Genomic DNA, 72089 nt, shown 5'->3' with positions numbered 1-72089 from the left:
CCCCGGGACCTCAACTAAACATACAATCAAGTCCCAAAACACGATACAAACTTAGTCTAACCCTAAAATCACCTCAAACACCCTCAAAAACACGAATTGCACATGGATTCAAGCCTAATGAATTTTAAAAATTCCAAACTCTACAAACGATGTCAAAACCTATCAAATCACGTCTGATTGACCTCAAATTTTGCACACAAGTCACAAATTACACCACAAACCTACTCCAACTTTTGGAATTGGAATCCGACCCCGATATCAAAAAGTCCACTCCCGGTCAAACTTTTAAAAATTCCAACTTTCGCCATTTCAAGCCTAATTCTACTATGGACCTCCAAATCACAATCCGGTCGCGTCCCTAAGTCCAAAATTACCTAACGAAGCTAATGGAACCATCAAAATTCAAATCCAAGGTCGTTTACACACAATCAATATCCGGTTAATTTTTCCAGCTTAAGCTTTCCATTATGAGACTAAGTGTCTCAATTCATTCTGAAATCTCTCCGGACCCAAACCAACTAACCTGATAAGTTGTATAACAGCGATAAAGAAAAAATAGAGCAGAAAATGGGGGAACGGGGCTACAACTCTCGAAACGACCGGTCGAGTCGTTACAATCGGGTATGTGCGTGGTAAGAGAAAATAGTGATTTGATGGCTTGGAAACAACTCTTGGCACATTTGAGGATGGACGTATATTTAAGTGGGGGAGAATGTAACAACACGAACGGTTATTTTGAGTATCATAACCTCGTTTTCCCATTTACTGCTCAATTTTTTCTTTACAATTGTTATGTGACTTGCTGGGGTAATTGGTTCGGTTACGGTGAGGTTTCGGAATGAATTGATACACTTAGTCTCAAGGATGAAAGTTTAAGTTGAAAAGGTTGACCGGATGTTGACTTACGTGTAAACGACCCCGTAATAGAGTTTTGATAATTCAAATAGCTTCGTATGGTGATTTTGGACTTAGGAGTGTGTCTGGAAGATTATTTGGAAGCCCTAGTTAAATTAGGCTTGAAATGGCAAAAATAGGAAGTTTAAGTTGGAAGTTTGACCGGGGAGTTGACTTTTTGATATCGGGGTCGGAATCCAGTTCTAAAAAATTTTCATAGGTCTTTTATGTCATTATGACTTGTGTGCAAAATTTGAGGTCAATCGGACTTGATTTGATAGGTTTCGGGATCGAATATAAAAGTTGAAAAATTCTTAAATTCATTAGGATTGAATTGGGGTATGATTCGTGGTTTTAGCATTGTTTGATGTGATGTGAGGATTTGACTAAGTTCATATGATATTTTAGGACTTGTTGGTGTAATTGGTTGAGGTCCTAGGGGCCTCGGGTGAGTTTCAGATGGTTAACGAATAAATTTTGGACTTGGAATGTTGCTGGAATTTTTTTGATGCACTATTTGGTTTCCTTCATCGCGTTTGCGGGAGGAGTCTCGCGTTCGTGAAGAGGAACTTAGGGGCAGGCAAGATTTTCTCGTCGCGTTCGTGAAGAGGAGGACGCGTTCACGAAGGGTTAGGCAGGTTGCACATCACAAACGCGAGGGTGATGACGCGTCCGCGAAGAAAAGAAGAGGCAGCTGGGGACCCCATGCAATTGGTCTACGCGTTCGCGAAGGGGAGGGGGGGTCGCGTTCGCGAAGTGAGGGGTCAGCGAAACATTGCATTCGCGGTGGGTTAAACGCGTTCACGTAGAAGGCATTTGAGGCAGAAGCACTTTGTGTTTCGCGAACGTGAGGGTGATGCCGCGTTCGCGAAGGAGGAATTTGGGCAGAACGAAATTTGTGCTTCGCGAACGCGAGGCAGTGGCCGCGTTCCTGAAGAAGGAATCGCTAGGCAAAATGTTTAAGTTCTGCATTTTCCATTTTTGACGAATTGGAGCTCGGAAAGAGGCAATATTCGGGAGATTTTCAAGGAAAACAATGGGGTAAGTGTTCTTAACTCAATATTGGTCGAATTACCCAAATCCATGGTTGTTTGTAACATTTAATCGGAGATTTAATTTGAAAAATTGTGAAAACCCTCTTGGTTTAATTTGAAGATTTAAGGGTCGAGTTGATGTCGGAATTTGGTAAAATTTATGTGGTTGGACTCGTGGTTGAACGGGCATTAATATTTTATAACTTTTGTTGGGTTCCGAGACATGGGCCCCACTGGCAATTTTTGAGTGTAATTTCGGATTTTGGTGGGAAAAATTAGTATTTTGATATGGAATTAATTCCTATAATTTGTGGTGACTGAATCGAATTAATTGTAACTAGATTCGAGCCGTTCGGATGATGTTATACGCAAAATAAAAATTTTGGAGCACTGTTTAGCTTGCTCGATATTGGACTCGGCTTGTTCGAGGTAAATAACTCTTCTAATATTGGAGCTGAGGGTATGAACCCTGACTATACGTGTTATGTGTTTGATGTTGAGGTGACGCACATGCTAGGTGATGGGCGTGTGGGCGCGCACCGTGTAAACTGTGACTCCGTTATTTCTGTGGTATTGTGTAGTTACCTAAACTTATCTGTAATCATAAAATCTCTATGTACTAGAGTTATCAATCTGTGATTCATATTAAAAACCATGTCTAGACTATATGCTTATCCTGTTGGGACCCACTGAGGTCATTACTGTTGTTGAGTTATTTGCTTACATTGTAATTTCATACTCAGTCATGTCCATTCATTACATATCATATCTCAGTCTCTGTTGTTATTTGTTGATACATCATATAATCATTTTTGGGCTAGTTTCATGACATTGTGAGCCCGAGAGACCGAAGAGATTAATGACTAAGTGAGGTCGAGGGCCTGATTTTGAAATATTGATACTATAGCACGTGAGTTGTCTATGCAGCACGTGAGTTGTCCATGTAGTTTATAGCGCTTGGGCTGAAGGAGCCTCCGGAGTCTGTACACACCCCCAGTGAGCGCAGGTAAATACTGAGTGGGAGTGTCGAGTGTCGAGTTCCGAGAGCGAATTCCGAGCGATTGGGAGGATTGAGTGACTGTGAGGACTGAGTGACTAGGAGGACTGAGTGAAATGATACTCTGAGAGTATGCATATGATTTTATTACTGAGTTGCATCGCATTGACATACACACTTGACATACAGGCATAGAGATGTATTTTTCCTTATGCTGTACGATATTGCGTCATTCATGACTTCTCCTACATAATGATATATAGGTATAGAGATGTATTTTCCTCATGTTATTTAAAAAATGAAATAATTACTTGTTGAAAGTTTTGGGAAAAATCACAGTTTTCAAACTTACTCATAAATTGGTGATTTCGGTAAAGGATTTGGGTTTTTATTGATATATTTGAAAAGTAGGACTATTTTTCTGGAACTGTGAATGAGCTGAGTATTTTATCTCTGGGCTACTTCTTTTATTACTTCTATTATGTTGTTATGAACTGTTGTTGGCTATTGGTGTTGGACCATGACCTTTGTTCCAGCTCGTCACTACTTTCAACCTAAGGTTAGATTTGTTACTTATTGAGTACATGGGGTCGGTTGTACTCATACTACACTTCTGCACCTTGCGTGCAGATATTGGATGTTGATGTTGCTGTGTGATGATCCAAAAGGTCACCTTATATTTTAGAACTTGAATCTGCGCTCCAAAGCCTTAAAAATCTCATTTTTACCCTCCTCGATTTGCGTGCTATTCCGGGCATGTTTCCGAAAAGCATTTATGTTGAAAATTGATAATAATAAGAATTTTTACCTTAAAAGTTGATTTTAATTGACTTCGATCAATGTTTTAGGTAAACGGGACCGGATCTATGTTTTGACGGCCCTGGTGGGTCCGTATCGAATTATGGGACCTGGGAGTATGCCCGGAATCGAATTCGGAGGTCCCTAGCTCAAGTTATGAATTTTTTATGAAAATTAAAAGTCTGAAAATTAATTAATTCTAAGAATTGATTGATGTTTGGCATTGTGAGTACCAGGTCCGTATTTTGGTTCCGGAACCCGGTACAGATTCATTATGATATTTAAGACTTGTTTGTGAAATTTGGTGAGAAACGGAGTTGATTTGATGTGATTCGGACGTCCAGTTGAGAAGATAGGAATTTTAAAGTGTTCTTGAGAATTTCATTTGATTTGGTGCTAAATTCATAGTTCTAAGTGTTATTTTGGCTATTTGATCGTGCGAGCAAGTTCATATGATGTTTTTAGACTTGTGTGCATGTTTGTTTTGGAGCCCCGAAGGCTCGGGTGAGTTTCTGGTAGGCCACGGGATGTTTTGGACTTTGGAAAATCTAGTTTTCTGTAGATTCTGGTGTCTGGCATATCCTTCTTCGCATTCGCAAAGATCCTCTCGCGAACGCGAAGAGCAAAATGATGAGGCCGGAATTTCTTCTTCGCAAACGCGAAGGCTTTGTCGCGAATGCAAAGCGATGGGGGCATTACCCTTCGCGAACGTGACAAGCCCATCATGAACGCGTAGTGTTAGGCACTGGGCGGAGTCAGCCTTTTCTTCATCGCGAACGCGAGCAATGTCTCATGAATGCGAAGTCCAGTGGGGGTAGCCTACGCGAACGCGGAGGCTTGGCATCCAATGCTCTTCGCGAACACGACAATGGCCTAGTGAACGCGATGCACACTGTCGCCCAGCATTTAACAGAATCCAAAAACGGGATTTAGCCCAAATTTCTACATGTTTATACTAGTGTTGTTAAATTGATCGTCATTATCATAGTTACGGAGTTTCTGTTGGTAATCGAGTATTCATTTAAAAGTTGAGATTTATATTGTAGAACCAAATATTGAAGTAAGGTTTGTACTTATTATTCTAGATCCATGTTGTTATTTATGCATTGCATTATGGTAAGGGAGAGTGTTAATGCACGAAGGGTGATGTCGTGCCATATTGTGAGTGTTAATACACGAAGGGTGATGCCGTGCCATATTGTGAGTGTTAATGCACGAAGGGTGATGCCGTGCCATATTGTGAGTGTAAAAGCACGAAGGGTGATGTCGTGCCATGATATGAGAGTTAATGCACGAAGGGTGATGTCGTGCCGTTTCTATTAATTTTATGGTGAGATTGAGAGTAAAAGCACGAAGGGTGATGTCATGCATTTTTCCTTTACTGTATTCACTATTCCTATCGATTCATGGTATATTGACTGCTCCGGTGATCATTTTGTTGTAGTTCTATATCTTGTATTCCCCTTAGTATGTTCTCCTCCCAACATTTCCTGTTTAGTTCTTCATTTCTGTTATTTATATATGCACTGTTAAATTGTACAGGTTGATTTGTAGGTGCCTTGCCTTAGCCTCGTCACTACTTCATCAAGGTTAGGCTCGACACTTACCAGTGCATAGGGTCGGTTGTACTGATACTGCACTCTGCACTTTCTATGCAAATTTTGATACCGGCTCGGGTTGATCGAGATTTTGCTATTGGTCCGCTGTCCGGAGACTCAAGGTAGATCTGTCGGCGTTCACAGACCTTGAAGTCCCCGTCTATCTTTTCTGTTCTACTGTTTCTTTCATTCAGACAGTTGTATTTCTTTCAGACTATTACTTGTAGTAAATTCTAGAATGCTCGTGAATTGTGACTCCAGATCTGGGTGGTAGTAATTAATACAGTTTTATGATATTCTGCACTTATTATATTTCATATTAGTTAATTATTGTTAATTACTGAATAGGAATAAGGAATTGGTTTAATGATTCTCAAACGTTGGCTTGCCTAGCAAGTGAAATGTTAGGCGCCATCACGGTCCCATCGGTGGAAAATTTTGGGTCGTGACAAGTTGGTATCAGAGCACTAGGTTGCCTAGTCTCACGATTCACGAGCAAGCTTAGTAGATTCTGGAGGATCGGTACGGAGACGTCTGTGCTTATCTTCTAGAGGCTATGAAGTTTAGGAACAAGTTTCACTTATATTCTTCTCTATCGTACGATTTTGCTTTCTCAATGTTGATTGAACTCTTCTACTCTTATTGTCTCGCAGATGGCGAGAACACGTACCGCTTCCTCAGCTGAGCAGCAGCCAGAGCCTCTAGTGGCAGCTCCTACGCGGGGCAGAGGTCGAGGCCGAGGCCGTGCCAGAGGCCGAGGTAGGGGCGGGCTCAGCCCAGAGCCCGAGCAGTAGCCCCAGCAGTGGAGCCTCAGATAGATCTTGATGAGGAGGTTCCAGCCCAGACTGTTCCTGCCGAACCAGCTCAGGTTCCGGAGGGGTTCATTGCTACCCAGTACTTCAGGACACTTTGGTCCGTTTGGTGGGCCTTATGGAGAGTGTGGCCCAGACTGGCGCATTTCCCATGGCACCAGCAGTCTCTCAGGCTGGAGGAGGAGCCCAGACTCCCACCACTCCAGCTTCGGAGCAGATAGCTCCCCAGTATCAGGCTCTAGTAGCTCAGCCAGTCGGATTAGTTCAGTCGGTTATTGCGGCACAGGTAGGAGATGGGCCAGCTATGTCTTCTGAGGCTTAATGGAGATTGGACAAGTTTACCAAGCTCTTTCCTGTTCACTTCAGTGGTGCTCCTTCAGAGGACCCCCGGGAATATCTTGACAGTTGTCACGAGGTCCTACGAAACATGGGTATAGTGGAGACCAATGGGGTCGATTTTGCTTCATTTCAGATGACTGGTTCCGCCAAGAAATGGTGGAGAGATTTCTTGTTGACCAGACCAGTTGGGTCGCCTGCTCTTACTTGGGACCAGTTCTCTCAGCTCTTCATGGAGAAGTTTCTGCCTATAACATTGAGAGAGGAGCATCGCCGTCAGTTTGAGCGTCTCCAGTAGGGCAGTATGACTGCTACTCAGTATGAGACCTGTTTTGTGGATTTTTCCCGTCATGCTATTCTTCTACTTCCCACCGAGAGAGAGAGGGTGAGGTGGTTTATTGATGGACTTGCTCAGCCTATCAGATTGCAGATGGCTAAGGAGACTGGGAGTGAGATTTCTTTTCAGGCTACTACTAATGTCGCCAGACGAGTCAAAATGGTTCTTACTCAGGGAGATTAGGGGTCTGACAAGAGACCTCGCCATTACGGTGAGTTCAGCGGTGCCTCATCCAGAGGCAGGAGTACTTTTGGTAGAGGCCATCCTCCCAGGCCATTTCATTCAGTGCTCCAGGCATCCCACGGTGCCTCAGGTGGTCGTGGCCCTCAGATGCATTATTCCGACCAGCTAGCCTACAGTGCCCCACCAGCTCCTATTAGTGCACCTCCACTCTAGAGTTATCAGGAGGGTTATTCAGGTCGACGGGGTCAGTTTTAGGGTCAGCAGTTACAGCAGCCGAGGTTATGTTATACTTGTGGTGATCCGAGGCACATTGCTAGATTTTGCCCTAGGAAAACAGGCAGCTCACAGCATCAGAGTTCTCGTGCCATGGTTCCGGCACCAGTTGCTGCACCACATGCTCAGCTAGCCAGAGGTAGGGGTCAGGCAGCCAGAGGTAGAGGCCAGACTGTTAGAGGTGGAGGTCAGGCTGTTAGAGGTGGAGACCAACTAGTTAGAGGTTGTCCCAGGGACGTAGTTCAGAGTGGTGGGGCCCAGCCCCGGTGTTATGCTTTCCCAGCCATGCCTGAGGCTGAGTCATCTGACGTTGTTATCACAGGTACTGTTTCAGTTTGCAGTAGAGATGCTCCAGTTCTATTTGATCTGGGATCTACTTAATCCTATGTGTCATCCTATTAGATTGTCATGCCAAGACGGTGACCTTAGCCTTGCAGGGATTGCCTCGATTAGAGTGGAAAGGGACTCTTGGCCATTCTACCAGCAGGGTTATCTATTATGTGAAGGCTCGGCATATGGTCGAGAAGGGGTGTCTAGCTTATTTGGTTTATGTCCGCGATTCTAGTGTGGAGGTTCCTTCCATGGATTCAGTGCCGGTTGTTTGCGAGTTTCCATAGGTGTTTCCTGCAGACCTGCTAGGGATTCCACCCGATAGGGATATTGATTTCTGTATTGATTTGACTCCGGGCACTCAGCCCATTTTCATTCCGCCATACCGCATGGCCCCACCAGAGTTGAAAGAATTGAAGGAGCAGTTGTAAGATTTGTTTGATAAGGGCTTCATTAGACCTAGTGTCTCGCCCTGGGGTGCACCTATGTTGTTTGTGAAGAAAAAAGATGGATCGATGAGGATGTGTATAGATTATCGGCAGTTAAACAAAGTCACCATCAAGAACAAGTATCCATTATCGAGGATTGATGATTTATTTGATCAGCTTCAGGGTGCCAAGGTGTTTTCAAAGATTGATTTGAGATTTTACTACCATTAGTTAAGGATTAGGGCATCCGATGTTCCTAAGACATCTTTTCAGACTCGGTATGGGGATTATGAGTTTCTAGTGATGTCATTTGGGCTGACAAATGCCCCAGCAGCATTCATGGATTTGATGAACCGGGTGTTCAAACTCTACTTGGATTCCTTTGTGGTTGTGTTTATTGATGATATCTTGATCTACTCCCATAGTTGATAGGAGCATGAGCAGCACCTTCGGATCGTTCTTCAGACTCTGAAAGACAGCCAGTTATATGCTAAGTTCTCAAAATGCTAGTTTTGGTTGAGTTCAGTTGCTTTCTTGGGTCATGTTGTATCAGCATAGGATACTCAGGTGGATCCTAAGAAGATTGAGGCAGTTCAGAACTGGCCTAGACCCACATCAGCTATAGAGATCCATAGTTTCCTGGGTTTGGCGGGCTATTACCGTCGATTTATGGAAGGGTTTTCATCCATAGCAACCCCATTGAACAGATTGACCCAAAAGGGTGCCCTGTTCAGGTGGTCAGACGAGTGTGAAGCGAGCTTTCAGAAGCTCAAGACAGCTTTAACTACGGCACCGATATTGGTGTTACCCACAGGTTCAGGACCTTATATAGTATATTGTGATGCATCCCGTAATGGTTTAGGTGCGGTATTGATGCGGGGTGGCAAGGTTATTGCATATGCTTTGTGGCAGTTGAAGGTTCACGAGAATAATTACCATGTTCATGATCTAGAGCTGACAGCCATTGTTCACGCGCTGAAGATTTGGAGGCACTATATTTACGGCGTGCCATGTGAGGTATTCACGGATCATCGGAGCTTGCAATATTTGTTGAAGCAGAAGGAACTCAATTTGAGGCAGATAAGGTGGTTGGAGCTATTGAAAGACTATGATATTACCATATTGCATCATCCCGGGAAGGCCAATGTGGTGGCCGATGCTTTGAGTAGAAAGTCAATCAGGATGGGTAGCGTTGCATATATTCCAGTTGGTGAGAGACCGCTTGCATTGGATGATCAGGCCTTGGCTAACCAGTTCGTGAGGTTGGATGTTTCTGAGCCCAACCATGTTCTAGCTTATACAGTTGCTCGGTCTTCTTTGTTTGAGCGCCTCAGAGATCGGCATGATAACGATCCTCATTTACTTGTCCTTAGAGACACAGTGTGGCACGGTGGTACCAAGCAGGTTACTGTTGGAGATGATGGAGTTTTGAGGATGCAGGGTCATATCTGTGTGCCTAATGTGGATGGACTTCATGAGTTGATTCTTGAGGACGCCCACATTTCCCGGTATTTTATTCATCTGGGCGCCGCCAAGATGTATCAGGACTTGCGGCAGCATTATTGGTGGAGGAGGATGAAGAAATACATAGTTGCATATGTAGCTCGGTGTCTAAATTGTCAGCAAGTAAAGTACGAGCATCAGAGACCTGGTGGTTTGCTTCAGAAGATGGAGATTCCTGAGTGGAAGTGGAAGTGGGAGTGTATCACTATGGATTTTGTTGTTGGACTTCCACGGACTTAGAGGAAGTTCGATGCAGTTTGGGTCATTGTGGACAGGCTGACTAAGTCAGCGCATTTCATTCCTGTGGCAGTTACCTATTCCGCGGAGCGGTTGTCAAAGATTTGCATTCGTGAGATCGTCCGTCTCCATGGGGTGCCCGTGTTTATCATTTCTGATCGAGGTATGTAGTTCACCTCGCACTTCTGGAGGGCAGTACAGCGTGAGTTGGGTACACGGGTTGAGTTGAGCACAGCATTCCATCCTCAAACGGACGGGCAGTCCGAGCGCACTATTCAGATCTTGGAGGATATGCTCCGCGCATGTGTTATAAACTTTGGAGGATCGTGGGATCAGTTCTTGACCCTTGCAGAGTTTGCCTACAACAACAGCTACCAGTCGAGAATTCAGATGGCTCCCTATGAGGCATTATATGGTAGGCGGTGTCGGTCGCCAGTTGGGTGGTTCGAGCCGGGAGAGGCTCAATTGTTGGGCACAGACTTAGTACAGGATGCCTTGGATAAGGTCAAGATTATTCAGGATCGACTTCGCACAGCTCAGTCCAGGAAGAAGAGTTATGCCGACCATAGAGTTCGTGATGTTGCATTCATTGTCGGAGAGAGAGAGTTACTTCGGGTATCACCCATGAAGGGTGTAATGAGGTTCGAAAAGAAGGGCAAGTTGAGCCCTAGGTATATCGGACCTTTTGAGATTCTGGAGAGAGTGGGAGAGGTGGCTTACAAGCTTGCGTTGCCACCTAGTTTAGCAGCTGTTCATTCGGTATTCCACGTGTCCATGCTTCGAAAGTATCACGGTGATCCGTCCCATGTGTTAGATTTCAGCTCTGTCCAGTTGGATAAGGATTTCACTTACGAGGAGGAGTCGGTGGCTATTTTAGCCCGGCAAGTTCGCCGGTTGAGATTAAAGAGTTACCCTTCAGTTCGAGTGTAGTGGAGAGGTCAGCCTATTGAGGAAGCTACTTAGGAGTTCGAGTCCGATATGCAACGTAGATATCCCCACCTTTTCACCAGTCCAGGTACTTTTCTATGTTCGTTTGAGGACAAACGGTTGTTTTAGAGGTGGAGAATGTGATGACCCGAAAGGTCATCTTATGTTTTAGAACTCGAATCTACGCTCTTAAGCCTTAAAAATCTCATTTTTACCCTCCTCAATTTGCGTGCGCAGTCCGGGCATGTTTTCGGAAAGCTTTTATGTTGAAAATTGATGATAATAAGAATTTTACCTTAAAAGTTGATTTTAGTTGATTTCGATAAACATTTTTGGTAAACAGGCTCAGATCCGTGTTTTGACGGTCCCGGTGGATCCGTATCGAATTATGGGACCTGGGCGTATGCCCGAAATCGAATTCGGAGGTCCCTAGCTCAAGTTATGAATTTTTGATAAAAATTAAAAGTCTGAAAATTAATTAATTATAAGAATTCATTATGATATTTAAGACTTTTCTATGAAATTTGGTGAGAAACGGAGTTGATTTGACGTGATTCGGACGTCCAGTTAAGAAGATAGGAATTTTAAAGTGTTCTTGAGAATTTCATTTTATTTGGTGCTAAATTCGTAGTTCTAAGTGTTATTTTGGAGATTTGATCGCGCGACCAAGTTCGTATGATATTTTTAAACTTGTGTGCATATTTGGTTTGGATCCCAGAGGGTTCGGGTGAGTTTCGGGTAGGCCACGGGATGTTTTGGACTTTGGAAAATCTAGTTTTCTGCAGATTCTGGTGTCTGGCATATCCTTCTTCGCATTCGCGAAGATCCTCTTGCGAACGCGAAGAGTAAAATGATTAGGCCGGAATTACTTCTTCGCGAACGCGAAGGCTTGGTCGCGAACGCGAAGCGATGGGGGCATTAAACTTCGCGAACGCGACAAGCCCATCACGAACGCGTAGTGTTAGGCACTGGGGGGAGTCAGCCTTTTCTTTATCGCGAACGCGAGCAATGTCTAGCGAACGCGAAGTCCAGTAGGGGGTAGCCTACGCTAATGTGAGCACTGTCTCATGAACGCGAAGGCTTTGCAGCCAATGCCCTTTGCGAATGCGACAGTGGCCTCGCGAACGCGATGCACACTGTCGCCCAACACTTAACAGAATCCAAAAACGGGATTTAACCAAAAAATCATTTTTCTCAAAAACCAAACGGTGAGACGCAATTTTTCAAGAGCCATTTATTCCCCAAATTGTTGGTAAGTGATTCTAAACCATTTTCTTTCAATTACCCATTATGTTTCATGAATTAGAAACCTATAATCTAGAGTTTTCATGGTAAAATTAGGAATTAGGGTAGAAAACTAGGGATTTCGGAAATTTGGGAATTTAGACCTCAATTTGAGGTCGGATTCCAAAACTAATTACATATTCGAGCTTGGGGGTGAATGGGTAAATGGATTTTGGTCCGAACCTCGGGTTTTGACCAAGCGGGCCGGGGTCGATTTTTCGACTTCTTGGAGGAAAATTTGTGACATTTAATTTATGTAATATAATTGATTTCTTTAGCAATATTTGATATTATTGAGCTATTTTTGAATTGATACGAGTGGTTTGGAGGTGAAGTCCAAAGGAAAAGCTGTGATTGAGAATTAAGTGGCCTTCGGAGCAAGGTAAGTGTTGTGTCTAACCCTGACTTGAGGGAATTAGGAACCTTAGATTATTTGCTAAGTAAAATTCATGTGAGCGGCGTATATGTGAGGTGACGAGTACTTATGCGCCGCCAATTTACATGTATTCTAGTTTCTTCCGTTTTCTTATATTGTCTCTTTCCTATGCCTAATTGCTACATGTTTATACTAGTGTTGTTAAATTGATCGTCATTATCCTGGTTACGGATTTTCTGTTGGTAATCGAGTATTCATTTAAAAGTTGAGATTTATATTGTGGAACAAAATGTTGAAGTAAGGTTTGTACTTGTTATTTTATCTCCCTGTTGTTATTTATGCATTGCATTATGGTAAGGGAGAGTGTTAATGCACGAAGGGTGATGTCGTGCCATATTGTGAGTGTTAATGCACGAAGGGTGATGCCGTGCCATATTGTGAGTGTTAATGCACGAAGGGTGATGTCGTGCCATATTGTGAGTGTTAATGCACGAAGGGTGATGTTGTGCCATATTGTGAGTGTAAAAGCACGAAGGGTGATGTTGTGCCATGATATGAGAGTTAATGCACGAAGGGTGATGCCGTGTCGTTTCTATTAATTTTATGGTGAGATTGAGAATAAAAGCACGAAGGGTGATGTCGTGCATTTTTCCTTTACTGTATTCACTATTCCTGTCGATTCATGGTATATTGACTGCTCCAGTGATCATTCTGTTGTAGTTCTTTATCTTGTATTCCCCTCAGTATGTTCCCCTCCCGATATTTCCTGTTTAGTTCTTCATTTCTGTTATTTGTATATACACTGTTAAATTGTACATGTTGATTTGTAGGTGCCTTGCCTTAGCCTCGTCACTACTTCGTCGAGGTTAGGCTCGACACTTACCAGTACATGTGGTCGGTTGTACTGATACTGCACTCTGCACTTTCTGTGCAGATTTTGATACCGGCTCGGGTTGATCGAGATTTTGCTATTGGTCCTCTGTCCGGAGACTCAAGGTATATCTGTCGGCGTTCATAGACCTTGAAGTCCCCGTCTATCTTTTCTGTTCTACTGTTTCTTTCATTCAGACAGTTGTATTTCTTTCAGACTCTTACTTGTAGTAAATTCTAGAATGCTCGTGAATTATGACTCCAGATCTGGGTGGTAGTAATTAATACAGTTTTATGATATTCCGCACTTATTATATTCAATCTTAGTTAATTATTGTTAATTACTGAATGGGAATAAGGAATTGATTTAATGATTCTCTAACGTTGGCTTGCCTAGCAAGTGAAATGTTAGGCGTCATCACGGTCCCGTCGGTGGAAAATTTTGGGTCGTGACATGCTGTGATCGACGGGAGCTTGATTTGAAGATGTACATGTGTTCCAGTCGTAGCTGCCTCTTGTTCATGGTAGCCTTAGATTTATAAAAATTTATTTATGTACATTTCGAACATATGATGTATTTATTTCATACCACCTTTGTAAATTCTAATCTTAGAAGCTCATGATTTGTACTACCAGTGCTTGAGGAGTGTATTAGAGTCAGCTAAATATTAAATGAATTGGATAGTTGTTAATTGGCTTACCCGACGGGTTGGGTTAGGTGTCATCACGACTAGGTGAATTTTGGTCGTGGCAATATGTTTGTCTTGCTTGCCTTCGTCTTGAAAGAATTTCTCTAATGTTTGCTTATAAATTATATTTTATCATTTTTTTTTCTTTTTTGAAGTTATTACTTTCTTCCTTAGTTCTTCTCCTTGTACAAGTGTTCTGGGTAGTCTTCTTCTTCACTTTTTGGCAAAGTGACAGCCATAAACGGATTTGATGAGTCTTTATCGGCTACCGCTTGAGTCGGACTAGCTGTATCTCTATCCGATACAGTAAATTTCATTGCATTCATTGGAGAATGCACACCCTTCTCATCTATTTTATTTTGAGATTGAGATAGAGAACTCAATTGCTGCTAATTATACCTTGTTTGAGGGACCACTTGAGTTTGAGATTGTGCTAACTCAAACTTTACTGCTTGCAGTCTTTGCTCTAATACTTTAACTTGCTGCATTAGTCTTGATTTTTCTTGTTCTAAGGATTCATTCTTTTGGTTGAGACTTTTGAAGGCTTCGGTCATTGATGAACAATGATCACAAAAGATTATCTTGCCTGTATCCTTTTAGATGTTATATTGAGGGGTTTGTTCTGGGTTTTGTCTTAGTACTGGAGAGATGTAATAATTTGGTCCTAATATACCCCTTGCATAGTCTAATGCTTCAGTAAAATTATTAAAACCTTTAAAAAGAGGTTTTTCTAAATCTTTTATGGTGTCTAAAACTTCTATCCAAGTCTGGAAAATACCATTGGTCTTACCATGTATTACTACATAATATTTAAAAAGAATTCTCTTGGCTTTTGTCTGTAAAATATTGGCATAAAGCATTCAGAACTGCTTTAAAATATTTAGTATCTTTTTTATTATATGTTATCCATAAATTGTCTACCAGGCATCTTTGTGGTCTATCTATTATACATTCTGCTAAAACTCTAAATGATATATTTGACGGTGGAAAGATTATTAAATTATATTTTCCAAAATGTATTCTATCCCTACTAGTATGTTCTACTAATATTTGTGACTTAAATAAAAAATTACCTAACATTGTCTGGGAATAAGTGTTTGAGGGTGTGGCTTTGATGCCTTTTCCCTTGTCTTCAGTCTTTGGGTTTGTTGGTCTCATGTTGTCAATGCAAAATATGTCTATTAGCTAACAGTAATTTTTAACCTACTTAACTGATGTGCTAAGTTATTATCTTTTCCTTTAATATGTTCAAATATTAGGTTATAGATTGATATAGTATCAACGAAATTTAACCATCTTCTTCTACTGCTATTCTTTTCATTTATCTTTTGGTGGAACCTTACTATAGCCTCACAATTAGTCTAATTAATATTTCTGGTTTGTTTAATATATAGAGTATAAAACTATTTAATCCATATATTACAGCTAAAATTTCTGCATCTATACTACTCATGTTTTCTTTTTCTTTATATTTACCGCTTTGATAAGCACATATTTTCTCTTCACTTTTATCACTGTATTTATTGGGTTTTGCTTTTAATACTACTCCCCATCCTTCAAAACTTACATCTGTTTCTATAAGTAAATAGTCAGTTTCTAAGGGCATGTTTAAATTAGGAATATTTTTATTTTGTCTTTTATTTTCTGGACTAATTTTATATCTTCTGTATTAAAATATTTTTGTCCCGTAGAACCTGTCTTAGCATATAAAGGTCCTGCTATTTTTCCTAGATGTTTTATGAAACTTCTTGCATAATTTACTATTCCTAGAAACTTTTGTAATTCCTTAGTATTATTTAATTTGTCTGACATTTCTAAGGCTTTTTTAGTTATATGGGGTTGTAACTTAATTTTTCCGTCTCCTAAAACTACTCCTAGAAAATTTATGTAAATTTTACATATTCCATCTTCTTTTTACTAATTATTATTCCATTATCTACAAATAATCGGAAAACTATTTGTATGTCACAACCCAAATACCTAACATATCGTGATGGCGCCTATCGTGGTACTAGGCAAGCCGACTCATTCCAAAACCAGATGATATTTTCATTTCAAGGATAATTTCAAGGCTATTTAGCGTAAAAACCTTCATAAAGGAGTTCAAATCAAAACAAAAGTGCGGAAAAGAAGACATCGGGGTGTCACTAGTCAAATCATCTCGTTTAAACCCGGTTCCAATAAAAATTATTTAAAGATATTTTTCAACAGTTTATCAAACAAAGGCTCAATGCAAAGGTGAGCAAAAATGATGAAATCATAAACATCCCCTCGAGCAAAACATCACTCATATACAGCCCCACAGGCAAACCTCACAGTCACTCATGCCTCTCGGGCATACCTCACAGTCACTCATGCCACTCGGGCATACCTCACAATCACTCATGTCTCCCAGTCACTCAGCACTCGGTACTCGCACTCAGTAGGTACCTGCGGTCACTGGGGGTGTGTAAAGACTCCGGAGGGGCTCCTTCAGCCCAAGCGCTATATCAAGCCAATTTATGGCATAAATCACTCAGGCCCTCGGCCTATATCAAACATGCTGCAGCGTGCAGCCCGATCCCGTAAATTTCCTCACAAATCAGGCCCTCGGCCTCACTCAGTCATAAACCTCTCAAGCCACTTGGGCATTTCAGTAAAAACAGGGCATTCAGCCTAAAACAACTTTTATATGCATCAAAATAAAATCATAAAATTGAGTTATGCAGTAAACAAGTATAACCATGACTGAGTATAGATTTTCAATCGAAAACAGTGAGAGGATAGTAAGAAAAGGACCCTAAGGGTCCAAACAGCACTGGCACAAGGCCCAAACATGGCATTCAGCCCAATTTACAGAAACTCTTTCTAAAACATATAAGTATCATATAATTTCAACAAAATATGCAACTTTATGGTTGCTACGGGACGGACCAAGTCACAATCCCCAATAGTGCACCTGTCACCTAGCATGTGCGTCACCTCAAAATAGTAGAATGATACGAAATTCGGGGTTTCCTACCTTCAGGACTAGATTTACAATTGTTACTTACCTCAATTCGAGCAAATCTCTACTCTGCAAACCTCTCGGATCGGCCTCCAAACGTCCAGAATCTAGCCACAAGCAATTTAATACGATCAATATAGGATAAAGGAATCCATTCCATAAGAAAAAGACCAAATTAGACTCAAAACCCGAAATTGGCTCAAACCCGGCCCCCCGGGCCCACGTCTCGGAATCCGAGAAAATTTAAAAACCTAGATAGCCCATTCACTCACGAGTCTAACCATATCAAATTTACTCAAATCCGATAACAAAATCCTATTCAAAACCCCCAAAATCCAACTCAAGAATTCTTCCTCATTTTTCCCAATTTTTCTCCCCAAATCACATATTAGAGGATGAAGTTAAAGGCATAATCATGAAATTTAACCAAAATCAAGTGAGAAACACTTACCCCAATCAACTCTCTGAAAATCCCTCCAATAATCGCCTAAATTTGTGGTATCTAGCTCAAAATATGAAAAATGGGTTTAAACCCTCGATTTTGGAAATTAACACTGCTGCCCAGATTTCCTTAATTGCGATCGCGAAGCACAAAGAGGCTGCTCCACATATTTACTCTATGCAAACGTGGAATCTCCCACGTGAACGCGTATCACTGCTTCCCAAACCTACACGATCGCATCCTAACTCATGCGATCACGTAGAGCAATTACCTCACCTCTTCACCAGCTCGATACCTCTACGTGAATGCGGCACTGTCCGCGCGTTCACGAAGCACAACTTCACACATGCACGCGATCGCATCCCAAACCCTACGATCGCATAGAACAGCTCGCCTCTGCCCCCAAATAAGCCTACGCGATCGCGGACCTACCCATGCGATCGCGTATAAGGAAACCAGAAGGTTCATACCAGCAGATCAGTCATTTTGCAAAGTCCAAAAACTATCCGTTAACCATCTGAAACTCACCCGAGGCCCCAGGGACCTCAAACAAACATACCAACCAATCCTAAAACCTCATACGAACTTAGTTGAACCTTCAAATCACTCAAAACAACATCAAAACACCAAATTACCCTCGGATTCAAGCCTAAGAACTTCTAAACTTCCAAATTCTACAACTGACGCCGAAACCTACCAAACCACGTCTGAATGATCTCACATTTTGCACACACATCACAAATGACACTACGAACCTACTCCAACTTCTGGAATTCCATTCCAACTCCGATATCAAATTTTCCACAGCCGACCGAAATCGCCAAATTAATTTTGCCAATTCAAGCCTAATTCTACCATAGACCTCCAAGTCACATTCCGGATGCACTCCTAAGTCCAAAATCACAGAGCTAAAGGAACTATCAAAATATTAATCCCAGGTCGTTTACACATAAGTCAATGTCTGGTTGACTTTCCCAACTTAAGGTTCTAAATAAGAGACTAAGTGTCACATTCCACTCCGAAACCACTCCGGACCCAAACCAACTAACCCGGTATAACACAATACAGCTAAATAACATACAAAGAAGCAGAAATGGGGGGGGGGTGGAAAACGGGCTATAACTCTCGAAACGACCGGCCAGGTCGTTACATCCTCCCCCTCTTAAACAATCGTTCGTCCTCGAACGGGTTTAGAAACATACCTGGAGTCTCGAATAGGTGTGGATATCTAATCCGCATCTCTCGCTCGGTCACCCAGGTGGCCTCCTCCACAGGCTGACCTCTCCACTTGTCACGACCCAAAATCTGACCATGATCGTGATGGTGCCTATCTTGTTACAAGGCAAGCCTACTTCCCAAAATATCTCTACTAAAACGATTATAAGAATTTAATAAAATATTTCAACATTTGAATTTCTCATAAACTTAATCAACTCTAAATATAATTTTTGAAATAAGGAAACGAGCCCCAAACATCGGGGTGTCACTAAGTCATGAGCGTCTAAATCTATGAACTAAGAAATGAAACTGTCTAACTGTCAATACAATCCAGAAGAAGAAATGATAAAAGGAGTAACAAGGTCCTGTGGACGCTAGCAGCTACCTTGCAATCTCCACAGATAGCCGGCCTGAACTCAACGATCACCGCGCTCTATCTCACCTGAATCTGCACATATAGTGCAGGGTGTAGCATGAGTACAACCACCTCAGCAAGTAACAGAAATAATTAAGGAACTGAGCAATAGTGACGAGCTAAGTAAAATAGTCCAATTATTTATTTTTCCCAATTTAAAAATAAACAGAAATAAACAGGTAAATTCCATAACTCAGTAAATGCCACAAAGAAGTTTAACAGATAAATGCAGCAACAACACAAATAAATACCACCTCACAGTAGTGTCACTCCATCACTCAACACTCAATACTCAAAACACTCAACACTGTGCACTCACTAGGGGTGTGTACAGACTCCGGAGGGGCTCCCAAAGCCCAAGCGCTAAGCACGGACAACTCACGTGCCATCATATCAATACCTAGATCCGCACGGTCAACTCACGTGCTACGCAGACAACTCACGCGCTATGGTATCAATACCTGGACCCGCACGGTCAACTCACATGCTACGCGGACAACTCACGCGCTATGGTATTAATATCCTCACAACCAGGCCCTCAGCCTCACTGAATCAATATCAATACCTGGATCTGCACGGTCAACTCACGTGCTACGCGGACAACTCACGTGCTATGGTATCACTACCTGGACCCGCACGGTCAACTCACGTGCTACGCGGACAACTCACGCGCTATGGTATTAATATTCTAACAACCAGGCCCTCGGCCTCACTCAATCATGTACCTCACTAGCCTCATCATCACCAACAAATAAGGGAATACAGCATATTTTCTATGACTGAGTACAAATAAACATCAAGTATCACCGCATATTAGCAAGTAATAGAGACTGAGGTAAACATGTACAATAATTTCTATGACTGAGTACAAATAATGTGAGCATGAATAAATCCTAATCATGATCTCTAACATGAAGGCAAACAAGTTCAACAACAATAAACACATAACCACAGATAATAGACATTAGGCCTCACAGCCTCACGGGACGGACCAAGTCTCAATCCCTCGCGGTGCACACCTACACACTCGTCACCTAGCGTGGGTATCACTTCCAAACAATCACGTGATGTCAAATCTCCAGGTTTATACCCTCAAAGCCAGAGTTAAAACTGTTACTTACCTTAACAACGTAAAAATCCTACTCCGGGATGCCCTCGTCTCTGGACTCGGTCTCCAAAAGCTCTGAATCTATCCATAATCAGAATAATACTATCAACATAGGCTAAACATTCACTGATTGTTGTCTTATCTTAATTGAGACTCTATAAAATTTGATTGAGAATAGCAGGGGGATGAGGTCCCCAAAATTTTTAATAATGGATTTTATGATTTTATTTCAAGTTAGACAATATTAAAGTTTGGAAAAAAAGTATAATAAACCTTGGACAAAAGAAAGAAAGAAAGACTATCTACTCTTTAACATTAAAAATATTTTAGAACTTTGAATTAAATTACTTAGATCTTCAAATTAGTAAATATAGTTTTTACAACAAAATCAAAGGTAACATATTGAAAATACATGTCTTACATCCAATTTATTTAAGTTACCTCTTACTAATATAAATGATAATACTACTATGTGAAGTTAAAGGTTTTATCATTTAAGCATGTTATACTATTTCCAATTCCAATGGAAAACTACATAAATAGGCCCAAAATCCAAAATCGGCCAAAACCCGGCCCCCGGGCCCACGTCTCGAAACCAGTCAAAAATGGCAGAATAATAATCCTCATCCTCTCCCGAGTCTAACCTTATAAAATTCATCAAATTCCGACATCAACTCGACCCTCAAATCTTCAATTAAAGTCTTGAAGATTTCCACCATTTTCAACCCAATCTATACCCATTTGAACTCAACAATCTTTCCATAAACCTTATTGATATGTATAAATGATACTATTACACCCAAGAATCATACTCTTAATCACCCATCTTTACCCAAACTCGAAATTGAAGACTAAGGGATAGAACCTTACCTCTTGGGTGAAGATCTTGTGATATTTTCTTGTTGGATTTCAAAGCTTGAACAAGATCTTGATGAACAAAGTACTTGAGCCTCTTCCTCTCTCTATAACACTCTCCCTTCTCCCTAAAAATATCAGATTTTTGCTCCAAAATGAGATTCAAGGCTTATTTATCGAAGTTGGGTCGGGTTATAACAATAAAAGAATGGATACTCCAAATATTCTGGACCAGGCGACAGGCCTGTCCTCGCCAGGCTAAACCCTGGTCTTACACCTGGCCTTGCGAGCTCTGTAGCGAGCTACAAGACAACCTTTGGGTATTTAATCATAACTTCTTGTAGGAATGTCCGAATGACGAACGGTTTGAAGCGTTATAAACTAGACTCTAAGATCTTTCATTTGATAGGTATATCATCATATAGCTCCATATATATATATGTAGATATTCTCGTTCAAAGTTGGGTCTTGTGCGAACTCACTTGAAACTTTAGTCTTATGAAATTTCCAACTTCCAAACTTCTCGATACCCATCCGAAATCATCCCGAGCCCCTCGGGACCTCAAACAAAAATTCAAACAAGTCATATATCAACATACAAACTTAGTTGAACCTTCGAATCACTCAAAACAACATCCAAACACCAAATCACCCTCAGATTCAAGCCTAAGAACTTCTAAATTTCCAAATTCGGCACCCGATGCCGAAACCAACCAAACCACGTCCGAATGACCACAAATTTTGCACACACATCACAAATGACACTACGAACCTACTCCAACTTCCGGAATTCCATTACGACCCCGATATCAAATTTGTTTTCCACTGCTGACCGAAATCGCCAAATTTCCAATTTTGCCAATTCAAGCCTAATTCTACCACGGACCTCCAAATCATATTCCGGACACGCTCCTAAGTCCAAAATCACCATACGGAGCTATTGGAATTATCAAAACTCCGTTCCTAGGTCGTTTACACATAAGTCGACATCCGGTCAACTATTTCAACTTAAGCTTCCAACATGAAATTCATTCTTCCAAGCTAACTCTGAAGTACCTTAAAACCAAAACTGATAATTTACACAAGTCATAATACCTCGTAGGAAGTTATTCAATACTTCAAATAGTTGAAAGGAGCGTAAAAGCTTAAAACTACCGGTCGGGTCGTTACAATCTCCCCTACTTAAACATACGTTCGTCCTCGAACGTGCCAAGAGTTGTTATCAAAACCATCAAGAACTCTCTTCGTACCCCAATGGCACAAAACTAATCCATCAGGACTGGATCCTTCTAACTCAACTAAGCTACGCAAACCACCAAAAACCCAAGGACATTGCCACAAAACGTCTGTAGAACGCATTACCTCATACACACCCAAAGAACTAATCATACTCATTGCCATGCCGATCCAACCTACTACCAAGATGTCCTATCTATCCGAGTTCCTTCTGAATTACCTTCAAATTGATACTTTGCCCCGCCATAACACCACAATCCTCAACCCAGACTCACCACACGAGACCCAAGCATAAAAGCACACCGCCCTAAGGCTCATAAGCCGCTAAATACTCTCTTAAATATCCCCAAAAGTACCACAAGCATGCGCTCACACAATCAACACCTCAGTGCTCAAGCAACAATCAAACCCCGGCCTCAAGTTCTCTAGACTGGCCCAACATCAACACACAAAAATCACATCTCATACCTCATCCAGGGGTCGAGGCACAACTAATACTGAGCGCCCATGTGCGCATATGAATGCGTGGAAGGAATTCAAAGAGTTACACTTCAAGATGAATCAATACCGCACGATAAGAATTCAAGAATGTGAAATTTTCCTAAAGGTTCTGCAGCCTCTCGAAGATAAGTACAGACGTCTCTGTACCGATCCGCAAGACTCTACTAAACCCGCTCATGACTCGTGAGACCTATGTAACCTAGAGCTCTGATACCAACTTGTCACGACCCGAAATCAGACCATGATCATGATAGCGCCTATCGTGTTACAAGGCAAGCCTACTTCCCAAAATATCTCTACTAAACCGATTATAAGAATTTAATTAAACATTTCAACAATTGAATTTCTCATAAACTTAATCAACTCTAAATATAATTTTTGAAATACGGAAATGAGCCCCAAACATCGGGGTGTCACTAAGTCATAAGCATCTAAATCTATGAACTAAGAAATGAAACTGTCTAACTGTCAATACAATCCAGAAGAAGAAATGATAAAAGGAGTAACAAGGTCCTGCGGACGCTAGTAGCTACCTTGCAATCTCCACAGATAGCCGGCCTGAACTCAACGATCACCGCGCTCTATCTCACCTGAATCTGCACATATAGTGCAGGGTGTAGCATGAGTACAACCACCTCAGCAAGTAACAGAAATAATTAAGGAACTGAGCAATAGTGACGAGCTAAGTAAAACAGTCCAATTATTTATTTTTCCCAATTTAAAAATAAACAGAAATAAACAGGTTAATTCCATAACTCAGTAAATGCCACAAAGAAGTTTAACAGATAAATGCAGCAACAACACAAATAAATACCACCTCACAGCAGTGTCACTCCATCACTCATCACTCGCACTCAACACTCAATACTCAAAACACTCAACACTCTGCACTCACTGGGGGTGTGTACAGACTCCGGAGGGGCTCCCAAAGCCCAAGCGCTAAGCACGGACAACTCACGTGCCATCATATCAATACCTGGATCCGTACGGTCAACTCACGTGCTACGCGGACAACTCACGCGCTATGGTATCACTACCTGGACCCGCACGGTCAACTCACGTGCTTTGCGGACAACTCACGCACTATGGTATTAATATTCTCACAACCAGGCCCTCAGCCTCACTCAATCATGTACCTCACTAGCCTCATCATCACCAACAAAAAAGGGAACACAACCCACATCAAGTATCATCGCATATTAGCAATTAATACAGACTGAGGTAAACGTGTACAATAATTTCTATGACTGAGTACAAATAATGTGAGCATGAATAAAGCCTAAGCATGATCTCTAACATGAAGGCAAACAAGTTCAACAACAATAAACACATAACCACAGATAATAGCCATTAGGCCTCACAGCCTCACGGGACGGACCAAGTCTCAATCCCTCACGGTGCACACGCACACGCTCGTCACCTAGCATGGGTATCACTTCCAAACAATCACGTGATGTCAATTCTCCGGGTTTATACCCTCAAAGCCAGAGTTAAAACTGTTACTTACCTTAACAATGTAAAAATCCTACTCTGGGATGCCCTCGTCTCTGGACTCGGTCTCCAAAAGCTCTTAATCTATCCATAATCAGAATAATACTATCAACATAGGCTAAAGAATCGAATTCCAACGGAAAACTACATAAATAGGCCAAAATTCTGAAATCGGCCAAAACCCGGCCCCCGGGCCCATGTCTCGAAACCGGTAAAAAAAAATGGCAGAATAATAATCCTCGTCCTCTCCCGAGTCTAACCATATAAAATTCATCAAATTCCGACATCAACTCGACCCTCAAATCTTCAATTAAAGTCTTGAAGATTTCTACCATTTTCAACCCAATCTATACCCATTTGAACTCAACAATCTTTCCATAAACCTTATTGATATGTATAAATGATACTATTACACCCAAGAATCATACTCTTAATCACCCATCTTTATCCAAACTCGAAATTGAAGACTAAGGGTTAGAACCTTACCTCTTGGGTGAAGATCTTGTGATATTTCCTTGTTGGATTTCAAAGCTTGAACAAGATCTTGATGAACAAAGTACTTGAGCCTCTTCCTCTCTCTAGAACACTCTCCCTTCTCTCTAAAAATATCAAATTTTTGCTCCAAAATGAGCTTCAAGGGTTATTTATCGAAATTGGGTCGGGTTATAACAATAAAAGAATGGATACTCCAAATATTCTGGACCAGGCGACAGGCCTGGCCTCGCCAGGCTAAAGCCTGATTAAACCTGGCTTTTGGCTGGCCTCGCCAGGCTAAAGCCTGGTATTATACCTGGCCTCGCCAGGCTAAAGCATGGTCTTACACCTGGCCTTGCGAGCTCTGTAGCGAGCAACAAGACAACCTTTTGGTATTTGATCATAACTTCTTGTAGGAATGTCCGAATGACGAACGGTTTGAAGCGTTAGAAACTAGACTCTAAGATCTTTCATTTGATAGGTATATCATCATATAACTCCATATATATATGTAGATATTCTCGTTCAAATTTGGGTCTTGTGCGAACTCACTTAAAAGTTTAGTCTTATGAAATTTCCAACTTCCAAACTTCTCGATACCCATCTGAAATCATCCCGACCCCCTCGGGACCTCAACCAATAATTCAAACAAGTCATATATCAACATATAAACTTAGTTGAACCTTCGAATCACTCAAAACAACATCTAAACACCAAATCACCCTCAGATTCAAGCCTAAGAACTTCTAAATTTCCAAATTCGGCACCCGATGCCGAAACCAACCAAACCACGTCCGAATGACCTCAAATTTTGCACACACATCACAAATGACACTATGAACCTACCTCAACTTCCGGAATTCCATTCCGACCCCGATATCAAATTTTTTTTTCCACTGCCGACCGAAATCGCCAAATTTCCAATTTCGCTAATTCAAGCCTAATTCTACCACGGACCTTCAAATCATATTCCAGACACGCTCCTAAGTCCAAAATCACCATACGGAGCTATTAGAATTATCAAAACTCCGTTCCTAGGTTGTTTACACATAAGTCGACATCCGGTCAACTATTTCAACTTAAGCTTCCAACATGAAATTCATTCTTCCAAGCTAACTCTGAAGTACCTTAAAACCAAAACTGATAATTTATACAAGTCATAATACCTCGTAGGAAGTTATTCAATACTTCAAATAGTTGAAAGGAGCGTAAATGCTTAAAACGACCGGTCGGGTCGTTACACCACTGCACCTTCACTGAAGCTATATCCTTTGACCTCAACTTTCGAATCTGCCGATCCAAAATGGCCACCGGCTCCACATCATAAGTCATATCACCCTCAAACTGAACCGTGCTGAAGTCTAAAACATAGGACGGATCTCCAAATTTCATCTCGGAGCATGGAAACATGAAAAACTGGGTACAGACTCGACAAGCTGGGTGGCAAGGCAAGCTTATAAGCCACTTCCCCTATCCTTTGAAGCACCTCAAAAGGCCCGAGGAACCGGGGGCTCAACTTGTCCATCTTCCCAAACCTCATAACACTCTTCATGGGTGATACCTTCAGCAAAATCTTCTCCCCAACCATGAAAGATACATCACGGGCCTTCCTATTTGCATAGCTCTTCTGCCTAGACTGCATCGTGCGAAGCCGCTCCTAAATCAATTTCACCTTATCTAATGCATCCTGGACCAAGTCTGTACCTAAGAGCCTAGCCTCACCCGGCTCAAACCATCCAACCGGAGATCTACACCTCCTCCCATATAAAGCCTCATACGGAGCCATCTAAATACTCGACTGATAACTGTTGTTATATGCAAACTCTGCGAGTGGAAGAAACTGGTCCCATGAACCCTCAAAGTCAATGACACAAGCGCACAACATGTCCTCCAATACCTGAATAGTGCGCTCGGACTGCCCGTCCGTCTGAGGGTGAAAAGCTGTGCTCAACTCAACCTGAGTACCCAACTCTCACTGCACTGCCCTCCAAAACTGCGATGTAAACTGAGCGACCCTATTTGAAATGATGGAAATTGGGACACCATGCAAGCGAACAATCTCTCAGATGTAAATCTCAGCCAACCGCTCTGAAGTGTAAGTAGTACCAACTAGAATGAACTGAGCGGACTTGGTCAGCCGATTCACAATAACCCAAATAGCATCGAACTTCCTCGAAGTATGTGGGAGCCCAACTACAAAATCCATGGTGATCCGCTCCCACTTCCACTCCGGAATGTCTAATCTCTTAAGTAATTCACCCGGTCTCTGATGCTCATACTTAACCTGCTGACAGTTGAGACACCGAGATACAAACCCAACTATATCCTTCTTCATCCGCCTCCACCAATAGTGTTGTCTCAAATTCTGGTACATCTTCGCGGCACCCAGATGGATGGAATACCGCGAGTTGTGGGCCTCCCCAAGAATCAACTCCCGAAGACCATCTACATTAGGCACACATATCCGGCCTTGCATCCTCAACACGCCGTCATCACCCGTAATCACATCCCTAGCATCACCTCTCTGAACCCTGTCCTGAAGAACGAGCAAGTGGGGTTCATCATACTGACGCTCCCTGATAAGGTCATAAAGAGAAGACCTGGAGACCACGCAAGCCAATACCAGACTAGGCTCCGAAATATCCAAGCTAACAAGCTGGCCCGCTAAGGCCTGAACATCCAATGCCAAAGGTCTCTCTGTTGCTAGAAGATATGCTAAACTCCCCAAACTCTCCGCCCGGCGACTCAAAGCATCGGCTACCACATTGACCTTCCCCGGATGGTATAGAATAGTGATATCATAGTCCTTAAGAAGCTCCAACCATCTCCGCTAATGCAAATTAAGATCCTTCTGTTTGAACAGATGTTGCAGACTCCGGTGATCAGTATAGATCTCACAATGAACTCCATACAAATAATGACGCCAAATCTTCAATGCGTGAACAAAGGCTGCTAACTCAAGATCATGGACAGGATAGTTCTTCTCATGGGTCTTCAACTGGCGTGAGGCATAGGCAATCACCCTACCCTCCTGCATCAAAACACAACCAATGCCTATCCTCGAGGCATCACAATACACTGTGTAAAAACTTGAAGCTGATGGCAGAACTAACACTGGAGTTATGGTCAAAGCAGTCTTGAGCTTCTGAAAGCTCTCCTCACACTCATCCGAACACCTGAATGGAGCACCCTTTTGGGTCAATTTGGTCAAGGGCGATGCAATAGATGAAAATCCCTCCACAAAGCGACGGTAATAACCAGCCAATCCAAGGAAGCTCCTAATCTCTGTGGCTGAGGACGGTCTAGGCCAACTCTATACCGCCTCTATCTTCTTCGGGTCTGAATACCCTCACTGGACACCACGTGTCCCAAGAATGCTACTGCACTGAGCCATAACTCACACTTGGAGAACTTTGCATAAAACTTCTCCTCCCTCAATCTCTATAATACAATCCTCAAATGCTGAGCATGCTCCTCCTGGCTACGAGAGTACACCAGGATGTCATCAATGAATACAACAACAAATGAGTCCAAATAGGGCTGGAATACACTATTCATCAAATGCATGAACGTTGTTGGGGCATTGGTCAGCCCAAAAGACATCACTAAAAACTCATAATGGCTATATCGGGTGAAAGCTGTCTTAAGAATATCTGAATCCTGAATCTTCAGCTGGTGATAACCGGACCTCAAATCAATCTTGGAGAACACCCTCGCTCCCTAAAGTTAGTCGAATAAATCATCAATACGAGGCAAAGGATACTTGTTCTTGACTGTGACCTTGTTCAACTGCCTGTAATCAATACACATTCTCATGGAACCATCCTTCTTATTTACAAATAGAACCGATGCACCCCAAGGTGACACACTAGGCCGAATAAACCCCTTATCAAGGAGTTCCTGAAGTTGTTCTTTCAATTCTTTCAACTCTGCCGGTGCCATACGATACGGTAGAATAGAAATAGGTTGAGTGCCCGGCACCAAATCAATACCAAAGTCGATATCCCTGTCATGCGGCATGCCCGGCAGGTCTGCAGGAAACACATCCGGAAAATCACATATCACCGGAATAGAATCAATGACAGGAGTCTCTGCACTAATATCCCTCACAAAAGACAAATAAGATAGGCAACCCTTCTCAACCATACGTTGAGCCTTCAAATATGAAATCACCCTACTTGGTACATAATCTATAGAACCGCTCCACTCAAGCCTCAGAAATTCCGGCATAGCCAACGTCACCGTCTTAGTGTGACAATCTAGAACATCATGACATGGAGATAACTAATCCATACCCAATATCACATCAAAGTCAACCATACTGAGCAGCAAAAGGTCCACTTGGGTCTCCAAACCCCCAATAGTCACCACACATGACCGATATACGCGGTCCACAACAATTGTATTGCCCACAGGAGTAGACACATGAACAGATGAAACTAAAGACTCATGAGGAAAATCTAGAAAATGGGCAAAATACGAAAAAACATATGAATACGTGGAACGAGGGTCAAATAATACCGAGTCATCTCTGTGACAAACTGAGAAAATACCTATAATCACAGCATCTAAAGCAATAGCATCTGGTCTGGCAAGGAGGGCATAGAAACGGGCCTGGCCACCCCCTGATCTGCCTCCCCCTCTAGGGCGACCCCTAGCTGACTGACCTCCACCCCGAACTGACTGGGCGGGTGGTGAAGTAACTGGTGCTGAAGTCGAAGGATGACTCCTCTATTGAGATAGACCTCCATGACGACGAGGACACTACCTCCACATATGCCCAAACTCCCCACACTCAAAATAACTCCCTGGTGCTGGTGGCGGGAATTGAAGGGAACCTTTAGCACCGGGATAACTAGTAAAAGAACCTGGCATGGAAGAGCCCTGAACAGGTAGAGCACGGGACGAACTCTGTGCTGGAAGGGCACTAAGTGATGAGTGGCCCTGATGAGAACTGTGAGAACCATGGACAGATGATGCACCACGGTGAAATGGCCGAGCTGACTGAGCCTGTCTGAAATGACGACCTCTACCATGCTGGAACTGACCCCCAAAAGGAGCACCGTTGAATCCACCCTGTCCACGAAGCCTCTTGGCCTCCCTCTCAACCCTCTCCTGACCGCAAACTATCTCAGGATGTCGAGCAATGTCGACAACCTCATCAAAGGTAGCACCAGACACCCTTTCTCTGGTCATAAGCAACTGTAGCTGAAAAGTGAGACCATCAATAAACCTCATGATCCTCTCCCTGTCCGTGGGAACCAACCAGATTGCATGACGGGCCAACTCAGAAAATCGCATCTCATACTGCATCACAGACATATCACCCTAGCGAAGCCGCTCAAACTGTCTGCACAGCTCCTCTATACGGGATTGAGGCACGAACTTCTCCAAAAAGACCACGGAGAATTGCTGCCAAGTAAGGGGTGTTGCGCCAACAGGCCTACGCCTCTCGTAAGTCTCCCACTATCTGTATGCAGCCCCGAAGAACTGAAAAGTAGTGAATGAGACCCCACAAGTCTCTAAAATACCAGCAGTGCAGAGTATCCTCTGACACCTGTCCAAGAAGTCCTGAGCATTCTCTCTCTGTGTGACACTGAAAGGTGGTGGTTGGAGTCTCCCAAACCTCTCTAACCTACGCTGATCATCCTCAGGCATAGCAGGAATCACATAATCCTGTGCAGCTACAATCGGCTGGGCTGGTGGTGCCTCCGGTGTCTGAAGTCCCAGAATAACATGCTCGGGTGTACGAGCAACGGGAGTCTGAGTACCTCCCCCGTCCTGAGAAGTAGTTGCGGCCGTCGAGATAGAGACCGCCTGAGCAAGGCCGGTACATGCTGTCAGAATCTGAGCTAGGGCCTCCTGAAGGCCTAGAATCACAATAGGCACAGGTGGTGCCTGAGCTGGTGCATCAACAACTGGAACCTGGTCCTGACTTGGGATAACTGGTGGATCTGCAGTTACTGCCCCAGCTGTTGTACGGGCTGCACCTCTTCCCCTATCACGACCTCTACCGCGGCCTCGGCCTCTCGCGGCCCTAGCTGGTGGTACTGGTGGCTGGCCCTCCTAACCGGTAGCACGAGTCCTCACCATCTGTGAGAGAATGAAACAACAGATGTTTAGTTACTAGAATCAACAGATTCGCACGACAAAAATTCAAGAATGTGAAGTTTCCTAAAGGTTCTGCAGCCTCTCGAAGATAAGTACAGGCGTCTCTGTACCGATCCGCAAGACCCTACTAAACCCGCTCATGACTCGTGAGACCTATGTAACCTAGGCTCTGATACCAATCTGTAATGACCCAAATACCTAACTTGTCGTGATGGCGCCTATCGTGGTATTAGGCAAGCCGACTTATTCCAAAACCAACCGATATTTTCATTTCAAGGCTATTTAGCGTAAAAACCTTTGTAAAGGAGTTCAAATCAAAACAAAAGTGCAGAAAAGAAAAGTCCCGACATCGAGGTGTCACTAGTCATGAGCATCTACTACAATCTGTCTAACAATATCAAGGCTAACTCAACCTGGAAAGTAGCTAAATACAACTAAAGGAAGATAAGAGGGAGAAGAGCAGGGGCTGAGATCGCCAAGCAGCTACCTTGCTATCTCCGAGAAAAATCTGCAACTAGAATAATCAACAACCACTATCGTGTCCAGCTACACCTAGATATGCACACAAGGTGCAGGGAGTAACGTGAGTACGCCAACTCAGTAAGTAACAACAATAAATAATGACTGAGCAGTAGTGACGAGCAATAAAGCATATCAAGTTCACATCACAAAAATTCAGTAAAGTACAGCATGCTTTAAAAATCAGTGTTTGAATCAAATCATCTCGTTTAAACCCAGTTCCAGTAAAAATCATTTAAAGATATTTTTCAACAGTTTTTCAAACAAAGGCTCAATGCAAAGGTGAGCAAAAATGATAAAATCATAAACAGCCCATCGGGCAAAACATCACTCATATACAGCCCCTCGGACAAACCTCACAGTCACTCATGCCCTCGGGCATACCTCACAGTCACTCGTGCCACTTGGGCATACCTCGCAATCACTCTTGCCACTCGGGCATACCTCACAATCACTCATGCCTCCCAGTCACTCAGCACTAGGCACTCGCACTCGGCACGTACCTGCGCTCACTGGGGGTGTGTACAGACTCGGGAGAGGCTCCTTCAGCCCAAGCGCTATATCAAGCCAAATCATGGCATAAATCACTCAGGCCCTCGGCCTATATCGAACATGCTGCGGCGTGTAGCCCGATCCCGTAAATATTCTCACAAATCAGGCCCTCGGCCTCACTCATTCATAAACCTTTCAAGCCACTCGGGCATTTCAGTAAAAACAGGGCATTCAGCCCAAAATAACATTTATATGCATCAAAATAGAGTCATAAAACTGAGTTATGCAGTAAACAAGTATAACCATGACTGAGTATAGATTTTCAATCGAAAATAGTGTGAGGATAGTAAGAAAAGGCCCCTAAGGGTCCAAACAGCACTGGCACAAGGCCCAAACATGGCATTCAGCCCAATTTACAGAAACTCTTTCTAAAACATATAAGTATCATATAATTTCAACAAAATATGCAACTTTACAGTTGCTACGGGACGGACCAAGTCACAATCTCCAATAGTGCACGCTCACACGCCCGTCACCTAGCATGTGTATCACATCAAAATAGTAGAATGATACGAAATTCGGGGTTTCATACCCTCAGGACTAGATTTACAATCGTTACTTACCTCAATTCGAGCAAATCTCTACTCTGCAATTCCTTTGCCTCTCGGATCGGCCTCCAAACGTCCAGAATCTAGTCACACACAATTTAATACGATCAATATAGGCTAAAGAAATCCATTCCACAAGAAAAGTACCAAATTAGACTCAAAACCCAAAATTGGCTCAAACTCGGCCCCCTGGACCCACGTCTCGGAATCCGACAAAATTTACAAAACTAGATAGCTCATTCACTCACGAGTCTAACCATATCAAATTTACTCAAATCCGATAACAAAATCCCATTCAAAACCCCCAAAATCCAACTCAAGAATTCTTCCTCATTTTTCCCAAGTTTTCTCTCCAAATCACAAATTAGAGGATGAAGTTAAAGGCATAATCATGGAATTTAACCAAAATCAAGTGAGAAACACTTACCCCAATCAACTCCCTCAAAATCCCTTCAAAAATCGCCTAAATCCGTGGTTTCTAACTCAAAATATGAAAAATGGGTTCAAACCCTCGATTTTGGAATCTAACACTGCTTCCCAGATTTCCTTAATCGCGATCGCGAAGCACAAACAGGCTGCTCCACATATTTACTCTATGCGAACGCGGAATCTCCCACCCGAACGCGTATCATTGCTTCCCAAACCTACGCGATCGCATCCTAACTCACGCGATCGCGTAGAGCAATCACCTCGCTTCTTCACCAGCTCGATACCTCTACGCAAACGCGGCACTGTCCACGCGTTCGTGAAGCACAACTTCACACACGCACGCGGTCGCGTCCCAAACCCTGCGATCGCATAGAACAACTCGCCTCTGTCCCCAAATAAGCTTACGCGATCGCGTATAAGGAAACCAGAAAGTTCATACCAACAGATCAGCCATTTTTCAAAGTCTAAAAACTATCCGTTAACCATCCGAAACTCACCCGAGGCCCCCGGGACCTCAACCAAACATACCAACCAATCCTAAAATCTCATATGACTTAGTCTAACCTTCGAATCACTCAAAACAACATCAAAATGCCAAATTACCCTCGGATTCAAGCGTAAGAACTTCTAAACTTCCAAATTCCACAACCGATGCCGAAACCTACCAAACCACGTCCGAATGACCTCAAATTTTGCACACACGTCACAAGTGATACTACGAACCTACTCCAACTTCCGGAATACCATTCTGACTCTGATATCAAATTTTTCACTGCCGACAGAAATCGCCAAATTTTCAATTTCGCCAATTCAAGCCTAATTCTACCACGGACCTCCAAATCACATTCTGGACGCACTCCTAAGTTCAAAATCACCTAACGGAGCTAACGGAACCATCAAAATTCAAATCCAAGGTCGTTTACATATAAGTCAATGTCCGATTGACTTTTTCAACTTAAGGTTCTAAATAAGAGACTAAGTGTCTCATTCCACTCCGAAACCACTTCGAACCCGAACCAACTAACCCGGTATAACACAATACAGCTAAATAACACATAAAGAAGCAGAAATAGGGGGAAACGGGGCTATGACTTTCGAAACGACCGGTCAGGTCGTTACATTGTAGATGTCCTAAATGTTCTTTTATATCTTTACTAAATACTAATATGTCATCTACATATACTAAAATAAATCTTTTATATTCTGAAAATATGCTATCCATTTTTCTTTGGAAAATAGGTGGATCTGTCTTTAATTCAAATGGCATTACCAACCAATCGAAATGTTCTTCAGGGCAAGTGAATAATATCCATTCTATACTTTCTTCATGTATTTTTACTTGCCAATATCCAGATTTATAATCGAATTTGCTAAATATCTTTTTTTCTTGTATTCTATTGATTAACTCTGTTTTATCAGGTAATTTATATCCGTCTGTTTTAATATTATCATTAAGTCTTTTATAATTTATTACCATTCTTGCCTTTCCTCTTATTATTTCACTGTGATTTCTTACCATAAAAGCAGCCGATCTATGTTTAGAAGTAGATCTCCTTATTACACCTAAATTCATAAGTTTTTTAATTTGAATTTTAAAATCTTCTAAATCTTGATTTGTAGCTTCTATTGAGCCTGTCTTGATTATATATTCTGGATTTATTATGTCTAGTTTATACATGATTTTATTATTTTCCCGGTGTTTTAAAAAAATTTCTCCTATTATCTCTATTTCATCTAATATTTTTATTATATCTTCTAAATCCTTTTATTTTTTTATTATTCCTATTCTTTCTATCCCTGTTTTAAAATTATATAAATCTGTTTCAATATCTATCAAGGTATAGTCTTTTTCTAATATATCTTGGTATCAAAATATATATATATATATAATCTTAGACTCGTTGTCTGTGATCAGAGTCAAAGGACAAAGAAGTAGAAAACCTTCTAACCGCTAAAAATTCGAGTGAAAACAAGTTGCATGAAGTCCATAAATAATACTTTAGCTATCTCAAATCAATCTTCTCTTTTGATTTTATTCTCGGTTGGTTTTGAAGGCGGATTGGTATTATAATACGTCAGCTAATTAAGATTTGATTCCCTGGAAAACTAAATGAATTTAGCTTTCCTGAAAGCAGTATAAGTATTTTTCTTAATTTTTATTTAGCCTTTTAAGAATTATCAAACAATTGGTACTGATTTGAAAATAACGCCCCAACAATTTTTATAATCTAAGTAATTTAACAAGCTTTGACAGAGATACTTATTTTCTCATAGTCATGGTCATTTTCCATAAAATAATTGGAGAGTACTGATATCTGAACTTTAAAATAATGTACTCGCGTATAAGGCTTATATCATGTTCCTATGCTGTGTCACCTAACATATGCATGTATAACAATACTTCTACCTATTATTTTACACTCTTTAACACTTAGCTTCAAAATCGAAACTAATATCTCATTACTCTTCAAAATCGAAACTAATATCTCATTACTTTGGGCAAAAAGTTTGATGGTGGAGTACAGTTCCATGTTGATGATTTTAGTAATAAATAGTAGCGACTAATTATAAGCAAATGTTTATATCATAAGATTGCTCTAGAGGGTTAGGAAAACAAAAACCTTGCTTAACTTTACTTTGTTTTATTATTTTTTTTGTGGTTAAAGAAAATTTTACATTATTTGTGACACTCTAATTACAGAAAGAAGACAAGAAAAAGCTTGTTAGGATCGAAAAATTGGGTAGTGCAGAATTTAGCCAAACAACGTTATAATGATAATAACAAAGACAATACAAGTTGATAATAACGGCAATTAAAGAAGATAAATAAGACACAAATTTAACGTGGTTCGGTCAAGGTGACCTACGTCCACAAGCGGAGAGAAGCAATTTCACTATACCAACAAGAGTACAAAAGAGAGTACAAAATTAGAGTAAATACTCTAATTACCAAATACCCCAAGAGAATAACCTCACAAGATCACTCCAAAGAAAGGGTTCATACAAGTGTTTTCCAACACTCACTCTCTTATAAAATACTCTATAATGAAATAAAGGAGGAGAAAGAAAGACAAGAGTGAAAAGCTCTTGAATTGGTGTGTTTACAAATGAGGAAAAACTCCTCTATTTATAGCAAGAAATCCTTGGCCTAATAATGGATATTATGTCATAAAAAATGTCATGATCCACAAATTTGTTATTATGTCATGGCAAATGTCATGAACCACAAATTTGCTATAATGGATATTATGTCATGGCAAATGTCATGAAAATTTGGTCATATTACAAATCTTCACCTTGGCCTAATTTCGGCTTATATATAATAAATTTTTTCCACCTTCTCCGCAAAAATCCGAATGGGCAAAATCATTCTTCATAAATACCAATCAAGTTCAGGCAAAGCTTGAATTTAGACACTGGAAGAGGTTTTGTGAATATGTCAGCAGGATTGTCTCTAGTGTTGACCTTCTGAACAGAGACTTTTCCTTCAGCAATGGTTTCTCGGATGAAATGATACTTTATATCAATGTGCTTTGTCCTCTCATGATACATATGATCTTTAGTCAAGTGAATGGCACTTTGACTATCACAGAAAATGGTAAGACCGCCTTGGTGTGAATTGAGTTCCGCAAATAGACCCTTCAACCATAAGGCTTCTTTGATTGCCTCGGTCACTACCATATATTCTGCTTTGGTAGTAGATAAAGCTACTACATGTTGTAATGTATCTTTCCAATCAATAGCGCAACCACCAATGCAAAATACATAGCATGTCAGTGATCTTCTTTTGTCAAGATCACCTGCATAATCTGAGTCTACAAAACCAACCAAAGTGTTAGTATTTATCCCAAACTCCAAACGTGTATTTGAAGAACCTCGCAAGTATCTGAGAATCCATTTCACAGCCTGCCAATGTGCTTTACCAGGGCAAGCCATATACCGACTTACCACGCTCACTACTTGTGAAATGTCTGAACGTGTATAAACCATTGCATACATAATACTGCCGACTGCAGTGGAATAAGGAACCTGTTCCATGTACATTCTTCCTCTGACTACGGGGACTGAGCAGCTGATAACTTAAAATGAGCAGCAAGAGGGGTACTAACTGGTTTAGCATCTTTCATGCCAAACCTCTCCAAGACTTTCTCCAAGTACTTCTTCTGGGTCAGAAATAGCCTGTTGGTTTTCGATCTCTTTTGATCTCCATGCCAAGGATTTTCTTAGCTGCTCCCAAATCTTTCATCTCAAATTCACTTTTCAGCTGACTTTTAAAATTGTGAATTTCTGTTAAATCCTTAGCAGCAATGAGTATGTCATCAACATATAATAATAGGTACACAAATGAACCATCATTTAACTTCCGGAAGTAAACATAACTATCATACATGCTCCTCGAATAACTATGACCCAACATAAAGGAATCAAACCTTTTATACCATTGTCTTAGAGACTGCTTTAATCCGTACAAGGATTTCTTCAACAAGCAAACATGATCTTTTTTTCCTTCAATTTCAAATCCTTCGGGTTGATGCATGTATATTTGTTCCTCAAGTTCGCCATGTAAGAAAGTTGTCTTAACATCAAGTTGTTCTAATTCCAAATCATACATGGCAACGAAGGCAAGCAAGATACGAATAGAGCTATGTTTAACAACAGGTGAGAAAATATCATTAAAATCAACTCCTTGTACCTGACTATAGCCCTTTGTAACTAATCGTGCCTTATACCTTGCATCTTCAACCCCTGGAATACCATCCTTTTTCTTGAAGACCCATTTGCAACCAATAATTCTTTTTCCTGATGGCGGCTTCACAAGATACCAAGTACCATTCTTGTGGAGAGACTCAATTTCTTCATTCATTGCAATCAGCCACTTAGCTGAGTCAGCACCAGAAACTGCTTCTGAATATTTTGATGGTTCTCCAATTTCTTCAGTTTCCTGTGCAACTGAAAAAGCAAATGCAACATAATCTCCAAACCTTAATGGTTGTTTACCTTATCTTCTTGGTCTATGTTTGGCTATAGAATACTCCTCTTCTTCTGGTTCAACTTCAGGAGTCTCAACTTCAGGAATTTCAGCTTATGTCTCAACTTCAGGAGTTTCAACTGTATTTTGTTCCAAAGTTGATGAGCTTGGCTCAGAAGGAATGTCAATCTCAATCTCCACCTGGTTCTGTGTACTCTTTCCTTTATCTGTATTACAAGAACTAGAAGACTCTTTTCTAGAATGTAACATAGAGGATTCATCAAAGGTTACATTTCTGCTAATTATAAATTTTGGTATCGTGGGATCAGGATACCATAGTCGGTATCCTTACACCCCAGATGCATACCCAAGGAAAATATGCTTTTTAGCCTTTGGCTCTAATTTTTCATCATTTACATGCATGTATGCAGGGCAACCAAATATGTTTAAATCAGAATAATTAGCAGGAGTACCTGACCACATTTCCTTTGGAGTCTTAAAGTTCAAAGGTGCAGAAGGAGCTCAGTTGACAATATAATAAGCTGTAGAGATAGCTTCTTTCCAAAAGGCGTTTGTCAACCCAGCATTTGAAATCATGCAACGATCCCTTTCCAAAAGAGTTCTATTCATCCTTTCTGCCACACTATTTTGCTGAGGTGTCATTCTCACAGTACGATGTCGAGCAATTCCTTTATTCTTGCAAAATTCGTTGAATTCATCATTACAAAATTTCAAGCCATTATCTGTTCTAAGCCGCTTAACCTGTTTTCCTGTTTGCTTCTCAATCAAAACTTTCCATTGTTTGAAATTTAAGAAAACATCACTTTTATTTTTCAGGAAATAAACCCAAACTTTTCTTGAATAATCGTCAATGAAAGTTAACATATACCTGGCACTACCTTTTGATGGGGTACGTGAAGGACCCCAAAGATCTGAATGAATGTAATCCAAAGTACCTTTTGTTCTATGAATCGCTGGAGATTTGAAGCTGACTCTTTTCTGCTTTCCGAACACACAATGTTCACAAAACTCTATATTTTTTGTACTTTGGCCACATAAGAGACCTCTTTTGCTGAGGATGGAAAGACCTTTTTCACTCATATGCCCCAATCGCATATGCCACAATTTGATAATGTCAGAATCTGATTTATCTGATATTGAAACTGCAGTAGTACCTGTAACAGTAAATCCCAAAAGAGTATACAACGTACCAGATCTGCGTGCTTTCATGATCACAAGAGCACCATGAGAAATTTTCAAAACTCCATCTTCACTTGTGTACTTGCACCCAAGAGATTCTAGAGTGCCCAAAGAGATGGAATTTTTCTTCAAGTCAGGAACATATCTAACATCGGTGAGAGTTCTCACCACACCATCGTGCATTTTGATTCGGATTGTACCTTCTCCAATAACTTTGCAGGCAGCATTGTTGCCCATCAAGATAACTCCACCTCCAATAGATTCATATGTGGTAAATAAATCCCGACTAGGACACATATGATAAGAACAACCCGAATCTAAAATCTACTCATTGTTCGATTTGAAACTATTATTAGTTGCTAAAAAAATAGTTCCCTCAGTCTCATCAGCAGCTACTCTTGCTTCGGCAGTGTTAGTATTTTTGTGCTCATTTTTGTTTTCTGTATGCTTTTCTTTATTTTTCAATTTAAAGCATTCAGAAATAATGTGACCTTTCTTATGACAATATTTGCACATGACATTTCTGTATCTGGATTTTGACCTTGATTTAGGTTTCTCACTACTTGAATCTTTCTTATTGGATCTACCTCTTATGAATAAGCATTCCCCTTGGTTCCCACTAGTTTTCCCAGTAATATCTCTATCTATTTGTTCTTTTGATTTCAAAATAGATTTGATATCTTTATAAGAGATATTACCCTTTCTATAAAGCATAGGATCTCTTATATGTTTAAACGACTGGGGTAAGGAAACAAGCAATAACACAGCTTGATCCCCATCTTTGATTTCAGCATCTATGTTACTTAAATCCATAAGAAGAGAATCAAAAGTATCAAGATGTATAAGTATAAAGGTACTTTCAGCCATACGAAAAGTGTAGAGTTTTTGCTTTAGGTAAAGCCTAATTTATACTGTTCTTTTCATATATAGGGTTTTAAGCTTTTCTCATATGCCTTTGGCTGAGCTTTCTGCTGCAACTTCACGCAAAATCCCATTTGAAAGATTTAAAATAATACTTGCTTTTGCCTTTTTGTCTATGACGGCAAACTCCTCGTCCGTCATTTTATCCGGCATCTTCTCCTTTCCTTGCAGTGCCAAATCTAGGCCATCCTGAATTAGGATAGCTTTCATCTTTAATTGCCACATTCCGAAGTTTGCACTTCGGTCAAATTTCTCAACGTAAGACTTTGTTAGAGTCATTTTAGCTTTTTAAACTAACCCGGTTAGATCTGGCTCTGATACCAATTTGTTAGGATCGGAAAATCGGGTAGTGCGAAATTTAGCCAAACAACGTTATAATGATAATAACAAAGACAATGCAAGTTGATAATAACGACAATTAAAGAAGATAAATAAGACACAAATTTAACGTGGTTCGGTCAAGGTGACCTACATCCACAAGTGGAGAGAAGTAATTTCACTATACCAACAAGAGTACAAAAGAGAGTACAAAATTAGAGTAAATACTCTAATTACCAAATACTCCAAGAGAATAATCTCACAAGATCACTCCAAAGAAAGGGTTCACACAAGTGTTTCCCAACACTCACTCTCTTACAAAATACTCTATAATGAAATAAAGGAGGAGAAAGAAAGGCAAGAGTGAAAAGCTCTTGAATTTGTGTGTTTACAAATGAGGAGAAACACCTCTATTTATAGCAAGAAATCCTTGGCCTAATAATGGATATTATATCATGGCAAATGTCATGATCCACAAATTTGTTATTATGTCGTGGCAAATGTCATGAACCACAAAATTGTTATAATGGATATTATGTCATGGCAAATGTCATGAAAATTTGGCCATATTACAAAGCTCAAAAGAGAAAATAATAGATTACAAATGGAAAGCTTTGCATGAATCCATGTGAACGCATAACGAGATTATGGTTAATTTAAAGATGTCTTAAAAAGTGGTAAAAATCATACCTCGAACCAGAGTTAAAAACCAGTTACCCTTCCTATTCAATTATGGTTAATTAAAAAATTAAACAAAAAGAACAATAGTTGTTCAAGCTAAAAATTTAGAATGGACTTAGATGTACGTAACCTAACCCTTAATTTTACGCATTCGATACAGTGACAACTGACAAGACATAGTTTTTTCCATGTTAACAAATCTGTATTTAATAAGTACATTTTCGACAACATGATTTGTTCAATATGTAAAATCCAAAACTAAGGGGTTTAAATGAAAATAATATCAAGTTAAGGGGTTGTCGATATAAACGTTGGCGAAGTTCAATACTCAACTTTGCGTCATACTAGCTTTTATGGTATAAAATTTGTTTTTTGATTTCTATACCAATAAACCTACAACTTACCCATCTTAAAGTTTCCTTACAATTTACTTTATATTTCCACGTTAGTTCTATTTGGGTAAAAAGTTGCATGATATGTGCTTGATATAGAAATTCTTGTTCATTCAACTTGTTACAATGAGGAACAATCAAAATTCAATTTTCTATCATCAACATTTGAAGAATTTGTAAAACGAAGGCTTAATTACTAGGAAGAAAACGCGAGTTTCAAGCGTGCTATTTGTACATCATGTGCTTTTATAATTTTGAATTTAAGAAAATGACCTTCTTAGATCTCTTATATGTAAAAGACAGATCTCTTACGTGTAAAAGTAAATCTCTCATGTATAAAAAAAAAAAATAGAATCATTAAACTAAAAATAAGTTTCTAAAGAGTCAAAAAATCAATTGACCGGTTTCAAGCGAACATATATTATGCCAAAGATATCATCATCAATACCATTAAACTATAAAAATTGGCAATCGCAATATGTGATTAGCCATTAAGTGGCCAAAAAATATATATATTGACATCCAATCATCAATCAACAGGTACTAGTGATGAATGGCAAATTGAATTAACTGAAAACTATTTATACAAATTCGTGACTACAATTTCTTCCAATACTTTCAAATAACGACTAAGAATATGTGTGGAGGCAGTGGTACCATTCTCAGATGTTGTTAGGTCATAGTTCTGTGAACAGAAGCAGAATTGTCGCACATGCCACAAGAAGTAACGATTTGGAACTCAAATACCTCCCTCGTAGTATAGAGTCCTGACAAAACAAAAAACAAATCAATATATAATGATAGAGAAAAATAAAGTTAAAAACTTGTACTTTTAGCTTTCAACTTTTCCTACTAATTTGATAACCAGAATTTATGTTTGAGTTTGGTTAAATAATTAGAACAACCATATTGACATAAAGGTAACAATTATTTTGGCTGACCGCCAAAGAGTACAGCGGGATAAATGAGATTCCTCCACTCTTAATGATCAGACATCTCAGACTCGAATTTTTAGAATGGAGAAACTCCTTTTAGGGAGCGTTATCCCTTTATTTAGCCCTATGTGACGCAACTCCAATGAGTCGCGCCAGTTGCTTCGGATACCAATACATAAAGAAAAAATAATAATTACATTTTGAAAGTGACAATGGATTAATCATGTAAAGAAAACATACCTTTGAGGATGCAGAAGAAGGCACAAGTCCTTTAAATCCAATATCATAAGCAATACTTCCATCATGATTGAACAATCCAAAATTTCTCTCAGAGGTTGGCCCAGGTTTCAAATTTTCATTAAACAATGCAAACACATAACCTTTGACCACCATTTTTGGCCTATAAGGCGTACCTTTCTTCAACATCAACCTTTTATGCAAATTAAAATTATAAGTTTTGGCATTCTTAACATTTGCACCCGCTTCATTGTCATCCCCTTTGGACGCCCAACCTGTCTCGGACACTATAACCGGCATTTTCTTGTACCCAAGTTTCTCTAAGGCAACATAAGATGCATCAACCATAGCATCAAACATGTTGTCATAATGCAAGTTTGTCTTTGGATCATCAATTCCAGTATTTGGTTGGAATAGTGCATAGTTAACATTAATTGTAATAGGATCAAATTTGTAGGCCAAAAATGGATATGCATTAATGTAAAAAGGTGATCCAATTTGGTTAAAAAAGTGCAAAAGTGGTCCTAAATATGGCATGAGACTTTCTTTAAATGCACCAGCTGAAGGTGGATAAGTGCTGTTAAAAACTGCCTCAGAATGTGGGCTTGAAACTTCAATTAAATCTGCTAAATGCAACCTTTTTAGTGCACGGTACACATTTTTACAAGCAGGGACTAGAGCTTCTGATATTTCTATATCACCACCTAGTATCTCATTTCCAATCGCGATACCTCGGATTGAGGTATCGGGAAGGAACGGTTGAACGTTCAATTTTATCCATTCCAGAGCTAGAGCTTCGTTCACGCTTATATCTTTAAGTAATTCATTGGGAAGACATACGTTAATTTCGATCCCTGAACCTTTGAAAGCGTTCAGAACTCTGTGATCTGCGTCGTAGATTCTGATATTTTTTATCTTGTTTGTCCTGAGAAGTTTTACGACGTCTTCGGGTGATGGGATATTGTCTGATACTCTTCCATAGTTTACCCCATATGTGCCTGTGAATGCATATGATATTGAAGCTGTCCAACAACAAGAAAAAAGAAATTAACATATGACACTGTTGACGTTACAATAACAGTAAGTCAGATTATGCCTCAACCGCAATAAGTTAGGTGTCAACTATATATAAATTGATCATGTTTTAAACTCATTTCAAACCAATATTATATTATTCATCCAAAAATATAAAATAAAAAGTACTAAAAGTTATGTTGGCTCTGTCCGAATTTATGTGATGCAGTTCAAATTTCAAGAGTCAAACGTTTTTTCTTACCATAAACTGTTAGCTATCACTAATTAAAGAACTAACAACATGCAAGAACCAAGCTAAAATAACAAAACGTCTTAATTAAATAAAACCCATGACGAACTCAAGAGTATAGACCTACCATTAAAGAGAAGAATGAACCAAAGGAAGATGAAGGAAGAAGAGGCCATAATCTTGAAAGGATTAACAATAATTAGTGAAGAAGAAATACATTCCATTGGTAGAATATAGATGCTTAATGGCTAATATTAATTGTCCATTTGATAGGTTTGTAGTATTAGTAGTAACATAGAATTGGCAGCAAAATTGGGCAACCTCTTTAGTATTTGGGATACAATGCTTCCTCTTAGGGCCATGACATAGCTCATACACAAAACCAAACAAAGATTCCAAACCTTAGGTTAAAGACGAATTGTCATGGCAAGGCAACTTATGGTTTCTTTGGTATACAACCATGTTTGGTTCTTTTAAGAATTTATTCCTAACTTTTGTGATCAATCTTTCCTTATACCTGGGGTGGGCCCTTCTACTATCAATGTTTTTTGTTCAATTTTTTTTTTTTTTTTAAATTTGGAAAGTTTTTTGCTTCTAAAAGATTATTATAAGTAGAACTAATTAGAATCCATCAAAAAGGTTGTCTTTCACAATCTGGTCGCTGTGACTGCTAGAATAGCTATTGTAATATGTCGTTTAATGCTTGTCTTTCAACATAGAGAAGCTGTATTAACAAAAAAATAATTTTATAACAGTAACGTTTGAGCTAATTTATCTATACCTGGACTATTTTGTCGAATACTTGCTATCTTCCACCAGTGCAAAACTTGAGCAAATAAGAAAAATCACCCTACTTTGAAATGTGAACTCCCGTAGTTTTTCACCTATTTCATTCGATGCGAAAATATGTAAATTTATCCTCAAACTTTTGTGCAAGATCAAAATGTGTCCCCATTTTAACTGCTAGATCAAAACATACTTAAGAAAAGAAAACCAGAAAACTAATTAAATGAAGCAAATGCCACACACCAGTTCCTCCTTTTCAGTGTAGCATGAACTGTTGTTAGAGGAAACTACTACGTTTAAGTAAAGATTGTTTAACATAATAGTCATAACCTCGAGCTCTCATTAATTACACAACTGGAACAAAAAAAAGAGTGTTTGTACATGCTTTTCTTAAGTTGAGGTAAATATGCACTAAGATTTATTGGTTGAAGACCGATCCTTATAGCACAATGAGTTTTCTGTGCACATGACCTCCTGCAGAACCTACTTCTCCATCGTGATCGTGAAAAATAAGGGTCAAAATACCAACCAGACTTAGCACTGAACCGACAAGGAGCTTGTCATAGCGTTCCACCCAGTGAAACTTGAGTTGACTTGCACCGTAAAATGATAGAGCCACCAGTGAGGTCATCACAGTTATGGTGCTGCAAGTGAAGTATCAACTTACATTAAGTATCAGGAAATTTGGATTAATCAAAAATGTCCCGCACTGGGATGGTAGTCCGCAAATCTAATGAGAGTTTAAATGGCCATTTTGATAAAGGAGCTACAGATAAGAAAAACATAGATATCAATAAATTCAACCAGCGTGAACGGGCTTTCATTGTAAGAAAGGGAAAATTTAGAAGTATACTGTATATCAAGTTATCAACCACCGGAGGTACTAAATTTCTATGTTGCTCGGACTTTCCGAAATGGTCGGGGGTGCGTGTCGGATCCTCCAAAAGTAGTGTATTTTCGGAGGGATCCGACACGGGTTCAGCAACATTTTGAAAAGTTCGCGCAATATAGCTAAATTTCACGATGGCAGCCTGGAGCAGTAATTCCATTACTAAAATTCTCACAGAGGTACTTTCTGAAAGTTTAGCAGTTTACAGCGGACTGGTCCAAACGGATTTTGGATGAAGGTTGAAGGAATGAAAAACTAAAACACTAGCATCCTCGTATTTAAGGTGAAGCACAGCTCCCCTCATGATAAGGAATAACATACAGTCACCACTTCTCACAGTCCACAAAACATCAAGCACTAGTCAATGGTAGGTCATGTTGCTCGGACTCTTCGAAAATGTTGCCGGTTGTGTGTCGGATCCTCCAAAAATAGTACAAATTTGAGGATCCGACACGGGTGCGGCGGCATTTTGGAGAGTCTACGCAACATAGATGGCAGTCACTGAAATAAGCACTTTTTATTGATAACTGTGGTCTTCTCTGGATTCTTGACAGAGGGAAACCCCATGATCGACCGAAGCAAGGGTGGCATAGATAAAGGATCAAGCTAAAGGGACATACCACCATCTAAACCCACTACTTCCTCCCACCCCCTTATTCCATATCCTTTTCTTTTCTCTAATAAGATCAAGTTATTTTGCTTCTACTCTTTCTCCAGAGTAACCTTACATTTTTCCAAAAGAAAAAGCAACAAAAAGAGTATGTAATCCACCTATATGCAAAGTTTAGTAGTAGAAATTTAGAAACAAGAGTACCTGAATAACAGAACTATGATGGCAAGCACCATCATGGATTTTGAGTTTCCAACAGCAAGAAAAACAGGGAGAGTGGTTGCACAAGGAGACAACGCAGGAACAAGGATAAGCCCTGCTACGGCCATTTTCTCCATAGGTTGATTGTGTGAGTGGCAGTGACCGCCCTTTCCGCGAAGAAACAAGATTACATAACTACCACCAAGAACAATAAGCAAAAGAGAAGCCAGTTTGTGCACTGTTTCCTCGCCAGCAATTGTGTTTGTTATTGTTACTGCCGTTATGCCAAGAATTGAAGTGGATATTACATGTAATACTGCTCCAAATGCAGCTGTGCACAAGAGCAGTCAAATAAGTATCACATGCATGAATCAAAATCCAGGTACTTTAAACGAATTATAGTGCTTTTGAGGTACTCCCTCCATCGCAAAGAATACTTGACTTTAGTGTCTAATTGACTAATCTTGTGTTGATTTCTGAAAAAAAAAATTTTTTTTTTTTTTTTTGGAAAAACTAACATATTTGAAATACATAAAAGTAGTACGAAGCCAAATTTTTTAAGTTACAATTTTCAAGAAAAATATCTGACAAAATTGTGTCCAAAGAAGACGTTGCATGACTTTCGGAATACTAACTAGGTTAAATAATCAAACAGCTAGGACGAAAGGAGTATAAAACTCTTGAATCACTCCAAATCTTTTAGTATTAGAGAAAATATGCACTTTCAGTTGTGCAACTCAAATTTATCATCTCCATAAATTCAATAACTTCAAAAAAAATAAGACAAGGATCTAAAACCTATGTTGCTCGGATACCGGTGTGGTCACCCGACACAAGTGCGGATCTAGAAGTCAGATTTGTCATAACCTAAATCTCAGGGTTCAAGGATATGGATAGGCATGTGGATAGGGGTGTTAAGACAACCAACCAATAAATGCGTATTACGACATATATAAGTATATATTTTGACAATTAACTGAAGTTATTTAGTTAAAACTAGTATAAGTAAATTCTTTGAAAACACGTACTTTATCCGTAAGTTATCTCGTACAATAACAAGTGTTCTAGTACTTTATGTGTGACATAAACCCAAAGTCAAACCAAAACCCCAATGAACCTATACGTCTTGGCCATAGGTGTGGTCAAAGCATTCAAGTTAGGTCGAACAAATCCAATGCGGATCACACATCCACACACAAATCCTGTCAGATCGACAGGGGTGCAACAAGGATCTTGAAGGTGTTTTTTTTTAATAACGAAAACAAAAGAGTATACTCACACTTAAACCTAGATGCATGACTTTTGGATGAAACTAAAACTACCTGAAAGAAGAAGGATAAAAAGGAGGCAATGTCATATAATACTTCACAGGGAATAGGTTTTAGCAGCAACTTTTTAGCAATCAAGTCATGCATGTTTCTCTGAGCTGCACTAAGTGATGCTCAAGAAGATTTTTTTTAAATTAGGTATCGCCATTGCTATAAGTAGCTGAAGCACACACTTACTACAATTTCTTTTTGATGGCTAATCACATGCATACTACAATTCATAAACTCTAGGGTCAAATAATCGAATAACTGCAGTTGTAGAAGATTTTGTGAATTAAGGAAATGATTCATGCATCTAAACCAGACCGATCAAAACACAAAGCAATTGCTTGTGCATTCACTTTGTATCTTAACTTTGTCTTTCTAAAACAGCTCAGTATTTTCTTTTTGATGGTGGTGTCCGACCCAACTTGTGCGCACCTCGACTATTCCACCGGGCACATGCTACCTCCCACTAGCACAAGTATTGGGTAACTCGTCCCACCAAAGCTTAGACGGATAGGAAGAAATCACCTAGTGTTTTTTTGCCTCCGTTGGGATACCTGAGACCTCATAGTTCTCCTCCCACTACATTGATCATTACGCAACACCCTTGGGTGCTCTCACATATGTGAGTATTGTTAGCATGAATTTAAGTGCAAAAGAGAAATGCACCAATATATACTCTACTTTATTTGCCACTATTAGGAGCTGCAAGCATCTAGTTGTCAAAACCCAAATGTATCATGATCTAATTTTACTATTCAGTATAAACTCAAAATTTAATAAGGCTTATCAGCAAATTGTAACTCCTATTAATCTGCCTGTCTCAAGGTTCATGAAGATGTTACCTAAGATTAATAGGGCAAAAGATTGAAGTAAACATCTCTACATCCGATGGAGCTCGAATTGATGAATATACACACACAGAGACTGTCCACTGATTAAACGAGAAGAGCTGATATTGATCATAACAAAGATCATTGAAGCTTAAGACATGAATATATTTGACCCACATAACGTTTTCAACCTAAGAAGCAGCTTAACACTCGAAAAATAAAGAACAATGAAGCTATAATCCACAAGTGATTAGGAACACCAAACAACAATGCAAGAAAAACTTCCAATCTGACTTGCAAAAGATCAAGAAAAGCTGTGGGCACACCTGCTCTAAATCAGTGTTTAAAAAAGCGCTCGCTTCATCGCTTAAAGCGATGAAGCGAGGCGAAGCGTGAAAGGCAGCGCTTCAGCTTGCTGAAGCGACCCAGGTCAGTAAAAGCGACCGCTTCTCTATAAAAAGCGAGAAGCGGGGAAAGCGAAGCGAAGAGAAGAAGCGTCCGCTTCTCTGTATTAAAATACCTAACCCTATTTTATTAAAAACAAGTTTTTTGGATTAAACACTGATCTTCAACAACAGCAACTAGTATTCTTCAACTTCCAACAGCAGCGACTTCTTCATCTACTTCTGATTTCTGAAAGAATCTCAAATCATCAACTAGGGTTGTTCTTCTTCTTCTTCTTCAACTACTAGTTCAAGACTTCAACAGGTATGTTCTGAACTTCTGATTTCCATTCTTCTTCTTCTTCTTCTTCTTCTTTTTCTTCTTATTCTTTTTCTTTCTAAACGTCCAAAAAGCAGCAAAATGCTGGCGAATTTTTTCCAGAATTTTACTGCCCAATTTTTCCAGAATTTTACTGCCCAATTTTTTCAGTTATTATCAGAGAATTCCTATGATTTTTTATATCCTTTATAGTTTATTCTTAGTTCTTATTGCCTTTCTTATGTGTTATGTAGTTGTTCTTTTAATGGCGCCAAAAGAAGATAGGAAAGATCCGGCTTGGGCTTACTCTGAAAGAGTTTGCGAGACCAACAAGATGGCAATTAGATGTCTTTTTTGTGACAAGATTTCAAATGGAGGAATCTATCGTCAAAAAGCGCATCTAATCGGCGGTGATCCAAATGTCGCATCTTGTCCTAAAGTTCCGTCGCATGTGAAGGAAGATTTGAAAGCATTCCTTCATAAAAAGAGTATAAAGACTCAACTGATTCATGAACAAGAACTGTATAATCTTGATGACGATGATGAAACAGAAGAAGGTGACGATGCTTCGTCGCTTCCACCAAAATCACAAAAGCGGGGAAGGATGCAACCAATGTCTTCTAGTTGTGGATCTACTGGCAAGACCAAAGGTCCTATGGATTGTTACTTCTCGCAAAAATCTGGAGATAAGGAAGGAAAAGGTGGTAATCCTCAAATTGATGCCAAAACGATTTTGAGGGATCGTGCAATTACAATGTTTGCGCGGTGGATGTATGATGCAGGTCTTCCTTTTAATTGTGTTAATTATACTGACACTTTTTCTGCTTTTATTGAGGCCGTAGGCCAATATGGTCCAGGAATGAAGCCTCCAACATATCATGAAGTTAGAGGGCCATATCTAAAAAAAGAGGTGGCAGAGGTGAACAAAATCGTGGAGGAGCACAAAGTAGAATGGAACAAGTTTGGTTGTTCCATTATGATGGATAAGTGGACGGCGAGAAATGGAAAAATGATCATCAATATCTTGGTGAATTCTCCTAAGGGAAGCCTATTTCTTGAGTCTGTTGATGCAAGCGACTCTTCGACTGATTCAACCAAAATGTACTCTTTGTTCAAGAGTACAATAGACTCTATTGGAGCAGAAAATGTTGTTCAAGTTGTCACGGACAACGCCAGTGAAAATGTTAAAGCTGGCGATTTGATGTCTGCTGGGTACCCGCATATTTATTGGACTCCGTGTGCAGCACATTCCATTAATTTGATCTTTGGTGACATTTTCAAGGAAAGACCCTTTAGTTCAATCTTTAATCAGGCAATTAGAGTGCATTCCTATATTGTTCAAAGGCCTTTGTTATTGAATATGATGAAGAGATTCACTAAACAAAGAAGCTTGGTGAAACCCGCAAAGACAAGATTTGCTACTGCTTTCTTGACTTTGCATAGGATGTATGAGCAAAAAAGCAATTTGAAGAAGTTGTTTGTTTCAGATGAGTACACTAACAGTGCCTATGGAAAGGAAGCTCGAGGGAAAGAATCTGCAGATATTATACTTTCTCCTTCATTCTGGAACAATGTGGTTCATGCATTGAAGATTGGTGGTCCTTTAGTTAAAGTGCTTCGTTTGGTGGATGGGGAGCAAAGGCCACCAATGGGCTACCTGTACGAAGCAATGGATAGGGCAAAGAAGGCTATTCAAGTCTCGTTTAGTGATCAAAGAAAATACAAAAGAGTCTTTGAGATCATAGATAAAAGGTGGGATAGTAAGCTTCATAGCCCTTTGCATGCTGTTTTATGACAATGAAGAAAGGATTCTAGGAGATAAACCTTTGTGGAATGGATACTATGAATGTATTGAGAAGTTGATACCTGAAGAATCCGTGCAAGATAAAATAACAGTACAATTTAGTATTTATAGGAACGATGAGCAACTTTTTGGAAAAAACATGGCGATTAGACAAAGAAAGACGAAGTCACCAGGTGAGCGAGTGCTTATATATTGTTTTATAGTTAATAAGTTATTTCTTTATCAATATTATGTTTTGAAAATTTGTTCTACTTCTACAGTTGAATGGTGGAAGCAATATGGCCATTCCACTCTGGATTTACAAAAGTTTTCCATCAAGGTTCTAAGTCTAACATGTAGCTCATCCGGGTGTGAAAGGAATTGGAGCGTGTTTGAACATGTAAGAACTAAGAAGAAAGATTTAGTATATTGAGATAATTAAATTATATCTCAATTGTCCTAAACTTACTAATTACTTATTATTTGCAGATTCATACCAAAAAAAGGAACAAACTAACCTTGAAGCGTCTCAATGATCTAGTATTCATTAAGTACAATAGAACATTGAGGCGTCGTTACAACGCTCGCAATGTAATTGATCCAATTAGTTTGGACAGCATCGATGATGCTAATGAATGGCTAACTGGAGTCCCGGAAGATCATGCAGATGAAGAAGTATTTGAGGAAACTTCTGATTTCACTTGGGGTGATGTTGCAGAGGCGCGTGGAATTGGGGAGAGGATTTATGGTTTGAGAGGGAGTACCTCAACTTCAAGTTCACAGAGGAAGGGAAAAGAGGCAGCTACTTTGTCCCTAGTTGATGAAGAAGAAGTTGAAGAAGATGACGAGCTATATAATAATAATAGTGGAATACAAGAATTTGACAATCTTGTAGAAGAATAGGATGCTCATTTTGTGCTTTAATTGATGCTACTATTTAGTTTTTATATTGAAGTATTGAACATTTGCTTATAATTACATGTGTTGTCTATGCAATATTATTTTTTATTTTTTTTTTTAAATTTCGCTTCACTTCAAAAAAACGAGCGCTTCGCTTCTCGCTTCTCGCTTTAAGCGAAATGAGGTTTGTCGCTTTTTCTCGCTTCACGCTCTTCACAACACTGCTCTAAATCAACATGATATTGGAGCAAATTTTCACAATCCATTCCTAGACTTTTTTTTGATGAGGCACAGTCTGTTCCTTTTTTTTTTTTAATGAGGTAAATAATTTTATTAAAAATGGGAAAAGCTATGGTATACAAGAGGTATACCAAAAAGTAGAGAATCTATATTAAGGCACCGCGCATTCCTAGATTGAAGTTATATAACTTATAGCTATGGTTTGCAACAACAATTAAATCAATTCTCCATTCCTTGATTCAAGTTAAATTTAGTTCTCAAAGCAACTAACCTTTATGTATTTGACTACTTTCACCTTTATACTAGAATGGTAAACTTTGCAAAGGAGATGAACTTATGCGGACATGATAAGAAACATACATGGAGTATCAAATTCCTATGAAAAAATAGAGAAAGCAGGATAGAATAATTGAATAATGATTCACCCAGTCGGCAAATTGATATATCCCGAGAAAAGGACCTAGCAATCATGTCACCAGAACAAACTGGAAAAATTCATCTTATTTCTCCTTTGCAATGACCATAAATGTCGAATAACAGGTACACTGTCAAATTTTTCGTTTAATTGACATCACGTCATAGGAAAGCTAAAGCTCCATGTGAATGTCTCTTTTTTTATTTTTTGGGGTAAGTGTATCTAAATACCGTGATTCCTATGCCCGCCAAGCATTAGGAAAGAATGGGAATTACATTTCAAGCGCCCCTCCTCCTTTATTTGATGCTACTGGAAAGCAATTATATTTCAAGCCCCCCTCCTCCTTTCTTTGATGCTATTGGAAAGTACATATTTGAAGAGTAGACTTCATTTATTCAAATATCAACATTCTTTTAAGCGAAAAGAAGGTATATTCTCCATTAGTGAGCTCTCTTTTAAGTCTGTCTTCCACCAACAATCAGCGCAAATCACTAATTTTTGCAACAATTTAAGGTGAATAAATCTGAAGCTGCATGATACGGAACAAACACTGCATATCCCTCTTCTACCTAGGACACGAGGCCATCTATAGAATATGTGGAAGATGATACTGATAAAAGAGGCTTTCTATGACTACCTTTAGCTAAATATTCGCCTTCTAGAACATGCTATCACCACATAATACTCATGTTTTCATGGTAATCCCTCTAATGGAGTCTGTTTAAGCGTAAGATGAGTTGCATTTCGTTTTCCTTCTGTTAATTTATCAGTCAGGGCTATATCTTCTCCCTATAAATTCCCAATTTTCTTTCCTCGACAACTGCACATATTGGATGTTGGGTTACTTTAGAATGATTTAGTAAGCTTAATACATCAGAACTAATATGTATGCTTCAAAGAGGATACCGAAATTTGGAGAGATATGAAACTTCTTTTACTTAGCCCCAAAGGGATCATCTCTTAAAAAAAATCAGGTTTGATCCTTTAGTTATACGAAATCATAAGGAGCTTAAATCACTTTCCTGTCCAAAGTTTATAAGCTGGTCAAACTAGCTCATAAGTACTTTCTAGCTTATTTACTCGTTTCGTAAACACCAAAAGTGCGTATAAGCCAAAATCAAGCAAAAGTCAGTCACCACAACTTATGGATTTTCAGCTTAGAAGCACTTTTGGTTTGACCAAACTTTCATTTTATTGTGATCTCCGAAATAATCTTCCTAGAAAAAAGAACTTCTAACTATTCTTTATTCCATTACCGCTATTCGTCCTTTTCCATGTAAAAATACTTTTAAACTTACATTTTGTTAACAACTTTAAGGATATATCAGTCATTTTAAATAGAAAAAGTGCTTATCAACACCTTTTTACCAAGCATACTTCTTATTATTAGTTTCACCACTTCTATCTAAACATGTAAGTGCTTATTTAAAAAATCAGCTTTAGCACCTAAAAGTGTTTTTCAGCACTTGATGCTTGTCAGCAACTTTAAATCATTTATTTATAAAAGGGAAAAGAGTCAAATATACCCCTCTACTTTCGGATATTGTCTACATTTAACCTCCGTTATACTATTCGGCCAAATTTACCCCTATCGTTATACTATCCGGCCAAATTTACCCCTACCATCAGCAAACTTTTAAAAATTACCCCTTAGTCCGTCAGGTGACCCAGAATCTCCCAAATTATTTTAATTAAGTCACTTATTCTTCTTCATGATCCACTATTTTCGAAATAATTGGCATTTACCTGTTTTCTTAATTGGAAAAAAATATTAAAATAATACATCGGTTAGTAAACAAAGTATAGTAAATTGAATAATCTAAATTAGGTAGCTTGTCTAAAATTCAAAAGTATTTACAACACCTCATCTTTAATGAATTCGTTGCACCAAAGATATGGAGACTTTGCAAGTATTAGTGATAGAAGTTGAAGTTCCTTGGAGACTTTACATTGTCAAATTTAACTTTGCTTTAATCAAATGCTACATATTGTGCACTCTTAAGTTAGTCGATCGAATTCTAAACTAACCAGATAATAACAAAATATATTCAAATATACATGTACATACATGATGATCAGTTGTATATAATACACAATAAATAGACCCACTAAATTCTACGGTGTGTATATGGTTGAAAAATAAATAAAATTTTAAACTAATTCCAAACTCATTATCACAAGAAAAGAAGTGGGTGCGTTGGTAATTAAAAATTTCCATAAATAATTTGTATAATCTAGTACCTTTAGCATTCACATCAATAGTAATTTCTGGAAATAATGGAGCAAGAAGAACAACAAGTGATTTAAATAAAAGGAAATTGGAGATTTTGAATTACTTAATAGATCAAGGGTAATTTTTAAAAGTTTGGTGATGGTAGGGGTACATTTTGGCCGGATAGTATAACGGCAGGGATAAATTTGGCCGGATAGTATAACGGAGGTTAAATGTAGACAATATCCGAAAGTAAAGGGGTATATTTGGCCCTTTTCCCTTTATAGAATTAGCTTCTAACACTTGATGTTTGTCAGCAACTTTTAATCAACTAACCCGAACGTGCTCCAAGTTTTCTCTCGTCTGCAAGTTTTAAAATCCCAGAACGATGCTCAGGCAAATTTCCAAACCATAAATCACCAAAGTGATCATTCGAAGAGAGTAATGAAATCAGCTAATACAACTTATCCATATAAAATGTCGAGGTGCAAATTCCTCTAGCTTGATTGCTGAAAAGTTCCAAGCTTCCGTGGAAGTAAGTTCAACATGTTGTAATATAATCTCATCTCAGGTGTATCTACATTTTGTGCTTATACAATTCTATCAACAAATCCCACGAAAAAACAAAACTAAAAAAGCAATAGAAACACTCATTGCAAGCATCAAGATACAAGAATCCAACAAATCCACCCATCAAAATCAAAACTTTATCAATTTCTTCTGCATTTACCCATCTAATCCCAAGAACCCAAATCACATATCTTCAAGATCTACAGCAAAAAGTCTAGAAATGTAAAAGCAAAGAAAAAGAAGAAAGAGTAGGTACTAACTGACAAGAAGGGTACGAGAGAGAGTCCATTTCTGAGCTCTGCCAACAATGGAGAAAGGCAACCAATGCGTAGGGATGAATGAATGTAAGAGTGATACGGTGGCAATGCCTCCGATTGTGGAAAGATCTTCTGCGCTGAACCCACTTTCCATTTTCCTAATTCACGACCACCCAACTCTAAATCTTGAATTATTTTCGAGATCCTAAAATTTACCTATATTACTTCTGTGTTAAAGCATTTGTTGTCTGCTTTTGGGAGGAAAATTGTGGGATTTTCTTTTCCGATGAACTGTATCTTTTTCTCACTTGAAATTTGTTGGGTAAATTTTACTTTTTTATGTTTGCATCAAATTAATATACTTTATCAATACTTATCCTCAAGTAATAAGCGATTATTTTTTTATTTTTTTCTTTTGGCACATCTCTTAACAAAATACTAACATATAAAACAAATATTTTGACTAAATTACCATTAATTAAATTTACATATTGTTAACTTAACCCCTTGAAATATGTAAATAAGTATAAATTTTAGAAAAATAAAGTTAATGTCTTTTTGATAATGTAAAAGAACACTTATTTTAGATCAAAATAGAAATATAGAACGGATATATAAAAGAGGGTGTGACTGTATCTTGATCCGAAATCCAAAAATCCAATATTAGTTTGATATAAAAACCAAACTTTTGCTAATCCCTCTTGTACGTACGGAAATTTAACTCCCCTCCTGCATAAGCATACTTTATGAGGAAGAAGTATTAAAGTATGACTCAGTTTCCAATACTTGACACTTTTCAACAATTCTTTGATGGACATCCGCTATAGCAGAAAGATTCGTACAAGCTTATATTATCCTATCTATGATGTTATATATTATTCGGTTATAGTTTATCTCCATATAATTTATGTCTCAGTTCCAAGCTTAAATGAAGTGCGTTATATTATGTATGAATCATTAATTAAACTGTTTCATTTAAGATCATAATATTTATAATGTGAAAATTTATTATAAATTGATTAATTTTATGAATTTTTAACCTAATCTGATACTCCTCCTTTATTTGTACTTGGGATCGGTAATATGAGCAAACTCACATTAGCGGAGTTAAGCATATATCTAATCAAGGGGAAAAAATTTAAATGCAACTTTGAAGATTGAAATGTACCGGTATATTTTATAGGACTCAAAGAGAATATGTTAATTTAGAAAATCATTGGGGGTAAAATGCATTTTTCCCAAACTAAAAAATGAGGAAGAGAAAGCTAATGTACAAAAAAAGAGCAGTCCGGTGCACTAAGCCCCTATTATTCGCGAGGGTCCGGGGAAGGGCCGAACCACAAGAGTTTATCGTATGCAGTCTTACCTTGCATTTCTGCAAGAATCTTCAGTTCCTTGAACACGCAAATTTGAGGACCAAAGAGGAAAAGTAATTAACAACAGTCTGGATACAAATAGGAGATTTGCAATTCTGGACACTTATTTTATTGACTACTCCTGAGTTCTTGATCGCCCTTTTCGCTTTAGTTTCAATCACTAGCGGTTTTTCTACTTCAATCCTCCTAGTTTCCGCAAGTGTAGGCTAGCTTAATCCAATTTTGAAGACAAGTTAATCTGTGTGAAAGATACTAAAGTCTTTTAGACACAGAGTTATTGCTAACTCTGTTTTATCATTTCTCATAATTTGACGAGTTTGATACAGAGTTTAAGAAGGAAAACTAACCACATATTAGAGTGAATTACTTTAAATGCCCATGTTATTTTATTTAGTACTTATCAATACAATGAAAACTCGACACAAATATAATGGTATCTCTGTATTAAGAAAAGTAAACAATTAAAATCCATTTATATTAAAAAGATTTTTTGCACCATCAGAATTGTTTTGAAAACTAATTTGTACTTTGAAAAGCTCTAGTGATGAATGTCAAACTATGCCAGATCTCCGTAATTGTTTGGACCAATCAATGAATTTCACAAAGGATTAACTTGCACAAGAAACAAAATAGGGAGGGAGACTGCACAAACTAAGAAAATTCTCAAAGTAAGCAGAAAATAAGATTCAATACAACTAAAGCATGCTTTTATTTATAAACATGGAGTTTAAGAACATGCCTGTACGCCAAAGGACACAGAGAAGTGAAAAGGGGCATGGGGGGAGGTAACTGTTCTAAATAGTTCTATGCATCTAAAAAGCTTGCTAATACATACACCATATACAACTGAAACTATTGGTTCTACTGCTAGGAAGAATGAAACCACTGGATATGCAACTGGAGCCATATCTAGAAGGATGCCATGATAGAACAATCCACTAGAAGATGCTGTAGCGCGAAATCCAAGTGTACTAGCTGGGCGAGGAACACGTAATAACATCGGAATCGTGAAATAATAGGCCCGCGGCGCACGGTAATTCTAGTGAAACCAGTGATAGATTAAGATTTACCATCCTTTTCATAAAATCCAATCATGTGATCTGGGAATAGGTCTTCCAAATCAAAGATGTTGTCGTCCTTTATGCTAGCATTAAAATTTGGATATACTCCACCACCACTAGTGCCAGGAATTGACATTAATGGGTTAGAATTAACAGAAAGACCTGCCTCAGGAGCTCCCACAGTGCTCTCAAAACCGTTCTTAGCACCACTGCTAGAAGCTGTACAACCATGGACTCCAATATGATCGGCAATTGATAATGGCAATCTTGTAGTGTTAACGATAGGACCAACTTGAGTGGCTTCAACCAACTGTTTGGTGATTAACTCTTCCATTTCATACTCAACATTATTGACTGGATGAGTGTACATTCCAGCGCCACCAGCAAAAGATGGTTGCCAGCTAAGTGATGGAAATGTCGTAGTGTCAACCCCGTGCCACGCTTCAGAGGTGCCCTGTGTCGGTACAGTGATTAAGTCTTCTACACCTAGCAGGAACTCATCATCCACATTGGGATGTGAACTATTCAACTCACTAACAACAGCAGTACCAAACGGGAAATTCTCATGGTTAACACCGGATGGTCCTCCAATAGCATCAGTCATGCAGTTGGTAACTGGCCCTGGTAAAGGAAACATCCCTGGGTCAAAAGCTTCAGTCACATAGTCAGTGATTGGCCATTGTAATTGCCCTCCACAAGGTCCATTCAACTTCTCAGTTTTTTGTCCTTGTGAAGGTTCAGTAGTAGCAGCATCCACACTAGTGATATCATGAATGCTTCTTCTCCTCTTCGCCTTATTATTGTCTTTTAATCGACTGAAGAATTTCTGCGCATGGCTTGCCACCTGTGTTGGTGTTCTGGATACCACACAGTGCCTAGATATACTCCTCCAATCACCTCTTCCATATTTCTCCAACCCCTGGAGAAACAACCTATGAAAGGAAAGAAAATTGAAAGAAGTTACTAGCCTTGGAATTTAATACCGGAAATAAATTGCAAGAACCTAATACACTCACTCAATTAACGGACACTTCTTATGCATCTTAGATTTTCTACTCAGAGGTCGGTATGATTATACAGACATTTTTAACTTCCATTTATATCCAATGAACACATCTAATAAATTTGATTTACCTAGTTTGGTGTTATTTCAGCAAACATTTATCATTGCTGACGACCCGCAACCTAACCAGAAAACTACAATTTACACTAATAATATGGCACTAGTGGATGTTATTTTGATGTTTATTGAATCATCCCACCTATCTAGAAAGAGATGTTTATAGAATCATCTCCTCACTCACCACATCATTCCTTGTCGCAATTGTCCCTTTCAATTCAACAACAGATGCTCTTTTGGCTTCTCAAATTGTTGTAGGCTATATTTCTCTTATCTTCAGTAAAAATTAAATGGAACAGTATTTTCCAACAGAAAAGCAGAGCTCCTCTGAAATCAGTAGAACGCTCGCTGAAGCAAAGTAGGGTCCAAAAAATTTTTTTTGTTGTTGTAAGCCCATCCTCACCAAGAAAAGAAAGAGATATAAATATTGCATACTAGAAAGTTTTCCCAATACATCAAATTGCCCTAGTTTATTTTACCTAATCATTTATTGCCAGCATCTAATTGGCTCTTCGCATGGTATTCAATAAGGTGCTAAAGAAGAAACTATAAATGGACTAAGCTTGGTGGGCTATACCTATATTGTTCACATCACTTTTCGTCAGCAACAAATATCACAAGTGTTTCCAGCATGAGTTAGATTGAAGCCTTTATAAGTCTGATGTCTATAATAACTTGTCCATATATAGTATGTCACGCATCTGTTTGTGAATAACAAATATACTGATGACGCAATGACTTACGTTACAAAATTGATTTCGAGCTGTACTCCACTCTTCTGTGAAAAAGACAAAACTTACACAAAAAAAAGCATTGCGTTTAATTTTTCTTGAGAAAAAAAAGGCTAAAAGAAAATTGAAGAAATTACTAGCCAAAGCAGATGAGCTCTCTTCCATATTGTCAGATACCAAATTTTCAGAGTGGCATTTTTTCTTTAAAAATTCACACAAGATCCACTTAGATTCGTGCAAGACGTTGCTTAGGACCAACTGTCTATTATACATTTACATATACCACATCCATATATAATTAAAAATGGATTTTAGAGATGATTACATATTAGCACAGTTTTGTCGGCGGTTTTGGTCCAAATTGACGGAATTGTTGTTAATCTCAAAAATAAAGGGAAAGAAAAAGCATTTTGTTGCAAAGAACTTCTTAATCCTTACAGTAAGCGATGATATTTATTCAACCATTAAGAAACACATAATTGTAGAGATTAGATAATCATCAATTTAGCCAGATATTTCAAAGCAAACTAACATGGTAATTACCAAATTTGCAGAAAAAACCTCACCTGTGTTCCTCTGCAGTCCAAGCGACCCCTTTTCGCCGTTCTACCTCTGCTCCAGATAATCTACTTCTGCGGCTGGAACAACCTTGCATTCTCCCGTATTGAGGTAGCGGAACTTTTCCAGCCTCAATATCGTTTATATCATCAACAAGTTTTTTATAATGTTGTAAGATTTCTGGAATAGATTTCCGTGGAACTGCTGCAGCGATCTTCATCAATTGATTGCTATCTCCAGCATAAATGGCTAGGGCAGTCTCAAATGCTCTGTCTTCCTCCTTAGTCCAGGAGGAGCTATTGCATGTCTGGTCAGAGTTCATTTTGTTAGATCTACAGTGATTTTTGATGTGAAAGGGAAAGTTTCTGAAGAGTATTCCCAAAACGGATGACTTCTATATATGACAAAGACCGGCATAAATATTTGTTGCATCTATATATGATTTTCTGTACCCACTGACACTTGGTTAACAGAAAGAATGGCAGCAAGACTCCTACTTTTTTAATCAGCTATTAATTTTAACTACAGTAATGAGAGCAACTCATAAGGGGAACGGGCAGGTGGCACATTAAAACAGAATGACCACAACGACGACTTTGTTTCTAGATGTTAAGTTGTACATCAACGTGGAGTAAAACAACCAAAGTTCACTGAAATATAAGACTTTGATGAGGCTATTGGCTAACTAAGCAGGATTAACACTGTAACATATGACTTTGTGGAAAAAATTTTACTTTTGTGACTGTTGCTCCTGTATTTAGCTACTTTATATTTATTTTAAAAGGCTTTCAACCATTTAACGCAAAAGTAAACAGTAAATGTCTGATTAATGAACTCGCTCTGGGAAGGTAAAATAGAATACGGAAAGAGATTTGTATGATATGGAGCTAAACAGTAAGAGTTTGACAAGATATTTCTATATTTGAAATAGAACCTACAGCTCTCTACCGCATCAGGTCTAAAAAGAGTATATAATTAAGAGATCATCATTTTTTTTACTATTAGGAAGAAGGTTTCATTATGAGATATAACGACAACAAATTGTGCTCAAGCTGAACTACAACTACATCAATGAAGCATATCTTTCTATTCTTGTTAGAGACCAATCAAGAGGATATCTGAAAGAGATCTACAGCCTTTTTGAGAGAAAAAAGAGATCTATTGCTTTGCAGATAGAGGATGTAAATTCTCCGAAATGGTGTACCCACACTTGCTGCTATAGCTCAGATTATATAGTTCAAAAAAAAATTAGAAGATAAATATTTATAACAAGTTTGCACCCATTGACACAAAGGAGCAGCTGGTGGTACTTCACACCCACTAACTTAAATCTTGAATGGGCATTTGTCTTGCACCACATAAAGCAAAAGAAAGCCCAGTTGAACATATGGTATATCAAAAGATTCGACTTTGAAATGTTTTGGCGTGAATTTCAAACCAAATGCAACCACACCATAAAGCACCACTCTAGAGAATCTTGCTATCTTTGCCAGAACAAAGTCCCCGTTTAACAGCTAAAATACTTAAAATTTTGGTTCTTCGGAGAGACAAAATATTTTCAAGTAATTCAAAAGATTTCAAAGTGAATAACTTCCACAAAGTATCTTGTGAAAGAACCATGTTGCAAAAATACCAAAATGGGCATTCATCAAATGGCCACCACATAATGGACAAATTAGAAGCTAACAACTTATAAATGCCTCTCAATTGTAAACAAATCACAGATGACAAGTTTTTAATATGATAAAATGCCGAAAATTCATTCGATTCCCAAGGATCCTTGACCCTCCAAATAAAAAGTGCGGAAAGGATAAATTTAGAGGTCCAGAGTAAGTCCTTAGCAGTTAGAATAGCTCATGTTATCAACAGAAACCAAAAGGCCATTATGTTATGAAGCTGAGAAAACATTAAACTCATGGGGTACATCTAAGGTTTCATTCCCGAATTTTCCTTCTCTAGAGTTCAATTACCAAACATCATACTCAGGCAGGAGTAATAGTCCGATGCTTGATATTACAACTAAAGATATACATTAATACAATTCCCAACAGCCATATGCCATTAAAATATATAATGTTTGATATGCGGTTAAGCTTTAAAATTTTATGGCGACTAAATAATAAGGATATCATGATGTCTAACATATGGAAAAGGAAAAGAATCCTAACCACTTTAAATAGAGGAACATTGAATCAGTCATTAATTCCTCGATCAAAATTGGCAGATAGTTCTTTTTTCTTCTTTTGGTTTTCCCCTTGAAGTACACATGTTTCAGGACTCTAAAAATACTAGCACACTTAGCAGAAAGGCATTAATCACAAAGTACAGCCAATCATATTCATACTTCTGTAACCTCATCCCATACTCTAATTTAGCTTCCGAATGGATTAACTTCAGTAGCAAACCTTAGTCACTAGATACTTAAAGAAGGTACAAAAGCATATATTTATTAAAGAAATTTATCCAAATATACCTGATGATAGATTAGGTGCTTGCAAGCCCCCCCCCCCCCCCCCCCACACACACACACACACACACATATACTAGGATTTTTCAACTGGATTCGACTCGTCAAGTTTCTATCTCTGTCTCTCTCTCGTGATTAGAACTTCTAAAGTTTGTTTGATTTTTTCACTAACATAGAAAGTTTGTTTGATGTATTGGGAAAACTTTCTAGTATACAATATTTATATTTCTCTTTCTTTTCGTGGTGAGGATGGGCTTACAACAACAACAAAAAATCTTTGGACCCTACTTTGCTTCAGCGAGCGTTCTACTGATTTCAGAGGAGCTCTGCTTTTCTGTTGGAAAATACTGTTCCATTTAATTTTTACTGAAGATAAGAGAAATATAGCCTACAACAATTTGAGAAGCCAAAAGAGGATTTGTTGTTGAATTGAGAGGGACAATTGCGACAAGGAATGATGTGGTGCTTGAGGAGATGATTCTATAAACATCTCTTTCTTGATAAGTGGGATGATCCAATAAACATCAAAATAACATCCACTAGTGCCATATTATTAGTGTAAATTGTAATTTCCCGGTTAGGTTGCGGGTCGTCAGTAGTGATAAATGTTTGCTGAAATAACACCAAACTTGGTAATTCAAATTTATTAGATGTGTTCATTGGATATAAATGGAAGTTAAAAATGTATGTATAACCAGTAGAAAATCTAGGATGCATAAAAAGTGTCAGTTAATTGAGCGAGTGTATTAGGTTTAAGCAGATATTGTCTTGCAATTTACTTCCGGAATTAAATTCCAAGGCTAGTAACTTCTTTCAATCTTATTTCCTGTCATAGGTTGTTTCTCCAGGGGTTGGAGAAATATGGAAGAGGTGATTGGAGAAGTATATCTAGACACTGTGGGGTATCCAGAAAACCAACACAGGTGGCAAGCCATGCGCAGAAGTTCTTCAGTCGATTAAAATACAATAATAAGGCGAAGAAGAGAAGAAGCATTCATGATATCACTAGTATGGATGCTGGTACTACTGAACCTTCACAAGGACAAAAAACTGAAAAGTTGAATGGACCTTGTGGAGGACAATTACAATGGCCAATCACTATGTGATTGAAGCTTTTGAGACAGGGATGTTACCTTTACCAAGGCAGTTGCCAACTGCATGACTGATGCTATTGAAGGACCACCCGGTGTTAACCCTGAGAATTTCCCGTTTGGTACTGCTATTGTTAGTGAGTTGAATAGTTCACTTCCCATTGTGGATGATGAGTTCCTGCTAGGTGTAGAAGACCTAATCACTGTACCGGCACAGGGCACCTCTGAAGCGTGGCGCGGGGTTGACACTAGGACATTTCCATCACTTAGCTGGCAACCATCATTTGCTGGTGGCGCTGGAATGTACACTCATCCAGTCAATAATGTTGGGTATGAAATGGAAGAGTTAATCACCAAGCAGTTGGTTGAAGCCACTCAAGTTGGTCCTATCGTTAACACTGCAAGATTGCCATTATCAATTGCCGATCATATTGGAGTCCATGATTGTACAGCTTCTAGCAGTGGTGCTAAGAACGGTTTTGAGAGCATTGTGGGAGCTACTGAAGCAGGTCTTTCTGTTGATTCTAACCCATTAATGTCAATTCCTGGCACTAGTGGTGGGGGAGTATATCCAAACTTTAATGCTGGCATAAAGGACGACAACATCTTTGATTTGGAAGACCTATTCCCGGATCACATGATTGGATTTTATGAAAAGGATGGTAAATCTTAATCTATCACTGGTTTCACTAGAATTACCGTGCGGCGCGGGCCTATTATTTCACGAACTCCGACGTCATTACGTGTTCCTCGCCCAGTATTGTTGGATTTCGCGCTGCAGCATCTTCTAGTGGATTGTTCTATCATGGCATCCTTCTAGATATGGCTCCAGTTGCATATCCAGTGCCTCATTCTTCCTAGCAGTAGAACCAATGGTTTCAGTTGTATATGGTGTATGTATTAGCAAACTTTTTAGATGCATAGAACTATTTAGAACAGTTACCTTCCCCCAACCCCATGCCCCCTTTCACTTCCTTCCTTTGGTGTACAAGCATGTTCTTAAACTCCATGTGCATAAATAAAAGCATGTTTTAGTTGTTTTGAATCTTATTTTCTGCTTACTTTCAAAATTCTTAGCTTGTGCAGTCTCCCCTCCCTATTTTGTTTCTTGTTCAAGTTAATCTTTAGTGAAATTCAATGAAAAGATATATGAACCCAAATTCTAGTTAGACCAAAATTCTTAAAACCACAAAGAGAACAAATCAAAATGCCAAAGGTTCAGAGTACAAAGAAAGCAGAGTAAAGTAACCTTCATAGCAACACAGAATAGAAGGCCTTTTGCTGATATTTTTTGTAGAACTGAGTAGTGGGAAAAGGCAATTTCATCTTCCATTTAGGTTTCTCAAGCTGTGAACAGAGGATGTAGCTCAATTGGGTTTGGAGCGAGGGTTTTAGACTTTTGGCCATTGGTTTTGGAAAATTTCAAGTTTCAACTTTCAAGCAGAGTGAGGAGAGAACTCTAGTGTAAATTGTGGGACGGAGTGATGTTGAGGATTAATTGTCGAATTCAACATTCATCGCGTGGGGATTGTGAACAATTAATTACTTCCATTTTAATTTAAGTGTTTTATTTTCCTTTTAAATCCATTTTAAAATATAAATAAAATGGTTCTTTCTAAATTCTAATATTTTACATGACTTTTTAAGGTACAAAATTTATTTTCTTAAACTTTATACCTAATTAAACTAAAACACTTAAATTAATGAGAGCAAATTCCCTCCCTCTTGATTGAATCGTAGAGATTCAAACAAAGTAAAGAATCTAAATATAAATATTGGGAATAGTATTGTCTGATTCAAGGGGAGATGTCATGGTGTATGTTATTTGATGATGATATAGTACTGATTGATGAGACGTGAGACGATGTTAACAAAAAATTGGAGGTTTGGAGAGAGATCCTAAAGTCTAAAGGTTTCAGGTTGAGCATGACTAAGACAGAATACTTAAAGTGCAAGTTCAGCGACGCAACAAGGGGAGCGGACGTAGACGTGAAGCTTGACTCACAAGTCATCCTAAGAGAGTAAGTTTCAAGTATCTTAGGTCAGTTATCCAAGGGAATGGGGAGATTGACGAGGATGCCACTCACCGTATGGGGCGATGTAACGACTCGGCCGATCGTTTTGAGTAATTACAATCTCGTTCCCCCATTTACTGCTCTATTTATACTTTACAGTTGTTATGTGACTCGTCGCGGTGATTGATTCGGGTCCGATGAGATTTTAGAATAAATTAGAACCCTTAGTTCCAAAGTTTAAAGTTTATGTTGAAATAGTGACTCAGTGTCTACTTATGTGTAAACGACACCGCAATAAAGTTTTGATGATTCCAATAGCTCTGTGTGGTGATTTTGAACTTAGGAGCGTGTCCGAAAAATTATTTGGAGGTCCGTAGTGGAATTGGGCTTGAAATGGTAAAAGTTAAATTTTTGGAAAGTTTAACTGGGGGTTAACTTTTTAATATCGGGGTCGGAATCCGATTCTGGAAATTTGAATAGGTTCATTATATCATTAATGACTTGTGTGCAAAATTTGAGGTCAATCAGACGTGATTTAATAGGTTCAGGCATCATCTGTTGAAATTTGAAATTTCAAAATTCATTAGGCTTGAATTTGGGTATGATTCGTGGTTTTAGTATTGTTTGACGTGATTTGAAGGCTCGACTAAGTTTGTATGATGGTTAACGGATCAAATTCGGACTTAGAAGAAAATCTGAAAGATTGTGCAATCGCATCTACGGAAATTGGCTCGCAGGTGCGAGCTCCCAGAAGCGAGCATGGCAAGCGCAGAAGCGGACAAGGGGCTGGTGAGGCAGTGGTCGCAGGTGCAGATGGGTGGTCCGCAGAAGCGGCGTCGCACCTGCGAAGGTTCGATTGCAGAAGCGGAATGAGGGGGGCCAGGCAGCTTCGGAGAAGCGAGTCTGCAGAAGCGGACTTCTTGTCCGCAGAAGCGATGAAGCCGCAGAAACGAAGGAATTCTCGCATCTGCGAGACTGCAGATGCGGCTAAAAATCTCGCAGAAGCGGAAACCCCTGGACAGTACAAAAACAGAGGGTTTCCAAGCTTTTGCCATTTTTGGGCATTTCAAGCTCGGGCTGGGCAATTTTGAGCTAGGTTTTTACGGGAAATCTTGATCAAGAGGTTGTGAGTTCGAGTCACCTCAAGAGCAAGGTGGGGAGTTCTTGGAGGGAGGGAGCAGGGGGTCTATCGGAAACAGCCTCTCTACCCGGGGTAGGGGTAAGGTGTGCATACACACTACCCTCCTCGGACCCCACTAGTGGGATTATACTGGGTTGTTGTTATAATATTGAATTATCATCGAATAATCCGACTAGATTATATGTTTTTGAGGTGTAAATCGGGGATTTGGACCTAGGGATTTTAAAATGAGAATTTGAGATTTGGAGGCCGAGTTGAGGTCCGATTTTGGTAAAATTGGTATGGTTAGACTCGTGGTTGAATGAGCTTTTGAATTTTGTAACTTTTGTGGGGTTCTGAGACGTGAGCCCCACGGGCGATTTTGAGCTAAATTCCGGATTTTGTTGGAAAACTTTGTATTTTCATATGGAATTTATTCCTATAATTTGTATTAACTGAATCGAATTAATTATGACTAGATTCGAGCCGATCGGAGTCGAAAAATCGAGAAAAAGGCATTCTACTTGACTGATTGAGCGTGATTCGAGGTAAGTGGCTTGTCTAACCCTGTGGGGGGGAAATCCCCTTAGAATTTGATACTGTTGTAACATTTTGTGATATGTGAGTGCCGTGTATGCGAGGTGACGAGTGCGTACACAGCTAAATTTGGAAATGTCGGTTATCGCTGAGTAGTCTTCAATTAAATTCTTTAATTGAGTTGCTTTAGTATATGTAGTGATCATGTTTAGCCTAGTATCACATGTCTATGTGCCTTAACTCTTACTTGCAATATGTGCAACATGCTTAGCTGAATTACCTGCTTCTTTGATTTGATTTAAATCTTTAACTATAAGATTTTTGATGAAACAATTGTTGTTCCTCCGACTACCTGCTGCATATTTACTTTGGGACTATGAGGTGGTTCCTCGGGAGATCTCCCTGTACTACATATTTACTTTGGGACTACGAGGCGGTTCTTTGGGAGATCCTCTGTGCTGCATATTTACTTTGGGACTACGAGGCGGTTCCTTGGGAGATCCCCCTGTACTGCATATTTACTTTGGGACTACGAGGCGGTTCCTCGGGAGATCCCCCTGTACTGCATATTTACTTTTGGTACTATGAGGCGGTACCTCAAGAGATCCCCTTGCATATTTACTTTTGGGACTACGAGACTGTATCTCGGTAGATCCCCTATTGAGCATTTACTTTTGGGACATGAGACAATATCTCGGGAGCGCCCCTGTTGTTTACCTCTTTTTGTTGTGTTATTCTCTCTTCAGTCATTTCATTATACTATTATATCCTCTGTCATATTTTTTCCATTATTTCTAGTGGGGCTTGACCTGACCTCGTCACTACTCTACCGAGGTTAGGCTTGACACTTACTGGGTACCGCTATGGTGTACTCATGCTACTCTTCTACACATCTTTTTGTGCAAAACCAGGTACTGCTTACCAACCCAGATATCAGTGAGCTACTTGTATACGGAGACTTCAAGGTACATCTGCCAGCATCAGACCTCGGAGTCCCCCTCTATTCTTATCATGTTGTTTCTTGTTTTAGTAGACTCTGATGTATAGAGAGACATTTAGTATTTCTCTTAGAAGCTTGTGACTTGTTTCTACCGGGTTTTGGGAGATTGTAGTTCTTTGACTTGCAGTTTTCATCTATTATAACTATTGAGGTTTGAGTTTTAGACTTTTATTATGTTATTCCGCAGTTTGTTAGGCTTACCTAGTCTTAGAGATTATGTGCCATCACGACATCCTACAGAGGGTAAATTGGGGTTGTGACAAGTTGGTATCATAGCACTAGGTTCATAGGTGTATGAGTCACAAACAGGTTTAGTAGAGTCTTACGGATCGATACGGAGACGTCTGTACTTATCTTCGGGAGGCTATGGAACTGTTAGGAAAATATTCACTTCTTTGATTCCTTATCGTGCATATTTGTTGATTTCGAAGTTCTAAACTCTTGTCTTTCTATATTCTCACATATGGTAAGGACACGCACAACTGAATCCGATGATCAGACACCCACGCCCCTTGTTAGAGCCGTAAGAGGCCGGGGCAGAGGCCAAGGAAGACCACGTGGTGCAGCCAGAGCACCTGTACAAGATGCAGCAACAGAGCCACCAGTAGCTCCAGTTGGAGGGCAGGCACTTGAGACGCCTGTTACTACCCCTGCACTTCAGGAGACTCTTGCCCAGTTTATGAGCATGTTTGGCACTCTAGCTCAGGCAGGGTTAATTCTACTTGCTCCTGCCACATCTTACGCCGGGGGAGGAGCACAGACTCCCGCCGCCCGTACCCCAGAACCACGAGCCCAGGTTGACCATGCCCCAGAGGTTATACCAGTGTAGCCAGTTGTCCCGGTTCGGCCCGAGGTTAGGGCAGTAGTTTCATAGGGGGAGCAGCTCAGGCTCGAGAGGTACAAGAAGTACCACCATCCCACTTTTAGCGGTTTAGCTTCAGAGGATGCTCAGGGTTTTCTTGAGGAATGTCACTGTATCCTCCATACTATAGGTATTGTGAATTCCAATGGGGTTTCTTTTACGGCATTCTAGCTTAGAGGAGCGGCCTACCAGTGGTGGCGGACATACGAGTTGGATAGTCCGGCTAAGGCAGTTTCACTTACTTGGACTCAATTTTCAGATATGTTCTTGAGGGAGTACGTTCCTCAGAGTCTTAGAGATGCATGGCGCGCAGAGTTTGAGCAGATGCGCCAGGGTTCTATGACCATGTCAGAGTATGCGGTCCGATTCAGTGATTTGGCTAGGCATGCACCAGCCTTGGTTGCTACTGTTCAAGAGAGGGTTCGCCGATTTATTGAGGGGCTCCAACCTAGTATCAGATTCAGTATGGCCCGAGAGTTGGAGATGGACATCGCATACCAGCAGGTAGTGTCTATTGCTAGGAGATTGGAGGGTATGCAGATCCAGGAGAGAGAAGAGAGGGAAGCTAAGAAACTCCAAGATTCTAGCACGTATAACAGTTCTCGTGCCCCATCTACAGCTCGTCAGGGTAGGGGTTATGGGAGTCATCCTGTTCATTCAACACTTCCAGCCGTCAACGGTACTCCAGCCATTCCTAGGCCCCAGGATCTCTATTATGCACTGCTAGTGTCTAGTGTACCTCCTGTATGGAGTGCTTCCAGCGGTCGGTCCAGTTGATCAGGCCCGAGCCAGTCACAGCAGTCACGTCCTCCGAGAGCTTGTTTTGAGTGTGATGACACTCGTCATATGGTTAGGGATTGCCCAGGAGGGTTGCACCTCCACAGATTTCGTAGGCCCCACCTATTCCATAGGCCCCTCAGGCTTCTCAGGCCATGATCACTACACCAGTTGCTACTCCACCTGCACAGCCAGCTAGAGGTGGAGGTCGGACAGGTAGAGATCGCCCTAGAGGGGGAGGCTAGGCTAGATATTATGCCCTTCCTGCTAGGACGGAGGCAGTTGCATCTGATTATGTTATCACAGGTATTGTTCCTTTCTGTCATAGAGATGCATTGGTCTTATTTGACCCAGGCTCCACTTATTCTTATGTGTCATCTTATTTTGCCCCGTATTTGGGTGTATCCCATGATTCTTTGAGTTCTTCTGTTTATGTATTTACACCTGTGGGTGATTCTATTATTGTTGTATATCGGTCGTGTTTGATTGTTATCAGTGGTTTTAAGACCGGAGCTGATTTATTATTACTCAGTATGGTGGATTTTGATATTATTTTGGGCGTGGACTGGTTGCCGCCCTATCACGTTATCCTTGATTGTTACGCCAAGACGGTGATATTGGCTATGCCAGGTCTATCACTGCTAGAGTGTAGAGGTACCTTGGATCATGTTCCTAGCAGGGTTGTTTCATTTCTTAAGGCTCAACGAATGGTTGAGAAGGGGTGTGATGCATATCTGGCCTATGTGAGAGATGTTAGTGTTGATAATCCTACAGTGGAGTCAGTTCTCGTAGTAAGAGATTTTCCCGATATATTTCCAACGGATCTTCCGGGTATGCCACCCTATAGGGATATTGACTTTGGCATTGATTTGTTACCGAGCACTCAGCCCATTTCTGTTCCACCATATCGTATGGCACTAGAAGAGTTGAAAGAATTAAAAGAGCAGTTACAGGAATTGCTTGATAAGGGCTTCATTCGACCCAGTGTATCGCCTTGGGGTGCTCCTGTCTTATTAGTGAAGAAGAAGGATGGTTCAATGCGGATGTGTATTGATTACCTCCAGTTGAACAAGGTTACAGTGAAGAACATGTATTCATTGCCACGTATTAATGACCTATTTGATTAGCTTTAGGGTGTTAGAGTGTTCTCTAAGATCGACTTACGTTCATGCTATCATCAGTTGAAGATTTAGGAGCCAGATATCCTGAAGACTGCTTTCAGGACTCGGTATGGTTATTACGAGTTCCTTGTGATGTCTTTTGGGCTGACCAACGCCCCGACATCATTTATGCACTTAATGAATAGTGTATTTCAGCCCTATCTTGATTCTTTCATCATTGTGTTTATTGACGACATTCTGATGTATTCCCGGAGCCGGAAAGATCATGAGCAGCACCTGAGGACTGTTCTTCAGACTTTGAGAGAAAAGAAGTTATATGCAAAATTTTCTAAGTATGAATTCTGGCTTGATTCAATGGGATTTTTGGGTTATATAGTTTCGTGCGAAGGGATCAAGGTAGATCCGAAGAAAATTAACGCAGTGCAGAGTTGGCCCAGACCGTCATCAACTACTGAGATCCGGAGTTTTCTTGGTTTGGCAGGGTATTATTGCCTATTTATAGAGGGTTTTTCTTCTATTTCTGCACCTATGACTAAATTGACCCAGAAGGGTGCTCCATTCAGATGGACCAAGGAATGTGAGGAGAGCTTTCAAAATCTCAAGACAGCCTTGATACAACTCTAGTATTGGTGTTGCCTACAGGTTTAGGGTCTTATACTATGTATTATGATGCATCACGTATTGGTTTCGGTGCAGTGTTGATGCAAGACGGTAGGGTGATTGCCTATGCGTCCATACATTTAAAGGTACATGAGAAGAATTATCCGGTCCACGATCTTGAATAAGCAGCTATTGTTCATGCCTTAAAGATTTGGCGGCATTAGTTGTACGGTG

At 39.6% G+C, this 72089-nt stretch overlaps 5 protein-coding genes across 6 annotated transcripts; 1 reads left to right on the top strand and 4 right to left on the bottom strand.

Moving 5' to 3' along the window:
- The first annotated feature begins 9202 nt into the window (after positions 1 to 9202).
- Positions 9203 to 14080, top strand: LOC138901883 (uncharacterized). The gene is made up of 2 exons (XM_070189680.1): positions 9203 to 9528; positions 14062 to 14080. The coding sequence occupies exons 1-2, from the start codon at positions 9203 to 9205 to the stop codon at positions 14078 to 14080; spliced, it is 345 nt and encodes a 114-aa protein (XP_070045781.1).
- Positions 14081 to 38108: 24028 nt separating this feature from the next.
- Positions 38109 to 39197, bottom strand: LOC138901882 (uncharacterized mitochondrial protein AtMg00300-like). The gene is made up of 2 exons (XM_070189679.1): positions 38717 to 39197; positions 38109 to 38233 (listed from the first exon to the last, which is right to left on the bottom strand). The coding sequence occupies exons 1-2, from the start codon at positions 39195 to 39197 to the stop codon at positions 38109 to 38111; spliced, it is 606 nt and encodes a 201-aa protein (XP_070045780.1).
- Positions 39198 to 41751: 2554 nt separating this feature from the next.
- Positions 41752 to 44046, bottom strand: LOC104108320 (glucan endo-1,3-beta-glucosidase 14-like). Its single transcript, XM_009617327.4, has 3 exons — positions 43836 to 44046; positions 42448 to 43466; positions 41752 to 42039 (listed from the first exon to the last, which is right to left on the bottom strand). The coding sequence occupies exons 1-3, from the start codon at positions 43930 to 43932 to the stop codon at positions 41950 to 41952; spliced, it is 1206 nt and encodes a 401-aa protein (XP_009615622.1). The 5' UTR covers positions 43933 to 44046; the 3' UTR covers positions 41752 to 41949.
- Positions 44047 to 44687: 641 nt separating this feature from the next.
- Positions 44688 to 56256, bottom strand: LOC104108321 (uncharacterized). The gene is made up of 3 exons (XM_070188558.1): positions 55423 to 56256; positions 46198 to 46525; positions 44688 to 45138 (listed from the first exon to the last, which is right to left on the bottom strand). The coding sequence occupies exons 1-3, from the start codon at positions 55571 to 55573 to the stop codon at positions 44934 to 44936; spliced, it is 684 nt and encodes a 227-aa protein (XP_070044659.1). The 5' UTR covers positions 55574 to 56256; the 3' UTR covers positions 44688 to 44933.
- A 1208-nt stretch (positions 56257 to 57464) lies between these two features.
- LOC104121509 (uncharacterized) lies at positions 57465 to 65350 on the bottom strand. Of its 2 annotated transcripts, none has more exons than XM_070188557.1 (3): positions 65073 to 65350; positions 60274 to 60572; positions 57465 to 58788 (listed from the first exon to the last, which is right to left on the bottom strand). In XM_070188557.1, the coding sequence occupies exons 1-3, from the start codon at positions 65154 to 65156 to the stop codon at positions 57855 to 57857; spliced, it is 1317 nt and encodes a 438-aa protein (XP_070044658.1). In that variant the 5' UTR covers positions 65157 to 65350; the 3' UTR covers positions 57465 to 57854. The 2 variants fall into 2 exon arrangements, with proteins under 2 accessions (XP_070044658.1, XP_033508803.1); XM_033652912.2 differs by lacking the exon at positions 65073 to 65350 and adding an exon at positions 63866 to 63999.
- Between the last annotated feature and the right edge of the window lie 6739 nt (positions 65351 to 72089).

Source organism: Nicotiana tomentosiformis, chromosome 11 (genome assembly GCF_000390325.3).
Source record: "Nicotiana tomentosiformis chromosome 11, ASM39032v3, whole genome shotgun sequence".
NCBI classification, from domain to species: Eukaryota; Viridiplantae; Streptophyta; class Magnoliopsida; order Solanales; family Solanaceae; genus Nicotiana; species Nicotiana tomentosiformis.
Note: the sequence above shows the minus strand (reverse complement) of the source record. Positions and strands in the feature narration are given on the sequence as shown.

What these genes read in the sequence shown, in the direction of transcription:
- LOC104108321 (XM_070188558.1), bottom strand. Translation starts at nt 55,573, where the DNA reads ATGGAAAGTGGGTTCAGCGCAGAAGATCTTTCCACAATCGGAGGCATT. An exon ending in CTCTCGTACCCTTCTTGTCA is followed by an intron (nt 46,526 to 55,422) that starts GTTAGTACCTAC and finishes TCTTGTGCACAG; the next exon opens with CTGCATTTGGAGCAGTATTA. An exon ending in ATCATAGTTCTGTTATTCAG is followed by an intron (nt 45,139 to 46,197) that starts GTACTCTTGTTT and finishes CTTCACTTGCAG; the next exon opens with CACCATAACTGTGATGACCT.
- LOC138901882 (XM_070189679.1), bottom strand. Translation starts at nt 39,197, where the DNA reads ATGGGCAACAATGCTGCCTGCAAAGTTATTGGAGAAGGTACAATCCGA. An exon ending in AGCGATTCATAGAACAAAAG is followed by an intron (nt 38,234 to 38,716) that starts GTACTTTGGATT and finishes AAATGTGGTCAG; the next exon opens with GTACTCCTGCTAATTATTCT.
- LOC138901883 (XM_070189680.1), top strand. Translation starts at nt 9,203, where the DNA reads ATGGGTAGCGTTGCATATATTCCAGTTGGTGAGAGACCGCTTGCATTG.
- LOC104121509 (XM_033652912.2), bottom strand. Translation starts at nt 63,985, where the DNA reads ATGGGAAGTGAACTATTCAACTCACTAACAATAGCAGTACCAAACGGG. An exon ending in TGGCAACTGCCTTGGTAAAG is followed by an intron (nt 60,573 to 63,865) that starts GTAACATCCCTG and finishes AACTCTGACCAG; the next exon opens with ACATGCAATAGCTCCTCCTG. An exon ending in TGGACTGCAGAGGAACACAG is followed by an intron (nt 58,789 to 60,273) that starts GTGAGGTTTTTT and finishes TTCCTTTCATAG; the next exon opens with GTTGTTTCTCCAGGGGTTGG.
- LOC104108320 (XM_009617327.4), bottom strand. Translation starts at nt 43,932, where the DNA reads ATGGAATGTATTTCTTCTTCACTAATTATTGTTAATCCTTTCAAGATT. An exon ending in GTTCATTCTTCTCTTTAATG is followed by an intron (nt 43,467 to 43,835) that starts GTAGGTCTATAC and finishes GTTGTTGGACAG; the next exon opens with CTTCAATATCATATGCATTC. An exon ending in CTTCTTCTGCATCCTCAAAG is followed by an intron (nt 42,040 to 42,447) that starts GTATGTTTTCTT and finishes TTGTTTTGTCAG; the next exon opens with GACTCTATACTACGAGGGAG.